The sequence below is a fragment of the Podarcis pityusensis genome (assembly GCF_964106645.2).
Source record: "Podarcis pityusensis genome assembly, chromosome: 1".
Classification (NCBI taxonomy): Eukaryota; Metazoa; Chordata; class Lepidosauria; order Squamata; family Lacertidae; genus Podarcis; species Podarcis pityusensis.
The window spans coordinates 19,132,092-19,204,180 of NC_138028.1; positions in this window are offsets into that span (position 1 = coordinate 19,132,092).

Genomic DNA, 72,089 nt, shown 5'->3' on the forward strand with positions numbered 1-72,089 from the left:
TCCCTGTGATACATCTATTTAATTTCTTTAAAAATTAATAATCTACATTTAATATCATGTGAATTTAATTATCGTCTGTATTAAAGTAATTGCTTGCGAGGACCTTGAAGACATTTCTGCTCATTTTTGTTTGACCCACACACATAGCCAAGAAGAGCACGGAGGGTCTTCTATTGATTTGTCCTTCACTGTTGCGATCACCTTTCATTCCCCTCCAGTTCATGCACATTAAATCTCTGTTTAAAAGAAATAACAGGACTGGCAAGGTAACTCAATAAAGCAACGATTAGCTGGAGAATTCAAAGGCCTTTGATGGTTAGGAATTTTGTTCAGGGGCTAAGGCAAATTTGTTCTGATCTGGCAATGGAAATTTGGAAGCAGGAATAGGCAGACACTCAGAAATCTATTACAGTAGAATCAGTGGTTGTGTATATAAGTCAGCCTCTGTGACAGCTCAGGCAGTAGAGTATGAGTCATTTAATCTCAGGGCTGTGGGTTTGAGCCCCACTTTGCGCAAAAAGATTCCTGTGTTGCAGGGAGTTGGACCTGATGACCCTCATGTTCCCTTCCAACTCTACAATTCTATGATTCTATGAACATTAGACCCCTTCATGGATCACTGCCTTGCCGTGGTGAAGGGGCTCTCCATTCTGAAGGAAATCAGCCCTGAGTGCTCACTGGAAGGACAGATTGTGAAGCTGAGGCTCCAATACTTTGGCCACCTCATGAGAAGAGAAGACTCCCTGGAAAAGACCCTGATGTTGGGAAAGATGGAGGGCACAAAGAGAAGGGGATGACAGAGGACGAGATGGTTGGACAGTGTTCTCGAAGCTGCCAGCATGAGTTTGACCAAAGTGCGGGAGGCAGTGGAAGACAGAAGTGCCTGGCGTGCTCTGGTCCATGGGGTCACGAAGAGTCGGACACGACTAAACGACTAAACAGCAACAACAACATGAACATTAGAACATCTAGTCCAACTTCTTGTTCTCAAAGTGGCTAACCAAATGTCTGTTGGAAGCCTGCAAGCTGGACCTGAAAGCAACAGCACTCTGCCCACCTATGTTTCCCAGGAACTGCTGCAGAGACAGAGGAGACAGAACAAAGACATCATGGATAGCAGTCACTGACAGCCTTCCCCTCTTTGAATTTGTCTAATCCTCTTTAAAGCCATCCAAGTTGGCCACCATCATTACCTCCTGTAGGAATGAGTTCCATGGTTTATAAAGGTAAAGGACCCCTGGGCAGTTAGTTCCAGTCAAAGGCGACTATGGAGTGTGGCGCTCATCTCGCTTCAGGCCGAAGGAGCCAGCGTTTGTCCACAGACAGCTTTCTGGGTCATGTGACCAGCTTGACTAAACCGCTTCTGGTGCAATGGGACACCATGATGGAAACCAGAGCACATGGAAACACTGTTTACCTTCCTGCCTCAGCGGAACCTATATATCTACTTGCACTGGTGTGCTTTTGAACTGCTAGGTTGGCAGGAGCTGGGACAGAGCAACGGGAGCTCACCCCATCGCAGGGATTCAAACCGCCAACCTTCTGATCAGCAAGCCCCACTGCTGTCTTCATACCTTTATAGTCCTCCTTTCTTCCAACATGGAATACAAGTTGGTATCTTTGAGGGTTGATCTCACATCCAAGCATGGGCCAGACCCAGACCTGCTTAGCTTGAGACTGATTTATTTTGCTTAAGCTAGATTTATATACCGTTTACGAAATCACCACCACCACCATCTAAAAATGGTTGACATAAAATGGTAAAAAAATATTCATTTCGAAACTAGCAGACTTTGAAAAGAGTAGACATAATAAAACAATCAAGATACAAATAAAACCAACCTTTTAAAAAACAAATATACTGTATATAATAAAACTACGTGTCTGAGTAAGCAAAAAAAAAGTTTTTAGCAGATGAAAATGGTACATACATTTTTTAAAAAATTATATTTATTTATCCAGAATAGCAAGGCTGAAACTAAAGACTGAGTGAAGGAATCCTGTTAAAGTGAGAGATTCAAAGCCTACAACAATTGTTTCAAATTTTGGATAATTCTGATTTTACACTTCCTTTGGTAAGCGGGAAAATTTGATTGTATTGGGTGATATGCAGTTCAACAGTTTTGAGAATCTAGCAGTGAAACAGTATGCTTAATAACGGCCAATGGTCTGCCCTGACGATTCACTGCATTGCAAATCTCGTGTGTGTTAGGAGAGGCTAACACATCAGCACATTTCCATTTTCAAAAGAAGAGCAGCAGGTACATTTTGACACAACTTCAAATCAAACGTGTGCCTTTGATATCATATTGGCAAAACTCGATCATATGCTTTGCTAATCTCGTGCGCCGAGTCTCCTGGGTGTGCTTATGTTTCTTGGAATTTTTTTATAAAGGAGAAAGAAAGAAGGGGTGGGGGGGAAAAGCAACCCGGTGCAGCCATGCTTTGCTCTGCAAAAATGTGTAAATGTGTAAATTATGTCAAGGAGGACAGATTGCAACTGCAAGTTGAAGAAACCAAAAATATGGTGCACTTGCAAAGTGTGTGTGTGTGTGTGTATGTGTGCAGGGGGTGGCATCTGAATGGTTGTGAATGGATTATTAATGTTTCTTTCCTGGCATGATGCTTATCTGTGAATTATAACACTGCAGAATTTGTATAGCACTTTGTTCAAAGTGTTTTGCACCCATTCTCTTGCTAAGTTTAACTAATACAAGCATCCCACTACTATGGGTGGGGGAAAGCAGGGCTTAGAGAATATCCAGGGTCTTCTTGCCTAGTTTTCTTTCTTTTCTTTCTTTCTTTTTGGCCAGTCTGGAGTGCAGGAGATTGGTAGTTTTGATTTCCTCCATTAGAAAAATATCATCAGGGGAGCCCAACTACTGAAGGCATTTTTATTCCAGCAATCTTTCTCTGCTGGATGACTAGCCACGGGTGTCCATTTTGTACATATGTATTCAGTGGTCTGTGTTTGCCTTAGCCTGAAGGAAGGATTCTGAGCCCCTGTGTTCTGATTCGATACATGATATCCAATCAGAGAACATTTTAGGATTTGAGCTACTGCCATTGGCTCTTAAACTCTGAGTTAAGATTTGCAGCTTGGGAGTTCAGACAGCCAATCACGTTGAGAGTGGGAGTGGCCCAGGCCTTCAGAAATGTATATAAGCAGTTGCTTTGCCCCTGTTGTCCAGTTCTGTTAGTTCTATAAAGGTTATTGCTGTTATCATTGTGTCTCGTTTCGTGGGCACCCATGTACACTTCAATAATAATGTCATATTATGCTCTTTCCCACGCTGTTTTTTAAAAACTTTTTTTGTTCTTCTCTTCTTGTTGTTATATTTTGCATATCCCATTGAGACTGATTTATTAAGTATTGTTTAAATAATAAAATAATTATAATGATTGGGAGCACGGCTGCAGCTCTCCTCTGATAAGGGTATAGCGACAATGGGCTTTGCCATAACAAATTCTTACAGACCTGAGTGTAGGAGCTTGACAGTTATTACACCTTCCGCTGGTGTTGAACACAGAAGCTCTCTGGCCTTAGTTGCACTTGCCACCGTTCTCTATTTTGTGGAAGGGTCCCGTGCTAGTAAGGCACAAAGAGGTTTGGTGGGTCATGCACTCTTGAGAATAATCTGCAAACACCCAAGGCCAGATCCTGCCTCAGGTGCAGAAAATTGGGAGAGATCAACTGACGGCATATGTGATTAATAAAGTTCAGAATGAGAGAATAAATGCTTTAAGGCATGAAGTCTTAATGCGTGCTGATTTCCATAAGAACAGGATGAACCCGGCCATTGGGAGAGATGCACTCCTGAAGCACATGGGCTGCTATTCCTCTGCTATGTGGCGCCATTCTCATTAAGATGAATCCCATATAGCCAGGCGTCTCTGTGATGGCATTTGCTTCTTAATAGCTCGCTTCATTGTGGATACCTGATCATTCCCATTTTGTAGATGGGGCTAATACCTGCTCCCCTTGAAATTTGCCAGAGTATTTCAATTAAGTTTAATGGAGTTGAGTAGATGGCCCATTGTGCTTTAAGGTTTTTTTTTTACCCATGACTGGTATTGTCCCTTTTATCTGAGATTTATTTAAATGTATCTACATCATTAACTGTTTTAAACACATATTTGTGGGATTGTGCAATTAATTTAAACATCCATAAATCAAACCAATGGGAATATATGTTCCAATTCTAAAGCTGTTGAGGAATTATTTTCCCCCACCCCGAGCTATTTGTTTAAGTGGATCGTGTTTAACCTAAAGAGTTAGGTAATCACTTCTGTGCTTTTATTACTGTACATTAAATATTTTATCATCAAATGCAGTTTTGTGGCGATATTTGAACTCTACGCGTTTGATGGCTTGAATATACCTTTTAGGAAGAAAAAAACGAGATGGAAGTTGGGGGGGGGGAGTTCACAAAGCAATAGAGAAAAGATTCAAAGCATAATGCACTTGTAATAGCTAATTTGCTGTGACCAAAAGCAATAAAAAAAGAGCAGACCTTGATTTTATATCATTGCAATGGCCACTGTTGTCTCTTATGCAAATGGGGAGGATGGGAACAGTTGCCCAAGGACAACCCAGGGTGTGGCGGAACCTGCAAATTGATCAGCAGGGTCAATTTTATATGGTCATTTAGCTGTAGCAAGAAGTTATGTACAGACTCAGGCCACATTTGTCCCATACATAGGGCAGGATTTAGGTTTGATGAGGCCCTAAGCTACTGAAGGTAATGGGGCCCTTTATATGTCCAGCTGTCCTTTGTCAACAACAAATTGTCACTGTTTTTTTTTTGAGCTGAATATACACTATATGGTTATTTATGGACCTAATAGGTATCTAAAGCCATCTGCACATAACAAAATATGTATTTGATCAAATTGTTGAACTGAAATACAATTAAGAAGTATAATAATAGTGAAATACATGCCATGCAACCAGTCCATGGAGAATGTAGGCACCCTATATATAGAAATGAGCAAACCAGTGATATTTTAGGGAGCAGGCTAGCAGGCAGGGCCCATTATTTACATCATAGGAGCCTACACAACACAAAACACTGTTGCTGTATTTTATTTTATTTGTTTTTTATCTTATATTTTGGAAATGTACATCCAGGTTTTTTTCTTTAATTTTTTTGTGGGTCCCCAAGGGAGTGGGGCCCTAAGCTATAGCTTCTTTAGCTTATACATAAATCTAGCACTGCCCATTATCTGTGATACCACTTAAACCATAATGGCTTCCCTCAAAGAATTCTAGGAGCCAGAGTTCATTAACGGTGCTGATTTGTTGTTTAGAGATCCCTATCCCCCTCAGTGTGCTACAGTACCTCAGAGTGGTTTAGTGGTTAATCCCTAAATATCCCGCATTCATTTATGGCCAACTATATGAACCTACCCAGACCCTAAGATCATTTTCTGAGGCCCTTCTTCGTGTGCCTCCTCCTCAAGAGGTCCAGAGGGTGGCAACACAAGAATAGGTCTACTCTGCATTGGCTCCCCGTCTGTGGAATGCTCTCCCCAGGGAAGTTCACCTGCTGCTTTCATTATACACCTTTAGGCGCCAGGCAAAAACGTTCCTTTTGAACCAGGCCTTTGGTTGACCTGATCAACATCCTATTCCCATTTAAAATGTGGCTCTTTTTTGGGGGGGGGTGTTATTGGGTTATTGTTTTTATTTTGATTTTATATATTGTGATCTTTTCTGTGAACCACCCTGAGACCTCCAGGTACAGGGCGGTATATAAATTCAATCAATCAATCAATCAATCAATCAATCAATACCTTCCGAGGGTCACATGCCAATGGTGAGTTGTGCCAGAGGCAAAAGTAAGCAGAGCAATGAACACAAATTCCACCATTGTACAGCAGACTAGCTTCTTCCCATACGCTATCCTCCAAACAGGCAAGGAAGAGGTCTTCTCAGAGTTCAAAGGCACATTTCAGCCAGGGGAAAACACTCAAGGAGGATGCAAAACAGGGTCATGAATGGGTGAGTAACTGTGGTATGTGGACTGTTCTGAGAACCAGACAGAGAGGCTTGTGTGTTGCCCCAAAGGTGAACTGTTCTGCAAGCTCTACTTATGCCATTTTGGTAATCAAGATAACCCTGTAATTAATTGGTAGTGGTTGTAGCAAAGAGCTGTTATATTATATTCACTTGCTTTGATATACAAGCTTACTTTTGTGTTTTGCTTATCTGTGGGCGTTGGGTGCTGGATTCTGAGCCCAGAAAGAGCAACTGTCTGTAAGACTTGGGTATTTGCTACCTATGCCCTCCTCTGGTCAGGTGAAGCGATGGGAAGTCCTTTCCCAAGTGATGTATGTATGGAAGTTTGCTTGGGTGCAGACAAGCCATCTCCTTGCTGCAGGGTCCATCCTGCATCTGTAAAGGCTGGGAGACCTGGCAGGCAGATTTCTTTTAATAAAGCGCTAGAATGGATCACTCTGGTGTTTCTGGCATCCTTCTTTGGTATCCCTGCACCCAACTACTCCCATGAGGCCTCCTTTGGCCTTGTGGTGCAGAACAGCTTCGAGAGCTACTTTTGGCTTAAGGTCTGAGGTTCCCACCCCCATGCAACTTACAGAAGCAGAAATGCCCTCTTGTGCACAGCTATAAAAAGTTCAGGAGCCAACTTCCTCCATTCAGTCCTCTTTCAAAGTCAGGACAGAAAGCATATGTGCTTAACTCCTGCAAGCTGCTTTTTTTTTAATATCCCTGCACCAGAATCCTGTCACCAGAGCCCTGAGCTCCTGTCCTCATAACTGTGCCTGACATCTTGAAGAGGGTGGGCAGTGGAGAGAGTATGACAATCATCAACTCCCTCCCCCTGTTCTTTCTTTTTTGGCCACCAGGTGGTAGTGTAGAGCACTATGGGAAAGCAAGGAGACTCTCCTACTTATCTCACAAATTGCCTCTTCTCAGCCAGGGCTTATTAAGATTTGGTGGTCATGTCAGGCTACCAGATGCTAAGCAGACTCCACAATCTATTTAAATTAATCATTAAACCCCATGCTTGCTGCTCCATTAGCAGTAGGTTTTTGTGGTTTCACACAGGCATCCTGCAAGCCACCTTTCCCTATCCTTTTCAGAAGATGAAAAGACGTTATTTTCTTTGCTGGCGATCCTGCCCTTGATCCATAGATCTCATGCACATGTGCTCAACATTTATTGGATCTTTGAAGGTAAAGCCTTTCTGTCTGATCAGAGCATACTGCAAAGTTTTTCAAGGTCATTAATGAAAAAGGGATTGCCTCTGGCAAAAGGCAGGCAACCTTTCCTAATGTCAAACTGTTCCCCGATATATACATTTTCCGGTAAGTTATATGATGAAGAATGAAGGTTGCTGTATCATCAGTTCATAAGAGCGTTTCAAGCTTGTTGACCTATGATAGGGTTATCTAATGCCTTCCAGATGTTGTTGGGCTCCATCTTCAGTCATCCCTTGCCATTGACCATGCTGACTAGATCTGAAGGGAATTGGATTCTATCAACATCTGGAGGACACCATGTTGTTTACACTTGCCCCAGTTCTAGGGCAGATATGAGGAACCTTTGGCCCTCATGTTTCCGAATTACAACCCTCATCAGCCCCAGCTGCATGGTCAATATGATTATGAGGGTCAACATCTGAGGGCCAAAGGCTCTCCTCACATGTTCTAGGGCTTTGGGTGTGAGAGGTCATTCACACAAGACTCAAATTTTGGTTTTGGTTTTGGCAGAATTTAGGCCACAACTTTATTGATTACAGAAAGTGACTGGTTGCATAAGCTCTGGTTCGACTAGCTCCCTGCCATGCAGGTAGTGCTGACCCAGGGCACCAGCATAGGTCAGCCTAGGGTGAACACCTGGATAAGCGGAAAGCCTGGAACAGGCTATCTCTGCCACCCAAATGCCCCCCTGGACTTGGGCATGGGCACAACCCCCTCACAGGGGTTGACCAAACCACCGAGTCCCTGGATTCCTTTAACGGAATATCCTTCACATAGGGATGGCGAGAGCGTTCTCCCATCCCTATCACCTGAACCAGAGCCTATCTGCAACCTTACAAGTTGTGACGATTTGCTATGCAGCAGGCGAAACCCCAATGACACCAGCTAATCATCCAAGTGGGGAAAATTCCTGCCATGCCCCATCCCAACAACAGACGACACACAACGGCATAGCAAGGTCAAGTGTACACTCCTAAATATAGGGAGAGGTGGGCGGGTGTTCCGATGCATGCACCAAAATAGGAAGCTCTGGGTCACGTGCATAGGTATATATAGGTCCCTTGATCCATTTAGCTTGCTTCCCATTGGCCTGATTAAACCCAGCATCAAGGAACCTACCAATTGGGTGTTGTGGCTATGCAATCGAACCCACCCACAACAGAGGGTTTGGTTGCCAGGTCTCACCGCAACACGTGCCCTCTTTAAGGGAGGACCCGATTTAAGGAACGGAAGGTACAAGGGGAGCTAACTGTGCAGGATGCTCCCCTCCATCTAATTTGGTCTTTAGAAGGAGTATTTCACCTCACCAACAAAAATTTCTTAAAGAATCCTAAAGAGCTTCAGATCCTGGGGGTGGGGGGAGAAACAAATTCCTGGAATACACCGTCCCTCTGTCTTTAGAACACATTTCATCCCTAGCTAAAGGGGAAGGACACAAGGAACTTTCTGCGAAAGCATGTGCCTGCTTGCCTGAAGATTTAATATCAATCTCCTTCCCGAGCCTGTATCTTAACTGAATATACAAGTACAGTCGCCACTATAGCTATCGTACATCTTGGACTGTCTTTTTTGGAATGATTAATATACAGTGGTTGCATTAGGAACCTTTTTATGATTTTTTTTATTGGCACATCAAGCCCTGATTTTGATATTCCTGCATTTCCCCCCTCCTTCTTCTAAATACTCCATCAGAAATGTTCATATTTCTCAGCATTTTCATATTCCTCTACATTCAGCTGCTACTTCAGATATTACTCCAAACAATCTCATCTTCCATATACTTGTCACCTGATCAACAGACTAACAGAACACTGAAAGGTGCTTACAGTAGCTCATCATGCCACCTATATTTTTACCTATATTAATATTTTTGAGGGAAGAAGGATTGGTATTCTGATATCAAATGCACTTCCTTGGAAATAAATGCCACCGACGTGAACTTCTGGAGGCTGAGAGCATAAAATGGTTTAGCTATTAAGAAGCTAGTAGGTACTCCATTATCAGGAGGGGATGCACAGGACTGAGAAGTACTTAATTTTATTTTATTTTTTGCTTTCTAATATGAAATTCACTGTCAAGCTCTGAACTAGACCAGACCCTAAACTCAATGAGATCTCCTTGGAGGGTGATACTCTGCTGCCAAATAATAATGGCAAGCAAGGAAACCTGACGGAAGCAACCCAATATATTTGCATGTCTGAGGGAGAGAGAAAATATAAATTATTCCCCTGCTAAATTCCACTTTTGAGAAGTTGTTCCTTCACTGTGGTCTGGAACTCACTTCCTATTCACATACCACAGGCACCTTTCCTTTATTTCAGACACCAGCTGAAAACTCTTCCATTTCTGAAAAATCCATCCAGACACATGATTTAGTTATCTGTATTTGTTTTGAAACCTTTATTGGTTCGACCTTCCTTTTCAAATGATGATATTTCTTGTACATTTTTAAAAAATTGGTTTGTGGATTTTAGCTGTGCTTTATCTATATAAACCTATTTGCACACTGATTGGAGTTGCCTTTTGATCACACAGTTCATCAGTTTTCCAAATAAAGAAATAAATATGCCAGGTGGTAAAAATAATAACAACCTAAACCACAGACAATTTGCTTCCATTTAATTGTACCTACTAAACCTGTGTTGTTTTTTATATGGTACCTCGGGTTGCAGAGGCTTCAGGTTACAGACTCTGCTAACCCAGAAATAGTACCTCAGGTTAAGAACTTTGCTTCAGGATGAGAACAGAAATCGTGCGGCGGCGCGGCGGTGGCAGCGGGAGGCTCCATTAGCTAAAGTGGTACCTCAGGTTAAGAACAGTTTCAGGTTAAGAACAGACCTCCGGAATGAATTAAGTTCTTAACCCGAGGTACCACTGTATATCTACAAATGTGTACTTTTGGGGAAAAGGTCATGCAATGTCAATGTTTTGTTTTGTTTTTGTTGTTTTAATTGTGTTCTGAAGTTCCTATGTTGTGAACCACCCTGAGATCTACGGCTGAAAAGCAGTATACAAATTTAATAAATAAAAATAAAGTAAATGAGGACAAAAAAGAGTAAGCAAAAAACCACACCAAAAAAGCTCCAGTCATGATGTACCCAAGGTGATGTGCTGGTAATACAGCCAGGCAAGGTTAATCCCTAGTTTGTTCATGACTACAACACTTGTGACCAACCCCCTGGGTTTGCTGCCTTGCAGGTCACCCCACCAACTGCTCCTTTTGGGGCTACCACTAGCCTCCACCCTCCAAAACTCCCAAAGGAAACAGGCACCACCTTCTTAGCCACCTTACCACCAGAAAGTAGGTATCTCTAGACAAGTGTGGGGCTGCTTGCCCCTACAGTCACTCCAATTTGCTCCTGGTGCCCTTTGTTAGACTTCTACCCAGATTGAAGAGTGGCTGCTTTCCTTTGGGAAGGATTCCCCCATGGACCCCCCCCACACACACACATCGTATTCATGTAGCCAAGGAACTGTGGGAATGTTGAGAGAGGCAGGAGAGGATATATTGTTTATTAATATTCTTCCTAACTTGCGGCAGCAAGTTTCTTTACTTAGCAGAATTTCACATTCCCCTTTCAAACGCACAGCGGGTAGCTGGTTGCAGGCTTGTGTAAGCCTCTCACTATTAGGTTCTGGTAAGTTCCCTTATATCCCTCTTAAAAGAATAAACACGCCACATTCTTGTGCAAAGTATATAAAAGCAGTTTACTCACATCAGTTCACAGTTGGATCCCTGAAGGCAGACTTAGTTACAAAGTATATACATGTGGATCTATCCCATATGGGGATAATCCCAGTGTCCTCTGTTGGCTGGAAGCCAACAGAGCATCTCTAGCTATAAAGCTGCTCCAACGGTGGAGGAAGTCAGAGAGAGAGAGAGTGCTGCGTGTCTTGTCCCTTTTGCTACCTGGACAGGTAAGGTCACACCCACCTCTTGTCACATGCAAAGGAAGTATGTCCCAGCCAGGAGGAAACAGGACGTTTTCGACTGGCTGGACCAAACATTCCCCCATATGTCCACTCTAGGAAAACAAGGAATGTTGTACTTGACTGCTACTTACGTATCACATCCCACAGGAAGCCGAAGCTAGATCCAGAAGTTTGGCTGACCTTATCAGCCTATGATGCTGTTTCCTTCTGGCATGATAGGAAGGACGTGCACCCAGTCCTTCAATTCCACTCCAACACTCCTGGTAGCTTGGGCTTAGGGGAATGCCATAAAGGCTGCTGCTGCGCTAAGCACTGACCTGACTCATGAGCAGCAGCCAGGGTCACCTTGACTTTTGCCTCATCTTGATGGCCTCTTTCATTTGGGAGGAGAAGTCTGTGAACAGGAACACTCAATTTTGGCATGACATCTAGGCAGTTTTTAGGGCTGTTAAGAAACAGTTCTTGTGCTCTAGGGGGTAAGGCAACTGCCAAGGGAATTTGTGCTGGTATGCTTGGGAGCTAGGTAAAGGTAAAGGGACCCCTGACCATTAGGTCCAGTCGTGACCGACTCTGGGGTTGCGGCGCTCATCTCGCTTTACTGGCCGAGGGAGCCGGCGTACAGCTTCCAGGTCATGTGACCAGCATGACTAAGCCGCTTCTGGCGAACCAGAGCAGTGCACGGAAATGCCATTTACCTTCCCGCCGGAGTGGTACCTATTTATCTACTCGCACTTTGATGTGCTTTCGAACTGCTAGGTTGGCAGGAGCAGGGACCAAGCAATGGGAGCTCACCCCGTCATGGGGATTCAAACCACCGACCTTCTGATCGGCAAGTCCTCGGCTCTGTGGTTTAACCCACAGCGCCACCCTCCATGCTTGGGAGCTAACATCTCCTTAAATCTCTCAAAGCTTTACTTGCGCTGTAAACCCACGAATCTGATTAAATGTTCTGTATGCCTTGTGTGGGATTTTCGACCCTGGGGAAGGCTCTTGTTCATTTTCAGATGTATTTATAGTGACCCGTTGATTTTATTTCATTTGATATTTATTCCATCCAAGCGAAACGTGGTACACGAACAAGCTTAAATCGTCTTGATGCATCGTTGTAATTAATTGTGCATTCTTCACGCAAGTTTGTAAAAAGATACAAACTGCCCACCTTGAAACAATAATTTTTCATTGCAATCTGATACTACTAAGCTTTAGTGCAACTGACTTGATCAGCATAGATTATTAATTATGATACTGCTGTTACAGTTCAATTTAATCAGCAAAGAACATCAAGGAGTCCAGGAAGTGGGCAATATAATTCAATTTATCTTTGCCTTGTAGTGATAGGGATAACAATGATTTGCAAATTGCTTCAACTACAAATACACAATTAAAAAGTGATAAATATCAAAAGATATGCTACATTTTCAAATCAAAGCCACAAGTGCAGGTCTTAATCCTAGTCGTCAACTTTAACTCATGAGTTAATTCTCCCCTTGATGTACACACTTAACTCCCATTAAAATTAATGGGAGCCACACTTGCTCATCAAGGAAGGAATAGACCCCATAGTGTGTATATTCTTCAAATAATAGGGACTGGGTAATTACTATATTATTTGTACATTAATTTCCAATTTATCTTGTAAATATGCAGTCTTTGTGATCTCTGGTCCAATTATATGGAATAATTTAGGATCTAGTAGAACATTATCCATTTATAAAGAGCATTCTTATTATACAGAGTTTTGATAGTACCCTAATTTAGCTATCATACAAACATATACGAAAAGAAGGGTTGGATCCTGACTTACAGCACAGTCCTAACAATGTCTACTCAGAAGTACACTGTATTGAATTCAGTTGGGCTTACTCCCAGTAAGTAGGGATTATGATTGTAACCTTGGTCATGCTTAGATTAGATCCACTGAAGTAAATTTAAATTCTGTTCATTTCAATGGTCTATATCCCATAACAGGCATACTCAGAGTAGACCCACTGAGAAAACTGGGAAGAACAAACTGCTACATTTTCTCCTGCTCCATCAGGAGGTTTAAAGGGCAATGTATGATGTCTGGAGTAAAAGATGGCAATTCTAAGCATGAAATGTAGACTGGATCAACATGGTAGAACTCAAATTGGGAAGTTCTAACTCTGTGGTTTTTGTGTGTGTGTTTTCGTGTGTTATTTAATTTTCAGGGAACCTTTTCTACATTGACCTGTTAAGTTGGAAAATATCCTGAATATCTACTATGCCTACTGCAAAGGATTCTGGGGAATGTTCTAGTGGAAAATATGTAGATCATGTGCAGAAGTGAACACTTGGGTGTCACAGTCATGCTGTATCAGAAGGGTGAAGTCTTGAACACTCCCCTGAGAGTCAGGATCGGAGTGTCTATTGATCATGGTCAATGAGCAGTGACAAGGCACCTTTCCGAGAACTTCATTTTTGATTACTGATCTTCTCACTGAGGAGCCATTTGGCGACTTCCAGTGAACCTCAGGTGTCCCCAGACTACAGTTTGAAAACCTCTCCCTCTAACTCATGCCTGTTTTATTTCCTTGCTTGTGCACGGTATCTGGGGCCTTACATGGATCATTCAAAGTAAGATGGACATTACTTTCAGTGAAGGAGAAGGATTGATTTGACAATCTTGACGTCTCCAGCCGCCAAAAAAGCAGAATGCCTGTGTTGACATCATAATTTACGGGACCACTATTGTGACCTATTTACATGCTGGTAAACCTCTGCAGAGTTAGCAGAAAATCAAGACTGAGAGACAAAATGGGCCTTTTTAAGGTGCAAAGGATGTCGAATCGGATGTTGCACCAACATACGTTGCCTTTATCTATATCTACTTTGTTTCTTGGCAGGAAGGTTTTGGCAGGTATAGTAAAGAGGAATGTAGGTCAATGATATGCACACTCTTTTAAAACAAAGTCTTTCTGCAGAAATAGCATGATTTCCTGTTATGACTGTAGACTTCACATCGATTATCATACTGTCATTCTACTCAAAGTGCTCAAACTTACATCTATATGCATAATGTGTTTGCATGGAGAGATGTATACACATGTATCAATTCACATAGGCACACAGACACACACACACAGAGAGAGAGAGAGAGAGAGAGAGAGAGAGAGAGAGAGAGAGAGAACCGGGCATGCATAAATATTTCCTTCACTTTCAGATTCACAAATGACGTTGGTATAAGAATTTAGATCATTAGAAATCCCTTCCCATTGTACATTTTTGCTGGCCTGAGAGACGCCAGTTGAGATGCAAGTCTCCGAGAACAATTCCAGGAGGAGGTGTTGAGGTTGTGATCATGCGCAGCCTAGTAATTCTGGGGAAGGGTAAAGATTAGTCAGTGTGCAAAGCAGACGGCACTGGTGTGTGGTTAGAAACCACAGGGAGTGATCTCTTATACTTTTATCACACCATCAGTGAGGGCCTGGGTAAATGTTATGGGTGGAGTTCTCAGGAGCCCCACCAAGAGAAGTCTACAGTGGGAAGGACAGAACTATTTGTGTGGGTTTCTCTGAAGGTGAGCGAGTGGTGAAGTCAAGCAGCTCTGATTGCTGCAATGCAAAGACTAGGTATGCCTTCAGAACATCCTCAACCTTCATACATTTTCGAATACGGTGCCAGACAGCAGGACCAGTGGTCAAGGATGATGGGAGATGTAGTCTAAGACACAGAGGGGGTGCCAGATTGTGGGACCCAGTCCTGGAATTTGTCCCGGGATATTCTTGTAGCATATTGGGATCCACCATAGGTGATACAAAGGATGTACATCTAAGAAATGAAACAACAAATGAAAACTTAGATCTAGAAAAGAAACAACACCAGTTTTACAAACCCACCTATCTATCAAAAGCATATAGCAAACGCTATCAAGAAAATATGTCCCCTAGTCACAAGGAAACCTTGTTTAGAGACACTCCTATTGTTGTTGTTGTTGTTGTTGGATAGAGATAGATAGATGATAGATAGATAGATGATAGATAGATAGATGATAGATAGATGATAGATGGAACTTATTAATCGCTTGTCACCCAAGTGACTTACAGTAAATAAAAATATACAATATATAATTTCATAGGGGTAACAGGCGGATGGAAATAATATAATACATTAATATTTCACATAACATAACATCCATGGGAGGGGGACCAGCCATATAAATAGTAAAGATAAAGGGACCCCTGACCATTAGGTCCAGTCATGGCTGACTCTGGGGTTGCGGTGTTCATTTTGCTTTATTGGCCGAGGGAGCCGGCGTACAACTTCCGGGTCATGTGGCCAGCATGACTAAGCTGCTTCTGGCGAACCAGAGCAGCACATGGAAACGCCGTTTACCTTCCCACTTGAGTGGTACCTATTTATCTACTTGCACTTTGACGTGCTTTCAAACTGCTAGGTTGGCAGGAGCAGGGACCGAGCAACGGGAGCTCACCCCGTCGCAGGGATTTGAACCGCTGACCTCCTGATCAGCAAGTCCTAGGCTCTGTGGTTTAACCCACAGCGCCACCCGCGTCCCCATATAAACAGTAGCAAACAACATTAACAATGCCCAAATAATAAACAAATCAATACTGTGACCCACTATTTAGAAAATGAACTAAATGTCAACTCTGTCCTCCCCCTGTCCAAAAACCATTCCCACCGAACCAACAATTTTTTGCATTTAATCTCCCCACCCAGAAGTCCAGTGTCAAGGCCAGCTTTTACAAATCAGCGGTGGATGGGTCCAGTGTCCTCTAAAGATGGTCTGGTGTCTCTCCACTCTGTTTGTGGGGAGCAGTAGCAAAGCAAAGAAGGAAGATGGTAACAAAAGTTTTGCCTGCTTTGCAGTTGACCCAGCTCCCACTGCATCATTCTATTGCCACTTGCCTCTCCTGTAGAGTCTGCCCATGCATACTGTGACAAGGCTGCTTGTCTCATTTAAGAAGGAGGTAGGAAAGAAATGAGTGGCCTGAGTTAATAATATGAGTTGGCGGGGAAGTTGCTGAATAAGGGGATAGATGTGGATAATAACATTATAATTTGTAAATGATTTATAATGGCATACGATGATAAAAGAGGCAAGAGACGAATAGTAGATCATGGCGATTAGAGACATTATGCATTGTGCGGCGAGATGCAAACGAGTGCAGAGGCAAAAGAGGCAGAGGCCATGATCCAAAGAAGGAGGTGAACATGGCAGTATTTCAGCCTAGCCTTGTAAACCAAGTGACTGAGCTGCCCATAGGTGAAACAGCTACAGATGTCAAATTTAATTGATTTATTTCTTATTGACTAAAGGCTAACCACAGTTCTATTCACACATTTAAGTCTCATTGAAATCAGCAAGGTTTGTTTCTCTGAGTAGACATGTATAGAATTATGCTGCACACCTGCAATGCCATCCATCCATAGCTGGGAATAAGTCTCATTGTTTTATTTAATACTTAACAAAATTTCTATACTACTCTTCTGGCAGTTTATATTAATTCTGGTTGGTGTGATAGCTGGGTGGTGTATCTTTTCTTTCATTTGCTCACATCTGGAATTTCTCTACTTTTCTTGTATGTTCAGTCTTTGGAAGCAACTAGTAATGGGCTGTATTATGGATGTTTTTGGTAGGTGGGAGGGTTAATAATAATAATAATAGTAATAGTAATTTATTATTTATACCCTGTCCATCTGGCTGGGTTTCCCAAGCCACTCTGGACAGCTCCCAACAGAATATTAAAAGCACAATAAAACATCAAACATTGAAAACTTCCCTAAACAGGGCTGCCTTCAGATGTCTTCTAAAAGTCAGATAGTTGTTTATTTCCTTGACATCTGGCAGGAGGGCATTCCACAGGGTGGGCGCCACTACTGAGAAGGCCCTCTGCCTGTTGGGTTTTTTGTGTTTTGTAACATACTGTGATTGATAAGATATATGGCTTATATTTCAAACACCTGGTAAAAATTATACAGTTTATTTCATATATACCACTCTAAGCTGCTTACAAAAAAAATACAGAATAAAACATTAAAATTACCAATGAGAACATCTCCTGTCTGGACATCTCCTTAAAACACATATTTTTGCCCAATCATCTGATAAGTCAGATTTAATTTAATTGGATGTTAATACGATTGAGAACTGATTTGTAATTCTAATAGTAAGATGATCCATAGTAAGGTGGCTTCTACTCTATGAAACCAAAGATCCATCCACTAAAACAGTCAGTTTCTAGTAATAATGGCCATTCAGTTGCCCCTTGGAAGCTCAGAAACAAGTAATGAAAGGAAGATGTATTCCTTGTTGCACATCTTCACCGTGGGGGGGGTATTGGGGAGTGGGCATGAGGGGTGTTGCTGGTTTGGGTCTTTTTTTCTTTAGAAAATTGGAAACTTCTTATGAATGAGGAACACTTTCCCCTGCTTGATGTGCTTTTCCTTCTGGCAATTTCACAATTTTCTTGCCAGAGCAATCTTCTGTTTGTGTACAATCCAATCGCTGGTACTTCGTGAGCAAGACAGATGTGCAAAAGTTACAGTAGGCAGGCTAGTCTAGTGCACTTCAGAATAAGCTATCAAGTGTGGTGGTGCTCTTGATTAGCTAAAGGCCCTGGGATTTTATATGTTTCCCTAAGGCTCTGTGGACAAATTCAAAAAGATAAGTCTGAGGAAGAAAGACTAATGCTTGGCTACACAAACCCTCGTCTTGAACTTTGATTCTAGTTAAAACGGTTTGGTCTCAGAGTGGAATCCCATGGTCCATGGGAAAGTGTCCCATGAGCCATGAAAATAATAATAATAATAATAATAATAATAATAATAATAATAATAATAATAAATATTTATACCCCGCCCATCTGGCTGGGTTTCCCCAGCCACTCTGGGCAGCTTTCAATGGAGCATTAAAAACAGAATAAAACTTCAAACATTAAAAACTTCCCTAAACAAGGCTGCCTTCAGATGTCTTCTAAAAGTCAGATAGTTGTTTATTTCTTTGACATCTGATGGGAGGGCGTTCCACAGGGCGGGCACCACTACCGAGAAGGCCCTCTGCTTGGTTCTCTGTAACTTCTTGCAGGGAAGGAACTGCCAGAAGGCCCTCGGCACTGGACCTCAGTGTCGGGGCTGAACGATGGGGGTGGAGATGCTCTTTCAGGTGTACTAGGCCGAGACCATAGGGCTTTAAAGGTCAGCACCAACACTTTGAATTGTGCCCGGAAACATACTGGGAGCCAATGTAGCTCTTTCAGGACTGGTGTTATGTGGTTTCGGCGGCCACTCCCAGTCACCAGTCCGGCTGCCAAATTCTGGATAAATTGTAGTTTCTGAGTCACCTTCAAAGGTAGCCCACGTAGAGCACGTTGCAGTAGTCCAAGCGGGAGATAACCAGAGCATGCACCACTCTGGTGAGACAGTCTGCAGGTAGGTAGGGTCTCGGCCTGCGTACCAGATGGAGCTGGTAGACAGCTGCCCTGGACACAGAATTGGCCTGCACCTGAAGTATTGTGTATACCTGAAGTACTGAAGTATTGTGGACCTCCCTTTCTGCATTTTTTTTTTTTTAAGGAGGTAGGCCTCCTAGTTTGCAATCACAGAGACCTCTGCAGCAATCTCTCACCCAATGTAAGTGATTCCGCCTCAGTAGGAGAGGGAAGGAGTTGGTATGTTTGACATGGACAGGGCTTTTTTTCAGCGGGTACTCACCCAAACTCAGCTCCCGAACCTTTCAGGTGGTACCATTGCCATTATAAGAGAACAAGAGAGATGTTCCTTGTGGGTTCCAGCACCACTTTTTCTAGAAAATTAGCACTGGGCATGGATTGTAAGGGTTTTGGAGGCTGCTGGGTTTTGGAGGCTGCTGATATCTGCAGCATCCAAAGGCCTGCAAGGGAGGAAAATGCATCTTCCAGAGTCCTGATGTACTTGTTCTTCATCTAGTCATTCCCTTACCACCACCTTCAGCCCTGGCTGACAGAGATCTAGCAGGACTTTGGACACAGCAGTCATTCCACCATGGATTCTTCTCTCCCACTGCCTCTCCCCTCCCCTGAATTGTTCCCATTCGGTGTTTCCTGCTTGCTTTCCAACTTATTTTGTTTGATTTGTTCAAAGCAAGATGAAATAGTTTATCTTTAACAAGTCTAACTTCAAGGACAGATGGTGGTGGAACGCAAAGCAGTTAGAAGAAAGCATCTCTGTGGGAGTGAGGGCACCCAGTGCGCACCTTCTGAAGGGCATGGTCATACTAGTCAGCTGAGAAAGAGAACCAAAATGTTTATCCATGCTGAAAATGTGCTTAGACAACAACGGCGTCATCCTGAGATCACCTGGCAGGCTGGAACAATGGGGTTAATGGGGAAGAGGAACCACCACTGACCTTGCTCGAGATGGATAGGCTAAGGTGAAACAATCAATGCAATTTCAAAACGAATCCAAAAATAACATTTCCCACAGTAATAAGTTCCCCTCCCTCCTTTTAAACTCAACAGCCGTCATCATGCTAGTGTTCTTGATCTTCTCCTTTAACATGTCACAAATGACTCTTCCTCCCACTCTTCTTCTGCTGGGTGGACTGCGATTCACCCTGGATGCACAGTGAACTTCTCACAGGGTCTGCTTCTTCCACAGTGCTATTTCAGACACTCTCATCTTTTAGGGCAGGACCCAAAGGTTTTGCCAGAATTTTGATCATCAGGCTTCCTGCTTCTTTGTTATTTATTTATTTATTTATTTAAAGCATCTCTCTTTTCACCACCAGTTTCCCCAAAGAGACTCAGGATGAATGGGAAACAAAAACAGATACAGAATAAAACAAAGCATGTTTTTTAAAAAACAAAATAAAGCAAAACAAAAACAAAACCCAAAGCACTCAGATGCATTAACAAATCCCAGTAGCACAAAAAAACCCAACGACGTAGAAATGAGCCCCTCAAAATTATGTGATCAACCTTTAAAAATGCCAGGAATTGCACGCAACGAAGTTTTCCTGTTTGTGCAAGGACTTCCACTTGCACAATAGAATGTTCCCTCCCCCTCCCCCTCCCTGCATGCCCCTAAATCCTGTTCTGAGTGTTCCCACAACCCCTGGAGCAGATTTGGGGGTGGGGACACCAGCGAACAAAGGGGAGACGTTCTGTTGCACAAGCAGAAGTTTTCTGCATGACAAGGGAGACTTCATTATGTACAACCCCAGGTCTTCATCAACTGCCTAAAGCAGTGACGTGAAGGAGCCTAACAGACCTCACTTGGTAAATCATCCTACAGGGATGGTGCCACCATAGGAAAGGCCCTGACCCTGGTTGACACGAGCCTCATCTCCCAAGGTCAAGTATTTAAATTACCTATCCAAAATTTGGAAGCAATTATATTTGGTGGTGGTGGTGGTAGTGGTGATTTCAATATGGCCTTTTCCACACCCACTTGGCAGAAAGCCTTATCCAGCTCAGTGTGATTTTCTACTGAGTAAGCATGCGCCAGAGAACGCTATTAATTCCCTGTTCCTCTATTTCCCTGTCTCTACTTGTGCAGATTATTTTATATAGTTGTAACCCTGCAAGAGGGGGTTTTTCTTTCTTATTCTAATGATAAGCTGCTAGCCTCTGTACAGATAATTTATAATAACCATACCAAGTTTTCCCCTAGATTCAGAAGACGATTCTGTATAACCCCAATGGTTGTCCCAAATTGCATTTGGGAAAGAGTTTCATTGCAGTTTTGCTTTGTTTAGCAGCACAAAACTGGTCCGATCACCATTGATAAGCACAATGATTTCTTTCTCAGCATTATAAAAATCATATAGAAAGGTGGTTGGGCATGCGTGCCGGAGGATTGTTGGGAGAGAGAGAGAGAGAGAAAGAGAGAGATGTAGATGTGGATAAACCAACAGAGAAAAGGGAGTTAATATGCCACCAGAATGTAGCTTTTCATAAGAGATGAAGGACTCGTTTTCTGGACAGTACCCTTGGCAGTAAAGTCTAAAATGACAAGCTTTATGCTTCCACCTACACAACACCTACTGTAGATCTGGAAATTCAAAAGCAATATATGTATTCATCATACATGTATAATTATCCCTGTGATTGCAGAGATATAGGGAGCCTTTTTGTCAAGATGAAAGCAAAATCTCTGCATTTTTCTCCACCTCTTGATGACAAAGTCTGATGTACGAAAAGACTCACCGCTTGATTTTTTTTTATCGGTTTCTTTTTTTGTGCTTAGAGTTCTCACCTCGTCGTAGGTGCAGAGGGCAGGGAAGGAGACAAAAGGAACATGAATATCATTACATCCAGTGCACTTTCTCATTTTTCTATTGGTTTAAATAGGCGACGTTTCCCCCAGATTTTCATTCACCTGCGCCAATTCCAGAGTTACTCTGAAGCATCTTCCTTCTTCTCTTGTGTGGTAAAGTTAGTGTCGCTTTCCTGAGCAAAAAAGGATCTAGTTTCTCATTCACATATATATATATTCTTCCTCTTCATAGACTTTTGAAATGCTTTAAAAAATAAATGGAAAGATATAAGTGCTATTAGTAGTGGGGGCTGCTCCATTTGGGTGGATGGGGTAGCCTGTCCTCAGCTAGACTCAACCTGCCCACGTTCTTCTTTAGAAACAGTCCATGGGCTGACACTGCCTGCCAGCTTCCCCCTCCCTAGTCTTAGTATTGCCTATGCAGAACTCAACAGTGAGGAGAATGGAGACGCACCTAGTTGGCTTGGCCAGTCATTGGCTCTGGCTTCACCTACTGTTGGCTTTCTGCACCCTGTTCTACCAATCTCAATGGGCACCAGCCACCACTGGCTACAGGTGTATCTCTGTTGTCTACACTTCCAAACATTCTACTTGTAATGCTCTACACCATGGGTAGGCAAACTAAGGCCTGGGGGCTGGATCCTGCCCAATCGCCTTCTAAATCTGGCCTGTGGACGTTCCGGGAATCAGTGTGTTTTTACATGAGTAGAATGTGCCCCTTTATTTAAAATCTCTGGGTTATTTGTGGGGCATAGAAATTTGTTCATTATTACTAATTTTTTCAAAATATAGTCCAGCCCCCCACAAGGTCTGAGGGACAGTAGACCGGCCCCCCGCTGAAAAAGTTTGCTGACCCCTGCTCTACACTTCCACATGTAATCATGGTCCATGGCTACCAGCCGTGGTAGCTATGCTTTGCCTCACTGTCAGAGGAGGGTAGGGTGGTCTTGCAGTTGGGTTTTGATTGTTGGTTTCCCATAGGCATTTGGTTGGGCACTGTGAAAACAGGGTGCTGGCCTAGATGGGCTGATCCAGCTTCCTTATTTTCAGGAAGCACATTTGCAGCACTTAATGAGATCTTCTGATAGCAAGAGCTGTTCAGCAGCGGAACAGATTCCCACGAGAGGTGGTAGACTTTCCTTCCTTGGAGGTTTCTAAGCGGAGGTTGGATGGCCATCTGTCATGGGTGCTCTAGCGAGATTCCTGCATTGCAGGGGACTAGATGTGCCTCAGGATCCCTTCCAGCTCTCTATGATTCTGTGGATCTTCTCTGTACCGGTAGCTTGCTCCTGGATTTACCTGTCCATCAAGCAGTCATCTTCTAACCAGCCTAGGTCTGACACTCAGAATTGTATCAAGAACTGTTTTAATTTAGTAGAGCTTTGAGGGCTGGTGCACACTCTTTGTTTATAGAAGCTGCAATTTCAAAGTTGAATTAAGGAACAAAGGAAGCTGCCTTAGACTGCATCACACCACTGCTCCATATAGCTCAGTATGGTGTGCACTGACTGGCAGCTTCTACAAAGGGTTTCAGACAAGGTTGTCTACAAGCCCAACTTGGAGATGCTTGGGACTGAATCTGGGACCTTCTGCACACAAAGCAATGCTGACTGAGGGCTGAGTGAGCTGAATATTTTATTAGCATTCCATATAATGTTATAATTTTGTTAGCTGCTTCAAAAGCCTTGTTTTGGCAAGAAAGAGGACAACACTTCAGTTTGTCATCATCATCAACAACATCACCTCCACCCTCACCACTGTCAACATCGAAAATTTCGTTATTTAAAGCCAACCTGTTGGTTTTCTCTGCCTTGTCCCAAGTTTGTCTCAGAACCACCTCCTTTACCAACCATCACTCCATCTGTCTCTTCCTAGTGTTGCAATGTCCATAATGTAGACTTTATTTTGGCAGGATTGAACAAAGCTATCCAGTGGTGTTCACTTTCTAAAGATATGAGCTGCTCAACAGTACCAAGGAATGCATGTTGAACTAATCAACTCAGGGCTGAACTACAGTGCAAAAGCATGCAAATCAGGTCATTCTTTGAATAAAAACCCAAATAAGCAAGATCAAGGGCCTTGGATCTATGGCTTCTCAGCTAAGTAACCTGCTATTAAATTAAATGAGCAGTTCCACATTCATTCACAGCAAGAATCCATAACAGCACTCTGTCCAGTATTCTTCATATCACTCTTAAGAACTACTTTGGTTGGGAACGAAAAGCACACATGCCATTTGTAGAAATACTTCACTCGCCAAGACTCCAGGATGTGAAAGACCTTTTCTGATTTACACACACAAACCATGCCTCCAGGTGAGTTCCATCAATCAAGAGAAGGGGGGTGATACTTTGGTGATGCTGGTGCAGGTCAGGGCTAAGGTAACAATGTACTCCACAAGCTTTGGGGAATTTCATCTAGTAAGAATGTCACATGGACAGCTGTACCCGTGCAATATTAAGAATCCTTATTATTATCAAAATTATTATTCCGTCCTTCATCGGCAGGCCCCAAGGCAGATTATAAGAATCTAAAATCCAGAAAGTAAAAACAGTTTAAACAAACAAGAGTCACAGCAGTAGGATGGGTCCTGAAAACACATGCCTCACATTTCCAAGGCCTGGCTAAAGAAGCAATGCACACAGAACAGACGCTGTGAAATTACCACTTGTGTTCTGGAAAGTTTGGCCAACTTAACTGGGCCACAACTTTCCAGCAAGTCATGAACAGCCTTTACCAAGGGTGTCATGGGCTTTGAAGACACGCAAACTCAGGACACAAGGGGGAAACGTGCTAAGCAGAAGGCATGCTTGGCAAATCCACACCGTGATCAACTCCCGCCCAGAAACCAATGTCCCCACTGTGGAAGGACGTGTGGATCCAGAATTGGCCTCCACAGTCACTTACGGACTCATTGTTAAAACCGTGTTTATGGAAGACAATCAGCTTACTCGGCTACGAGTGATCACAGAAGAAGAAGAAGAAGAAGCTCATGAAGTTTCCTACTATTGAGTCGTCTTTATTTTTTCCTCAGAATAAGAACATTTAGTGTTTGGGTGCCTATCGGGAGCTGCCCCTTTACACCTGTTAGTTCCAGTTACACAAACTGCCATTTTATATCTTATTTATTATTGTTGTTGTAATCATTGAATGCATATGCCACTTAATGCCAAAGTAAGCTTCTAAGTGGTTATATCCGGATGCTGCCTTTATGTCAGTAGCAAAGGAGCATGGGAGCATTTGTCTTTGCATAGTCCTCACCCACCACCCTAATCTTTCTTTCTTTTTCTCATGTAGCAACCCATGGCATTGCCCCTTAAGCCATTTTGACTGATCATGCTCCCTTTCCATATTTAACAGCATTCAGGTTTTTGATGTGCCCATAAAATCCCACTCCAAAGAGCAGTCAAAATGCAGATTTCCAATTACACTCCTTACATTTAGGCCAATACCAACCTATATATTTTAATTTTATTTCTCTTTGCTGCACCGGAATAAAACCTTTATTGGGTTGAAATGGAGAGTTTAGAGATCCTTTCCAAAAAGTGCTCCAAATTGTTTTATCTGCATGTTTAATATTCATAAAAGTGGCAAAGGACAAAAATGAAGCCAATTTGCATTTCATATCTCAACTCTAGCCCCTCCATTCGCAAGCTACAATTGTGAGAATCGCAAGTACCATTAGAAAGCTGTGTGCCTAGCGCTGCATTTAGGGTACTAAAGAGCAATCAGGCCATGATTGATATACGAAACTGCCTTATACCAGGTCACACCATTTATCTATCTAGCAAAGCATTATCTACACTGAGTGGCAGTGACTGCCCAGTGTTTCAGATGCAGGGGCCGTTCATAACCCTGCAAGGATTAAAGTGGGACATTTGGTTGCAAAATAGGGGCTGTGTCACTGAGCTAATGAGCCGTTCCCAAAGCTGGAAGGGTGGGGAACATGCATACCCTGTCAGCTGTCCCATAAAAACTGGGACATCCTGTCCCCCCCCCCCCCAAGAGTACTGCAGCCATTTTGGGTGTTTTGCTCTCTTGCGATTTTGGGCCGAGATCTTGTGTGTTTTTCGGGTCTGTGATCTTACACAGCCCCCCAAAACACACATTTTAGACACCACGCCTGAAAAGCACTTTTCCAGGTCCATGATCTTGCATGAGTTACGTGATTTGCGCAGGATTTAGGAAAATAGTGTTCAGATTTCAGAAAATAGAGTTCCAGATTTGGGCCGTGTCATGTTAGAGCACATGGAATATGGCACTTCTCAGGGTTTATCTTTCTCAGCTGTGCTCCCACACAGCAATGATCACCCATGAGTTATAAGGAGAGGAGTTCCAATAATGGCTATGCTTTGCTTCTATGGTCCCAGTCAGTAATGCTTCTGAGTACCAGTTGCTGGAAACCACTGGAGAGGAGAGCTCTTTTGGGCTCAGGACCTGCTTGCCTGTTTCTCACATGTATCTGGGTAGCTACTATGAGAACAGGATGCTGGACTAGACAGGCCATTGGCCTGATCCAGCAGGCTCTTCTTGTGTTATTTACATGGATTATAACTGTGTTGGTGAAAATGCACATAGGATGTAGGGGTTGCATCGCAGCAGTAGGCCCCACTCCCTGTCAGCATGATTTCATGTCAATATCTGAAACAAACCTACCGTTGTACTTGAATAAAGGCTTCTTCACACATGATCAAGCCCACTTTGATATGCACCCTCCCTGCAGTCCTCAGCCTGAAACAGATTAGCCTCCTCTGCCATACCTTGATGTTAAAGCTATAAAGTCTGCATTTGTTGTTGTTGTTGTTGTTGTTTATTGAATTTCTATACTGCCCAAAAGTCACATAAAATATCAAATACATAAAATCAAAAGAAAACCAACAGCCCAATAAAAATAAAAAACCCCAAAAGAGCCAGCATTTTTTAAAAAGGGTATAGGATGTAGATGAAGTCAGGCAAAGGCCTGGTTGAAAAGGAACGTTTTTGCCTGGTACCTAAAGGTGTATAATGAAGGCGCCAGGCAAACTTCCCTGGGGAGAGCATTCCACAGATGGGGAGCCACTGCAGAGAAGGCCCGTTCTCGTGTTGCCACCCTCCTGACCTCTCATGGAGGAGGCACACGAAGGAGGACCTCAGAAGATGATCTCAGGGTCCAGGTAGGTTCATATGGGAAGAGGCGGTCCTTGAGGTATTGCAGAACTGAGCCGTTTATTTGTTATCTGCCTTGGGAGTGCAATGTGAGGAGAACTTAGGTCGGAGTAGGCAACAACGTGACCTGTAGATGATGGTGGACTCCAATTCCCATCATCCCTGACCATTGGTCATGTTGGCGGCAGCTGATGGGATTTGTAGTCCAATGACATCTGAAGGACATCATGTTGGCTACCTCAGAATTAGGCTATGCAGGTTTCACATCTAACAATGCTGGGATGGAGAAACACACAGTGGCTGATTGCACACTTTTCAACAGATAAAGTCCAGCTTTTCTTTAGCTTTTCTCCAGCCTCAAGCAAACAGGTTCATATGATGGTAATATCTATATGATAAATGACCATCACTTTGGCAGGTAACATTTTAAGTAGCATCTTTAAGAAATCCATCCTGCCAGGAAGCCACTGATGAAAATTTTATCTACCCTTTTAAAACCTCATTACACCCTACTCCCCCAAAAAAGTTTCTTAACATTAATGTCTGGGGAGAAAATGATTGTTATATTCAAAATAGGAGACAACAAATTCCAGCCTAATTGGATAATTATCCACAAAGCAAAATGAACCTTCGTCATTTTTTTTATTTAAAAAAAAAGTTAAAATGTGTTATTATTTTTCAGCGGCATTTTCTGAAACATTGGACTTTGCAAAGGTGGCAACATTAAAATGTATGAGTTTTCAAATGATACCAGTGTTACCAAACCCAATTTGTTTTCCGAGGTTAAATTGCTGCTCGATGCCCTCTGCATTTCGGCAAGTGCCAAAACTGGAGCTGAATAAAGAGGAAGCTTGCCAAGTATATCCACTTTCTAAAAATATGCAAATTGAGGCCTTCAGGGATGCATAACTCAGTGCTGACTCTCAAAGTCGCATTAACCTACAGTAGCATTAACCCGCTGTTGTCAACAGAGCGACAGGAACAAATATTTAAATATTTCAAAAACTGAGAGAAGAAAGAAGGAAAGCAATCAACATTTTTGGTGCAAGCTACTGGTTGCTAAGATTCTAGCAAAGCTAGCTGTCATCCTACAAATGAATGCTGTTATTTTCCTTCCGTTCCCTTACAGCAGGTGTGGGAAACTTTTGGCTCTCTGGACGCCGCTGGACAACAACCCCCATCATTCCTGGTCACTACCTTTGCTTTCTGGGGCTGATGGGAGATGTAGTTTAGCAACATCCAGAGAAGCAAAGGTTCCCCAGACCTGCTCTATGGTTCAGAACGATATACTGTTCTTCTGTGAATATTAAAGATACATCTCTTTATCCTGGCCTTTGACACCTGACTTCTGAATTTTAAATTGTTGTAACCTGCCCTGGGACCTGCTGAAGGGCAGGAAATACTACCATTAATAATAATGTTCTTTGGATATACTGTATTTACGTGAATCTAATGTGCACCTCAAATTTCAAAACCTATGAAACCAAAAATAGTATTTGCTGGCACCATCAAATCTAATGTGCACCCTAATTTTCACGCCGCAATTTGGCCAGGAAAGGTAACAATAAATGCTTTGCCACTCTGAGCAGCAGACTACCTTGTTGTGTGGGTGTATCAACACTACAGACTTAAAATGGCTAAAGAGTCATTTCCTCTCTTCTGGGAAGTTCAGGAATTCTAGTTCTGTAGGAAGCATGGGACGTTTAACATATACTAACCCTCCAACAAACTACAGCTCACAGGCTTGTTTGGGGAATGCCATGAAACTTATGCTGGTATAAAAGGGATGTGTTTAGAGAAATAGAACCTAAAAGGATGTTAGTTATATCACTGTTTGGATTTTGGAAACGGTGCTGTATTGATTACTTCAGGTTACACTGATTTGTTCAGGGTTTTCAGAAATAATATAAGTGATAATAGCATGTCATCGGTGATAACAGCAGTAATACTATATTAGGAGGCAGGTGTGATGGGAGAAAGATCAGACCCCACTGCACTCCTTGTGCATCCCAGTTTGAAATGCATCCCTTTTTCTTTTTTGTAAGCTGCTTTGAGCATAACTTTTTGTGTGGAAAGCTAGCATACAAATAATGAATGAATGAATGATGACAACAAAGGCAGCATGATGGTATATTTAATGGGGCTCCAAGTTTGACACAGAATAAACTGTGTTATTTGCTGAGTTTGAGGGGAAATAATTTGGTGTTCCTGATCCAGTTACAAACTCAACCTGTGTGGGTTGGTGTTTAACTCCATCACAACATCCAAACATAGAGTAGGATCCAGGTGACATTCTTGGTCACCTCTTTTCCAAGACTTAACATTCCTTCAATATATGTACACAACTCTTAAAATTCCAAAGGCTTATTGAGGGCAATGAATTGAAAGTGCTATTAAAAGCCCATTAGCCTCTCTTGCTGTGTGAAGAAGAGAAATGAAATGAAACACAACAGCATGAATGCAATATTAACATGGGCAGTAATGTGCAATAGAAGAAATCTCAACCAACAACGATTTTATTGTAGGACCTCTGCCAGCCATTCTTATTCCTATCTTGTGGTTTAGGTAGCACACCAAAAGTACATCTCTGATGTATCTTTGACCCAATCCAACCACACACTCAGTCAGCAAAATCCTTTGTGTGCTATAGGGATGGTCAATTTATTTAGTATTGGTTTCTCTCTGTTTCTCATTTTTCCAATCTTATGCTCAGTTCTTGACATCAGTTTGATTTTTTTAAAAAAGCCTTATGAGAATTTATCAGCATTTTAGTTAAACTTCTCCTAATATGCAATTTTTATATGCAATATTGTCCAATATACACATATTTGCTGATCAGTTTCCCCATATATAATGCATTTTTGTATATTTTCACAAATTTATACATTTTTATGCACACTTTACTCAAGCATACGCATTACTGGACTGGAGAACTGCACTGCAACATTCAGAGATTTGCAAATTTCAAAAGGTGATTGTACTTTGGTTTGCATGTTGCTTCAGAAATGGTGGGTTAGGTTAGGTTCACCTTTCAATGTGAACTGAATCAAATTTCTCCTCCATCCCTTGTGTGGGAGAGCAGGTTCACATCAATATCATCACAAACACAAATGTCTTCCTATCCAATTTTTGCGGGGTGGGATTCAATGGTAGAGCACCTGCTTTGCATGCAGAAGATCCCAGATTCAATCCCTGGCATCTCCAGGTAGAATGGGGAATGCCACCTCAAATCCTGGGCAGCAGCTGCCAGTCAGTGTGGACTTTACTGACCCAGATGGTCCAATGGCCTGATTCAGTATAAGGGAACTCAGTATAAGGGAAAGCCCTCCCTCTTTTTCTCTCTCTCTCTCTCACACACACACCCCTATGTGAAAACTGAGAAAGCCTTTTGGGTAAGAGACTAAGCTATTGAACAAGGTCAGTCCAATACATTTTGCTGCCAGAGGCAAAGGACAAGATGGCATCCAGCACCCCAACCCCACATATAGAGACTGACTGGACCAGCTGTTAAATCTTTCTGCAAATTGATCAGTCAGTATTCTCTGCCAGACCTGAGAATATCAGGCTAGCTTACAGAATGCATGGCAGGCCATGCTGTACACACAGCTCAACCCTCCAAAGACTTCTCAGCTGCTTCCCACCTCTCCATCATCTCTTGCCTGAAGTAGCCACCTCACTCTACCTAACAGCAGTGATGGCCATTGCTCCAAAATGGGGCAACCCCAGTTTAAATATTACTTGTGCCATGCTCTTGAAGGCAAGCTGGTATCACTAAACCTCCCCCCTCCCAGTCCATAAGAATGCTGTCATACCTTGTCATTATCTGTAAGGACTGCGTCAAAAAATCGAACAAACCCTTTGGAGTGCTCTATAATTCTAAGTATATCTCTGAGTGTGCTAGGGATAGAATGGTCTGTCAATTTAGGTTTCTTTTCGTTTCCTATTTTTTCTAGTTTTAAGTGTGGTTCTCCACATCTTTGTATCGGTTTGTGATTTGTTTTTATTTTTAGAACGTTGTCGTGAAAATACACCAGAATTTTCCTGAAAATTTCTCCTAATATACAACTTTTGTATGCAGTTTTGCCGGATTTTGTCTGATACGCATTTTTTCAAAGCAGTTTTCACTGCTATCAGCATTTTTATATGCACACCTCCTAATACAGTATATTCTTTTTTTTTGTACACATAATTTGGTTGGAAAATGAAACCACAAAATTCAGAGCTGTGCGAATAGCTGACTTGGTTCCTAAATTGGGTGGGTTAAAATCTGAACCAAACCAAACCAAATTCCTTCCCCATCCCTCGTGTGTGTAGATAGATACCAATCCACCCACTCACGCATGCATGCATGCCGAGACATACTCGCCTGTATCCTTGCATATGCACTATTTATTATTCACAGACAGGCAAAATAAATAAATCTCAGCCACCTCTTAATAACCCCCTGCCCAAATGGAGAATACAGGGACCTTGCAAGAGCCATGGGATGGGGCTTGGATGCTTTGCTACTGCATCTGACAAGGCAACTACCTTTTCCCCTCGAAAAAGGACGAGCCGGAGCCATCTTTCAGGAGTTTTCTCTCCCTGACAGAAATCAGCAGGGTTAGAATAAACTGCATAAGTTATCAGCTCCTCAGGAAAGAACATGAAAAAAGCCCTTCTATCACTTAATGAAAAATAGCTTCTTTTTTGGACAGAACTTCATAGGGTTGCAATCAAGCCCTGGCTCCCTCCCCCCTGCCCTGCCGCATACACCTCCCCTTCCTTGACGTGCCATAGAGGCAAATCAAGTCGGCATCTATTAATAATATTTTCCCCTGCTCCTTTCATTTCTCTGCATGTCCTACCACTGTCAGGCCCCGTGATGGAGCAGCGCCTTTATCTCGTCCGAGTCTGGTCTGTCAGGGTGATAAACAATTCTAACAAGAATCAGAATAAAGATCTTCCCAGTAGACTTGGCGGAGAGATAGAGGCTTTTCTCATTTTCTCGACGGAAAAAAAAAATTTAATCTAGCAGCTCTGGCTTTTTTCAAGCGTCACATTCAAAGAGATGCAAATTTGTCAGAGCTGAGACCCCGGCTGACTCTCAGCACTGCGTGAATGTCAAAGGGGGGACTGGAAGCCTTTGACATCTCTGCCTTTTTGGGGGGCTATCTGCTGCAATAAAAAAAAAGTAAGGGGAAGAAAAATGCTTTGTAGTGTATGTTTCAACAATTTTCATAAGTTTTCTTCTGAAATGAAATAGTGCCGTTGGGAAGGTAAAGAGAGAAAGAGGGAAGAGGCAGGCGAAAGGCACTGTATACGTGTCCATTTAGATTTTGAACGCGGAAAGATTCACGGCAGCCGTCTTGTGATCGTTAAGGCTATTTAGACGGCATTAATTGAAGGACATGTGTGATTCCTTTGACTTAAGCAATGCGAAGATGAACACAGCCGGCTTCGCTGCTTTAATACCTATGGCTCTCATATGTTGCATTATTAATAGTCTGTGGGTGGAAATGCATATTTATGCTTGCGTCTGCTGACTGCATAGGTTTGCATGCCAGTGTATTAGTTGTGCATGTTGGTGGGTGAAGCACATCTCCTGCAGAAGGCAGCTGCGAAACTCCCACAGGGTTGCCCAGCTCTGGGTTGTGTTTCATCCCACACCCAGAAAGAAAGACTCAGTTGTAGAGGTTATATTTATTGTCATAGAACAATAAACATTTGCTGATCTCTTAGAACAAGGAGGGGATATGTGACCTGTGCAAGGAAGGGGAAAGTATTTCTTGCCTGCTGTGAAGGTCAAAACTAGCACATCAGCCACACCACCCAAGCTTGCGTAGTAGCAGGCAAAGGGGGGAATTCAACATTGTGCCAAGGAGATTATTCCAACAGCGCAAGCACTTCTGTGTCCCCAGTATTATTTTTCTAGGGGGGAAAAGGTGCTGGAACTCACCACCTGCCCAGACCCTAAGAGCACCAAACCAAACAGCACACCAGGCCAGACAACAATAGGAGGTACTTAGTGAAGTGTCCTCCACCCAAATATGCCTCAGCGTGTTGCAAACCACTAAATGCCAGTACAAATGAAAATGATAGATTAAAAAAAAAAATCAAAGCCACAAAAAAACGGTGCATCAAAGACCAGTTGAAGCCTTCCCCCAAAAATTCTATTCATCCACAAGCAGTGACTGGCAAAGCTCACTGGTCTAGATGTGGGAGGGCAGGATCCTGAATAGAAGGAGATGATGTGCTTGAAGGTTGTGGTCACCTTTATAGGCACCTGAGCTAATTGGCTACACCAAGGCATGTGCCAAAGGCTCTCATCCCCCTCCCTTTAGGAAGAAGTCCACAAGCCTTTCTTGTCGATACTGGTAGTGCAAATTTACCCCCAATTGAAGGCCGGGAATGACATTCTACAGGAGATCCATTTTGGTGTTGACAATGGGGGCGGGAAGAGAGAGATGACCCATCCAGTTACTTCAGCCAAGCCACCCATTGTCACGATAAAGGAATAGTGGTGAACTGGGTACCAAATTGTGAAAATGTGTCTGGCAATGCTGCAAAAAAGATTGGGCTATAGCTATGTGAGCAAGTACTGGTTGTTGCTCACTCCAGCACACCTACATTCGTTCTTTACTCTTTTGCTTTCAGGCCTGCTAATAAGCATGATAGTTTTTGCCCTTCATTGATAAACATGCAAGTATGTCTACAATGAGGATGGGGATTGGTGGCTGTCAGTGGCACAAAGGCATTGCTTTCTTGGCGATAGTGATATTCTTCGATGCAGTGCTTTGGAAGAAGAGACCTTTTGTAAACTCTCTCCCACGTGAACAGTTATCTGGGCTGAGGCTCTGCTTTTCCTCATTCGCTACATAGCCAAAGCTGCTTAGTTCAGACATGAAGACAACCTACATATGAACACCTTGAGAGCAGGCAGGTTGCTGCTGGGATTATGGCCCAGCAACATTCACGTGGAGGCATTGGGTTGGATCCCAAGTAACACACTCATGTCTTAACTCACATGGGAACAGGATACAGTTAGTCATGACAAACTTAATTGCAGGGGAATGGATGTGGGGTTAGCCAATGTAGTGTTCTCCAGATGTTTTGGTCTCCAACTCCCATCATCCCTGACCACTGATCATGCTAGTTGGAAAAGATGGAAGTTGGAGTCCAACAATATCTGGAAGACACCATGTTGATTATCTCCAGACTATAGTGTGACTGACTCTCTTCCCTTCCATCCAGACCAAGATTTGTGAGAACCTATTTCTCAATGTGAATGTTCTCTGTGGCTTCCATGGTTTAAGGAATCATGGTGGGCCTTTTGCAGGCAGCCATAGTAATGCAAATCACAGCAGCTAAATGAATAACCTCTCACATAGAGACATCAGGGCCTCACAAACAGTATGTATATATATCCCTTGCCACCTGTGATCCTTTCCTGTGTCATCTTAAGATCCTCTTTTTTAGGGTGCCTGAATATCTAATCTTTCAGTGCACACCTTACTTTACTTTTTCAAAATTTTAATATTTCCTAATATTTTTTCTTCTTCTTTCAGCTATGATATCATACCTCTTTTTGTCCTTTCGTTGTTCTGAGAAACACAGCTTGAATGACTGAAGGAAGACCAAACTTATGCTTCAATAAATCCCAGCTGAGGATGACAATGGAGTCTAATGCAATGTGATCTACCAGAAAATTCTAAGAACTTGGGAAGCAATATCCAGTTATATTTGATTGTCCGTAAATTATGGTGCTCACAAACCTTACCAACAATTTTGGTGCAAGTGTATAAAAAGAAGCTCAACATCTCCAAGTGACACCAAGCCCACTTGATGCATGATTCACATTTACAGAGGAAAGAAAATCAGGGAATCAGTATGGAACCTGCCAAAAACTGCATTCCTTTTAGAAAGAGGGAAAGGAGAAAGGGAAACCCTCCCCCAATATATTTTGGAACTCAAACTCTGCCAACTTTGTAAGATCCAACAGATTCCTCAGTTATCTCACTGACAATTTCATGTCCCAGAAGGTGGGAAAAGCAACAAGGGAATCATCTCTCTTGGACCTGGTCCTCACTAACAGGGAGGAACTGACGAAGTTAAATGACAGGGAACCTTGGGAGGAAGTGATCATATCCTTTTGGGTTTTATTATAAACAGGCAAGGGAAAGCTGAGCAGGGGTGCCAACTTGAATAAAATATTGTTGGGGCCCAAATAAGCCGTGCCCCACATAATCACTCATGTGACACAGTGCACATACAATATTTGAATGGGAATGCCCATCAACTTTTTTGGGGTGGCCCCCTCAAATATTTTATTGTGGGGGCTGGAGTCTGCATGGCCCCTAGAAGTAGGCTCCTATGAAGCTGAGTGTAGTCAGACATTTACTCTGGACTTTAAGAAGGCTGATTTCAAAAATCTTAAGGAACTACTGGGTGAAGACCCATGGTCAGAAATACTCAAAGAAAGGGGGGGCAAGATGGATAGGAGTTTCTTAAGGGTAAAATATTGACGGCACTAACATGGACAACACCAACAAGAAAGAAAGATGGGAGGCATCTAAGGAAACTGGTGTGGCTGCATAAGGAGTTTACAGATGAGCTGAGAATGGCATGTTTATGAAATGGAAGAAAGGAGAAATCACAAAGTAGGAGTACACACAGGTAGCCAACAGTTGCAGGGAGAAGGTCAGATGTGCCAAATCTCATAATGAACTTGAGCTTGCATGAGAGGTTAAAAATAATAGCAACAAAAAGGTTTATTCAGCTATGTTCGAAGCAAGAGGACATTTCTCTGTCTTCTCCATGCAAATGGTAGGTCCTCTGCATGGAGAAGACAGAGAAATGCCATTGGGTGACAAAGAGACGGTGGAATTGCTCATCACCTACTTTGCCTCTGTCTTCATCCAAAAGGAAAACAATGCCCAACCTGGTGATAACAGAATAAATGATGCAAGGAGGGAGCTGCAGCCCAATATAAGAAAAGAGGTAGTAAGAGAACACCTAGCTACTTTAAATAAATCCCCAGGACCTGGTGATCTTCACCCCAGGGTACTAAAGGAGCTTACAGATGTAATCTCATAGCCTCTGTCTATAATATTTGAGAATTCTTAGTGAGCAGGTGAGGTCCCTGCTGATTGGAGGAAGGCAAATATTTTTCCCACCTTCAGAAAAAGGGGAAAAACAAGACCCAGGTAACTACTGACCAGTCAGCTTAAGGTTGATACCAGGAGAGATCCTAGACCAGATAATTAAATTGTTAGCCTGTGAGTGCTTAGAAAAGGATACTGTGATTACTAAGACCCAGCATAGGTTTCTCAAAAACAAGTGATGCCAGACAATTTTTTATATTTTTTTCATACTTACAGCTTGGTAGATCAGGGAAATGCTGTGGACATGGTGTATCTTGTTTTCAGTTAGGCTCTCAGTCAGGACTTTTGACAAAATACCCCATGGTATTTTTGCAAAGCAGGTAAAGTATGGGTTGTATGAAATTAATTTTATGTGGATCTGTAGTTAGTTGACTAACTGAAACAAAAAATGCACAAATATAAGTTGGAGGACCCCTGGTTTGCCAGTAGTACATGTGGAAATGATATAGGGGTCTTAGTAGACCAAAAACTTAACATGAGTCAACAGTGTGACACAACAGCAGCAACAAAACAAAACAAAACAAAACAAAAAGAAAACTTTATGAAGAGCATTTGAGGGAGCTGGGTATGATCAGCCTGGATAAGAGGAGACTGAAAGGAGATATGATAGCCATCTTCAAATATCTAAAAGCTTGACACATGGAAGATGGAGCAAGCTTGTTTTCTCTTGCTCTCGAAGGTAGGATCTGAACCAAAGACTTCATGTTACTAGAAACTAGATTCCAACTCAACATCAGGAAGAACTTGCTGATGGTAAGATCTATTTGACAGTGGTCTGGACTCCCTTGGGTGGTGGTGGACTCTCCTTCTTTGGAGGTTTTTAAGCAGAGGTTGGATGGCCATCTGTCATGGATCATTTGGTTGAGTTTCCTACATTGCAGGGGATGGACTAGATGACCCTTGTGGTACCTTCCAACCCTACAATGCTATGAATCTATGACCATTCCTTCCCGAAAATCCTGTAGGACTTAGAACTTCTGCATGTATATATTCACTCTATATTCACATGAGTGACTGGTGCTAACTTTCATGGAAGGTCAGTATGCTTTAGAGAATTACCCTAATTTAATAGCAATTCAGCACAAAAACCAGCAATTTGTGCCTTACTTACTCCAATAAATAGACACAGAGAGAAAGCACAATGAAAACTTTCATTTTAAAAATGTTATGAACTTGTTAGAACACCATAACCCAGATATTGTTGTAAATAATGATTAAGCACGGGCACAACCTACTTAACAAATTTTCATTAGGACTGCAATCTTGAAGCTACAGATTATATCTGTGTTGGGGGTGGGGAGAGACTTCCTTGTGAAGTGGCCCTGAAGCATGAATATTTTGTAGGCAAACACATTGTTTTAAATGTACCGTATTTTCCCGTGTATTGGACGAGGTTTTTTTGACTCAAAAACCACGTAAAAAAACTGGGGTCATCCAATACACGGATACTGGCATGGGGGAGGGAGATGTGCTGTATTTTTCTGTGTATTGGACGAGGTTTTTTGACTCGAAAATCACGTAAAAAAACCTGCGGTCGTCCAATACACAGATAGTGGCATGGGGGGGGGGAGAGACAAGTGGTGTGGCGCCAGCCAGCTCGTTGGCGGGAGTGTGGCTTCTCCCGATGCCGCAGCGAGCCAGGAGTGATCTGGGGGGTGTTTCCTGCCTGCAGCTGTGTTGGCAGGGGGAGAGAAGCTCCGCTCCACCAGCCAGCTCGTTGGCAGGAGCACAAATTCCTCTGATGCTGCTGCGCACGGTGGGTGCTCCCTAGATCGTTTCCCATGTGGTGGCATCAGAGGAGGTTGTGCTCCTGGGAACACAACTTCCCCCAATGCCACTACATGCGGGAAATGATCTAGGGAGTGTTTCCTGCCTGCAGCTGCGTGGGGGGGAGGGAGAGGCTCAACAACTTTGGACCATCTCCCCTCATTTTCCTAAAATTGAGTGCCCCAAAATGGGGGGGTCTTATACAAGGGGGCATCCTATAGACGGAAAAATATGGTATTCAGTACTAGGGTGTGGTACTGCTGGTGGTGGGTGTTAGGAGCTCAGCCTATACTCGAGTAGGACCCTGGCAGAGACACATGCCCAACTGGCATGTTCTCTCCCTCCTGGTAAATCGTTCGGGAGCTTCAAAAGCTTTCTTCAGCCTGAACATCACAGCGACCGATGCCAACAGACACTGGCACACTTAGGGATCCGCAGAGTTTGCGCAGTTGCATAACAGACCTCAGCAACTCAGCATTTTGGCTAATCTACTTTATTTACATATAAACACACGGAGAGCACTGCAACATGGCTCCCTCTCTCTCTAGCGTCAGACAGCAAGGAGAGAGAAAAAGGACAATACTCCCACTTCATGGAACACAGTAACACAAACATCCTGTCTCCATCACTTCCCACTTTGTGGAGTCAAAACATATACTGTCATGCGATAGACAACAATCCCATGACTGCAGTCACGGAACAGGAATTCTAACAGTAGGGTCCTTGCACATTTTATGTATTTGGACCTGATCCTCTCTTAGATGCCTTCAAGAATGAAAACAGTTTTCAATCTGCTCAGACTGAGGACCTACCTTTAGCCCACATATAACAGCGGAAGGAACTGCCTTATACTAAACCAGACCATTGATCCATCCAGTCCAATATAGTCACGATCATGCCTGGCACTGGCTCTCCAGGGTTTCAGGCAAGGGATATTCCCAGCCCTACCTGGAGATGCCAGGGATGTAATCAGGACCTTCAGCATGCAAAACAGATGTTCTGCCGTTGAGCTATGACCATTCACCAACAGCAGCCACCTTAGGTCAGATTGCAATCAAGCCCCGAGTCCTGAGCCACTAGCTGAAGACCAATGTAGAAATGCTGGACTGTGATGCAATCACTGGGAGTCATTAACCTGGGATATCATTCTGCTTAGTCAGGTGGTGAATGCAGCTGGAGGAGTTTCACTTGGCCCCATCAGCTGACTTGAGTTTCAGGTTCTCATTTTCCTAATCTTAGGTTCAGCTCACATCTGTTTGTGACCTTTTTAAAAAAAAAAAAAAAAAAGAAGTTCTCACCAAAAATTTCAACATTTTGATCACATTTGTCCTGATATATACAGTTTTTGTTTGCAATTTCCCTGAATGTAATACATTTCTGTATGTTCTTTTCACTAATGCATGCAGTTTCCCCTGAAATATAAATTTATTAGCACATTTTGTTGTTGAAGGAGAATTGCATTGCAAAATTCAGAGAAGTGTGCATTTTGAGATATAACTGCATTTTGGTTTGCATACTACTTCAGAGTGCGCAAATTAGGAAAACGAAAACAAAAATGCTAAAATGAAAACCAAAAGGGATTTCCTTAATAGCAATCAAGTTTGCACTTTTTTGGGGAGGACAGGGTAATGAAAATGCAATCACTATTCTCCCCCCTTGGACTTAGCTATATCTGCATCTGATCTACATAGTAGGAAGACCTATCTGTATCCCAGTAGCTGGCATGGTCATAAATGGATTTGGGCTACTCCCGTGAGTAAAAGGTGTGTTGGATTTACCTTCCCAGCTTATACAACCATGTAAATTATTTTCGAAGTCATGTCAGGTGTCGTTTATTCCAAGGTTTGCTTGCAAACTTTAATCAGAAAACACAGAAGGGAGTGTGGGGATTAGATTGAAATATCCTTTCACCTTGTACTCTGCCCGGGTTGACTTACTATGGGGCTGTTATAACTGGCAGAAGTTACGGCACGGTTGATGGAGGAAGGCTGGACACAAGCTAGAGAAAACACATAAAGAAACACTTATTTATTTATTTTTTTAAAAAAGTAAATCAACCATAAAGATCCTCCCAGTAGTCTCGGGAGATGGAAGCAGTTCTCATTTTCTCCATGGCAAAATTTAATCTAGCGGCTTGGCTTTTCAAGCATCATATTCAAAGAGATGCAAATTTGTCAGAGCTGAGACCCCAGCTGACTTTTTTCCCCCTTCTCCAGCAACACTTTGTGAATGTCAAAGGGGCTTAAAGGTTGAATTGCCTCCCTCCATCCAAAGCAATTCATTGATGACAAAAATAAAAAAATACCCCAAACTTAAAGTTATATTACATGTAGAAACTATTTCCAAAGAAATAATGTGGTGGGCAGCTGTATATGTCTTAGGTTAATATATATATATAAATTCAAATGGAGAAAACAAAGCAGTGTTGTCAGATGTGTGAGAGTTATTGGGGACAGGTCTTCCATTCAACAAATGAGGATCCAATGCCAGGTTGTGTCACACTTAATCTGAAAGGGATGGTATTGTCCGTCATATACTGGAGAACTTTTGAAATTCTTTTTGAAATTCTTATGGTTCAGTTTTAAACTGATATTTATCTTTGTTTTCTTTGTGGAGCTCACTGTATCCCCATGTTTGCTTATTTGTTCCAAGCCCAGATCAAAAATCAATCCAATGAACACAACTGGCATTTACTGCTGTTGCTGTTTTCAGTCTACAAATGAGATATAACTGATTACATGACCATCCCACCATTTGCATTGAAATGAATGGGGTGAAATAACATCAGGGCAGTGAGCAGGATTCATCATTCTAAGGCAGGCATAGGCAACCTTCGGCCCTCCAGATGTTTTGAACCACAATTCCCATCATCCCTGACCATTGGTCCTGTTAGCTAGGCATCATGGAAGTTGTAGGCCAACACATCTGGAGGGCTGAAGGTTGCCTATGCCTGTTCTAAGGAGTCCTGTTAATGAAAGGGCTTCCGCTTATGCAATGGGGCCTGTCTACTGTCCTCCCTGTGCCCCAAAATTGGCTCTTTCAAAACTGACACAGGGAATGGAGAGGCCCATAGTAACTTACCTGTCTTACTTACGTTTACCTTCTTTTTCAATATCATAGCTTTTTAACCATTCCAAGTAAGGATTGTGGGCAGAGAACTGGTTGGATAAGTGGTTTTGAGTTCAAAACCCTTATCAGTTGTTGTTTTTTAGCAGTTTACTGCATAATCTTGGGTCAGTTACTATCTCCTAGCCAAACCTACCTCACAGGGTTGTTGGAGGTTAAAGAGGAAGGAGCACCATGTATGATCTTGGGAGATAGGGTGGGATAAAATTGCAGCAATAAATCTTTTATGATTACAGAGTAATTATGGTTTGCACAACTTTTTTGGTGATTAAAATAAACACTTGGAAGACAGGTTGCTAATACTTAATGTCTATTTAATTACGTATCTCTTCATTATCATATGATGTAATTTCAGTGTTTAGAATTAGCATGAGAAACAATCATACCCTGTACTATATGTCTGCAAAATAATTGGAGTTTTTAGAAAGCCGACCATCTATTGCTCTTTGCTGTGATCAGATGCCCTTATCTCCTGGAGGCCCCCAAACAATCTCATGGGGCTCTTGCACAATCTTGATGGAACCTGGAAGCCACTTTGCCTCACTTCTCTGGTAGTGGAAGTGGAGGGAGTTCGAGCCTGCGGAGGGAGCCCTTGAATTCCACCGCCTGAGGCAGCTGCATCAATCTGCCTCATGGATGGACCGGCCCAGCCCTTTAATTCCCACTCCTGCATCAACTGTGTTTATAAGGTAAAGGTAAAGGTAAAGATAAAGGAACCCCTGACCGTTAAGTCCAGTCTCGGACAACTCTGGGGTTGCGGCGCTCATCTCGCTTTAATGGCCAAGAGAGCCGGCGTTTGTCCGCAGACAGCTTCCGGGTCATGTGCTATGCCACTTCCGGCGAACCTGAGCAGTGCACAGAAACGCTGTTTACCTTCCCGCCAGAGCGGTACCTATTTATCTACTTGCACTTTGACATGCATTTGAACTGCTAGGTTGGCAGGAGCAGGGACCGAGCAACGGGAGCTCACCCTGTCGTGGGGATTCGAACCGCCCACCTTCTGATAGGCAAGCTCTAGACCACAGCGCCACCCACGTCTATAAACTGTGTTTATAGGTTGGGCCTATTTAGGCTGACATTACTATATAGTGTTTCTTCACCAGTCCTGTGCTCTAATTGATGTGGGTCTTATTTTGAAACAAGTTGCCTTTTGGCTTATGGCTGCATTTCATTGGAATTTGATCTGAACATTAAATAAAAGTTTAATTTTTATTTATTTATTATTTTTTAAGAAAGTAAGAACACTCCTGTAAAGCAGGGCAGGAGATTGGATGAAATCTCCTCAGCCAGATCCTTGGTGTTGAGCCCATTATTGTTCCATGATTTATGAGGACAAGGTTGGCTGCCTCTTTGAGAAAGGAGGTTGGGCAGTGGCTCATGGTTTGAAAGTCTCAAGACAGTGGCATGAGATTGATTAAGCGTGTACTTGTTGGCTGCGAAAGCTGTGGGAAGGGGAATAGAAGGGTTTGACAAGATGAAATACTTTTCAACATGCGAGACAGCTGGTTGAGTGAAGAGATCTATAACAACACAGTAAAATATACTCAACAGTAAATGATATCTTTGGTGCAGAAGGGACTGCAAGTTAGGTCACACAGTTTGAGTTTTGCATGACAGATTCATCCTTTTCTTAAAATAAAAAGAGCAAAGCAAAACCAAACACATACAAGAGATGATGGGGGTATGCTTCACCGGTTGAATTTCTACCCATTGTGCAGCTGTTAAAGGAGCAGGAGTCTTGCGACCTGTTAGAAAAATAGGTGGCAAGGAAAATCGTGCCGCTGCCTTTCACTCATAATTTTGCCTAAAATGGATTTCAGGCATACCCCTCCCCACATTAATGGGGGGTGACATTCCGAGGCACCTGCAAACACCTGGCTCCACCCCTGCACTGTCCCACCCCTTTTGTGACTTTTGGGGTCGCTTCCAGGTTTGCTGTGATACATGTATGCGCGGTCGTGCACATATTGAATGCAAGTGAATTGGGGGCTGCCCGTGCATTCATTTGCTACAGAGTCACATATATATTCCTCCATGATCACAACAACCCTGTTAAGTAGTTTAGGCTGAGAATGACTGGCCTGGAGTTATACAGCAAATAATCAATTTGACACAAGAATCCAGGTCTCCCCATAGTTTTCAGTTTAGTAATAAGTTGTAATTCAGCAACTTCTCTTTCAAGTCTATTTCCAAATTGAGGAGATTTCACCCCTCCCATATCCAAGAATCTGCTGATGAGTTTGGTGATTTTCCAGAGAGGAGGGGCGGTGTTCTGCTCTCTACTTATTCCGCTCCAGCCTAACATCAGTCAGTCAGTCAGTGTGTCGGAGAGAGAGAGACTGAGTGTTAGAGATTGTGTGTATAGATAAGGTTGCTGCTAAGAGCAGCTGCAGACACTCAGTGCAGTGCAGCATTCATTTATGCTTAGACCTATTTAGCTCTGTATATAGTTGTGTATTATAGTTGTAGTTATAGAATAAAGAAGATAATTCTACAGAGCTACTCTCCGAGTCGTTTATATGCTCTGCTAGACTCTGCTATACTCTGCTGTGTGACGACTGTCTTCTTGTGGAAGTGAATCCGGTGCTCACAACTCTAAGCTGTGAGTCCACAGCACTTTGACCTGTTCCTGTGCAGAAGGTGGTCTCTGGAAGTGCTACCCAGCTCGCCTAGCCCAGTCGGGGCTGAAGTGGATGAGTCCAGTTGGTGACACTGGCTCAAGGGCGATGCTGACATCTCCCACTACCCTTCTGAGAAAAATCCCACCCCACCCTCCCACTATATATAAGGGTCTGGTGACTTCTCTTTCAGTGTATCTGAAGAAGTGTGCATGCACACGAAAGCTTATACCCAGAACAAACTTAGTTGGTCTCTAAGGTGCTACTGGACAATTTTAATTTTTTATTTATTTATTTTGACTGTGTCAGACCAACACGGCTACCTACTTGAATCTGCTGTTTGTACTGTTTGCAAAACTACTTTTAGCTGTTCTTATGGTATGTTTGCAAACTGCCCTGAGAAACATTCATAATGGATTGATTGATAATTACGGTATTTCATTCCACCACTGGTTACCTGGGACTCCATGTGGCTACTCCAGGGCAAGGTGTGTGTCAAACAGGATCTAGGAGACAAAATTGTGCCCAATTCTTAGTGGAAAAGATGGGGTTTTTTCACAATTGAAGCATTATGCCTCACCTCCCATCCTAAGTTCAGCCTGAATACTGAAATAAGAGGGCATGTAGAGCAATGCAACACATTTCTATATTAAATGCAATTTGGGGCTGGAATATTTTACATCTGGAAATCCACATTTCTAATGCAGAACACCCTCCGGAGTTCAATTTGGGCAAAATCCAATTAAAACACTAGTCTTTAGCTGTTCACTTTGGTTCACCATTGATAAAAATAAGCAAAACAGAGTCTCAACCCATAGGTAGATTGTGAAATAGGATGCTATATGGATCACTATAAAACATATTTCATACCAATGATCTGTGCTGGAATAACTGAGAGTTAACTGGAGATATGTCCATGAAATGTCATCCTAAGGTCATAATTTGTAAAATTATATTGGCTTGGGGTCAACATGCCCCAGCTTAAAATTATTTTCTTGTGCAACAAGACTTACAGTTGGACCGTGAAGCACTGTGTGAATGAAAAGTGTATATGATAGATGATATTTGCTCTCCTTTTGGCTGAAATACTTTTAATAGAAAACAAATGAAGCTTAGGAGCAAAGTTGCTATGAAAAATGGTAGTTTGCCTTCAAAGATCCAGGAACCAACCCCCCGCCCGGCCGCCGCCTTGCCTAGGAGTGTTTGGTTTGTTTCCCTTGTGCTTTTATTTGCACATAAAGAGTTTGTAATCACCATGTGATTTTCATAATTAACGGAGCACAATATGTGCCAGGGTGACAGAAACAGCAATGTTTTGAGGAAGGACGGACTGTTCATACAAGAGCTGAGTGAAAATGGATGATGAGCACCACCATCTCCAAACAAGAGAAACAACGTAAGAAATTCAGCACTGGAGTAGACCTGTGAATATGTCCAACCCTGGAAACCCAGCCAGATAGGCGGGATATAAATAATAAAAATATTATCATTATTATTTTAAAATCATCCAATTGGATGTCTCCTGTGGGAGCGAATTCCATAGTTTAACTATGCACTGGGCAAATAAGTACTTTCTTTTATCTTCCCTCTTCCAACAATTGGCTGAACTGGATGTCCTAAATACTGCAGCCTTTCCTCATAAGGGAGATGATGATGATGATGATGATGATGATGATGATTTATTTATGGCTGGGTTTACCCAGCCGCTCTGAGCAGCTCCCAACAGAATATTAAAAATGTGATAAAACATCAAACATAAAAACTTCCCTAAACAGGGCTGCCTTCAGATGTCTTCTAAAAGTCAGATAGTTGTTTATTTCCTTGACATCTGATGGCAGGGCGTTCCACAGGGCAGGTGCCACTACCGAGAAGGCACTCTGCCTGGTTCCCTGTAAGCTCACTTCTCACAGTGAGGGAACCGCCAGAAGGCCCTCTGAGCTGGACCTCAGTGTCCGGGCTGAACAATGGGGGTGCAGACACTCCTTCAGGTATACTGGGCTGAGGCCGTTTAGGGCTTTAAAGGTCAGATGTTTCCATCCCCTTCCTTGATCATATTGGCTAGATCTTCTTACAGCTCTCACCTAGGCTTGAGGTAGGGTTGCCATACGGCTGGAATTTTCTGGACATTACCACTTAAATGTCTGAGAAAGCAAAACTAAAACTAAAAAAAAAGCTCAACAGCAACATTGCCAAAAAGTTGCCAGCTTTTTTCCAGATTTCCCCTTTTTGAAATACGGCAACCTTACTTGAGGGTATGCATAACTGGCTGAAGATCAGGTCCCTGTGAATATTATCAAAACATCATACTTTTCCAGATAAGAGAGATAAAAGGTTTACATAAGACAAAGACAACATCCCAAATAGACCCCCTCAGAAGAGTTAAAATAAAAACAGTATTTTCCAGCTGAAATCCACAGGCTTTCTGTCAGCTTGCTCTATCACAAAACTTCAGGGAGAATCAATGCAGAATTCTACTAACCTGGGCTTACTGTATGGTATTTTTCTGAATTAACATTGAATACATAGTTTGTTAATTATGGATCCCATAGGGATGGCAAGCCAAATAAACCATTAGATACAAAGAGTGCCACTCAAGCAGAGTAATGAGCTAAGTAGTGTGGTTGTTTAAGTAGGAATTAAAACAGGAAGAAGAGCAAAACGAGTCGAAGAGCCAGCTTGCAGATGCATTTGAGACATTGATTTCTTATTCCTTTGCTTTTTTGCCTTGGTAACCCACATCTGAATGTGTCCAAAATGATGTAAGGTGATACGAAAGTTCTACCTGAATGTTTCCAATGGGAATGACTATTAGGGGTCCTTTATGCATATAGAACGAGGCACTGAAGGGGCAGGAGGGCTGGAGCCCGGTAGACTAAAGTGGTCACATTCTGGTGCAGCATCAGCCCATTCAGCACACAGCATGGTTGGCAAATGCTGAGGCCCACTAGCCCCAAGAGAGCTCACTGGGACTGACGCTACTGGCCAACACCACAGGAAACTGCCTTTTATCCAGTCAGACCATTGGTCCATGGCAATTGGCAGTTGTCATCCAGCAACATCTGGAGAGTCTCAAAGGTTCTCCACACCTTGGAAGGAGCAGGTCTGAAGCTTGTGGGTGCTCCTGGATTCAACACCATCACCAGGGGCTCAGGTGGCCTCCTGACCTCCCTGTCAATATCTGCACCCATAAACTTGGTGCAAAATTCACAGACGTGTGCAATACAGTTGCTAATTGCATACATACACTGTAAGTCTGAGCAAAACAAACTACACCTGTTTGCTTTGCCATGCAGAGCAAAACAAATTCTCCTCCATCCCTACCGATTTGTTTTTGTTTTGTTTTTTTACATTTGCATTATAAGTGTTTTAAATCTTAATACTGAAAACCACTTTGTGGACCAGAGTGAAAAGGTTGGATAAAAAAATCACATTTGCAATTAAAATAAATAAAATAAAATATAACGGTCACACTGCAGTATGGAAATTTGGGAAAATACTAATTGTATTTCGTGAGCAAAGATATCGAATGTAGTACAAGATTTGCAAACGCTCTGCTTGTCATTGCTGGTTTTTTTCGCTGTAGATCAGTGGGTTATTCTAGAGCACTAACTTAGTCGATAAGTTGGAATAATTATGAACATTTGGTGAGAATAATAATAATAATAATAATAATAATTTTATTCTGGATGTATTAAGGAGCAATAACTTCCCTATTTTGTTTGGTTTATTATCCTAATGTTTTGTGCATAGGATACCTACATTTTGCTGAGCTGCAGTCCATTAGATGCACCGGTGTAACAGCTCTCATTTGGCTTCTGGAGAACAAGAGCATATAGTGCCAAAGAGCACTGTAAGAGACAACTGCTAAAACTAATGATATAATATGATATTCTTTCAGAGTAAGGGGGAAGGTGGGGAAAGAAATGGAGAAAATTATTTCAGGAAAGAATGGATGGTGTCAGGGGACTCCAAAACTTCTAAGTGTAACTACTTCCCATACCTCAGATGGGTCTGACAAAAAGGAAGGGGGGGGGGCACCACTTTTTGCCATCCTGTGTGTCGATGAAAGAACCTTGTCATTCCAACTTCACAAAACAGCACTAGAGATGAAACGCTCAACTCCACTGGGACAGCCATTTTTTGCTGTTATTACAGAAGAAAATTATAACCATAAAAATGTCCAATTTAGAAAAAAAGGTGCCACTTTACTGTCATTTGCATAAAAGCTGTTACATACAAATTGTTATAAAGACAAATGTGTAGTACTCTTGTTGAAAATTGCTTATATCTTAGGTGCTCTGCCTGAAACGACATAAAGGCCTCTTCAAACTGAAATTCATTCTCAGGTAAATAAAGCCGAAACGGATTTTTCACCTATTTGTATGTACGTGAGCAGTTTCACATATGGTCTTTAGGAGATTTATTTTATTTTATTTTTTGACATGCTCTCCCCTCTAGTTTGCAAAGCTCTCTTCCATTTTGCCAGTCTGGTGGCCTCCATTATAGTCGCTTGGCTTCCGTGATGGAGGATAGCAGAACAATTTGTCCCGAGGCTAACAACAGGGCAAATCTATATGTTTCCTAGGGAAATACCTTACGGCGAGCATTTTCAGTCATTGCTTATTCCTGCAATTGCACTCAAAACAGGTTAAACGGTCCTTCGCTGGTTTCAGGACTCCTAGCAGGAATCATAGAACTATGAGAGTTTCCATGCCAGAAAGCATGCTTTGCCACTGATGCAAACGTGCAGGGAAGGAAGTGGTACAGCCCTCTTAGGGGACTGCAGAACTCCCCTTTGCTGGTCCAGTAGCACCTTAGAGACCAACTAAGTTAGTTCTGGGTACAGTGGTACCTCTGGATGCGAACGGTATCCATTCCGGAGCCCTGTTCACATCCTGAAGTGAACATAACACATGGCTGCGCATCTGCACGTGCGCGGGTCGCGTTTTGCCACTTCCGCGCATGTGTGTGACATCATTTTGAGTGTCTCTGCATGCACGAGCGACGAAACCCGGAAGTAACGCGCTCCATTACTTCCGGGTCGCCACGGAGCACAACCCAAAAATATTCATCCCGAAGCTACTTCAACCCGAGGTATGACTATACAGTGGTACCTCAGGTTAAGTACTTAATTTGTTCCGGAGGTCCGTTCTTAACCTGAAACTGTTCTTAACCTGAAGCACCACTTTAGCTAACGGGGCCTCCCACTGCCGCTGCGCTGCTGCTGCGCTGCCGCCGCATGATTTCTGTTCTCATCCTGAAGCAAAGTTCTTAACCCAAGGTAATATTTCTGGGTTAGCAGAGTCTGTAACCTGAAGCGTATGTAACCTGAAGTGTATGTAACCTGAGGTACCACTGAATAAGCTTTTGTGTGCATGCACACTTCTTCAGATACCAGTATCTGAAGAAGTGTGCATGCACACGAAAGCTTATACCCAGAACTAGCTTAGTTGGTCTCTAAGATGCTACTGGACAATTTTTTTAAAAAAATTATTTATTTTGTCTGCGTCAGACCAACACGGCTACCTACCAGAATCCCCTTTGCTTGAGAACTATCCCCATATTCCAAGCTCCTGGCAGCTGAAGAGTTGGGGCAGTATCCGACTAACTCATTCCATCAGTGCCAGGATTTCTGCTTGTGCGAGGGAACTTTCCCCCATCTCCTCTCTACCCCAAAATCTGCTCTGGAAGGTTGGAGAGGAACCCAGAACAAGTTAAGGGAGCACGTGGGAAGGAAAGGAGGGAGGTGAAATTCCATTCCACAAGTGGAAATCCTTGTGTTCACAGAACGAGTCAGATAGATGCCATGCATAAAAATGGAAAGCGTAATGCTGGTGGTCAACAAAAGAGGTTTAAAGACTGTCTCAAGGCAAATTTTAAATAATAAACACCAGCAATTGGGGAAACTTGCCTGCGAGCGCTCCAATTGGAGAACAGCCTTTACCAAAGGTGTCATGGGCTTTGAAGACACTCGAACTCAGGATGCAAGGGAGAAACGTGCTAAGAGGAAGGCACGCTTGGCAAACCCTCACCATGATCAACTCCTGCCCGCAAACCTATGTCCCCACTGTGGAAGGATGTGTGGAACCAGAATTTGGCCTCCACAGTCACTTACGGACTCATTGTTAAAACCGTGTTTATGGAAGACAATCTTACTCGACTATGAGTGATCGCCGAAGAAGAAGAAGAAGAAGAAGAAGAAGAAGAAGAAGAAGAAGAAGAATGTTCTTCCTCTTTTATTTCCTTGCTGGAATTCAAAACAGACTTTCAAAAGTATGCACCCAAGCTCTATTTTTTAATGTAAAAGTTCTTTCTTTTTTAAAATCTTCACACTGCGTGACTTCTCCTCATGAAACAGAACTTAGCCTTGTTCTCCTTTCCCCTTCAGTCTGTCATGTCCCCCAACCCTCTGAAGCAGAGATTTAGGGAGGTGCACAGCATCCAAGAGAGTCTGTTCCACTGATTTAGCCCAATTTCCCCAAAACTTCGTAAGTACCCAGAGCGCACAGGGCATTCTACACCTCCCTGCTGCTCTCAGATACCAATCCTGCTACAACATACAATGTTGCTAGATTCTGCACAGCAGTGCTCAAAAATTGTCGGAGGACGACCTGTGCCACAAACCAGATTTAATGAACCTATCAGAGTGCTCTGTAAATTTATAGTTAAAGTCTTTTATATATCAACCTTTTATGCTCTTCCACACCCGCCCAATGCTCCTATCCCTTCTTTTAGATTCTTCTAAATTCTTATAGACTTTTATATTCACCTTCTGTTTTAATACCTTTTAGCTTTCCAAAACACTTTTCAGATTTTAAATGACTGTATCCCACCCTTTTATGCTGGTCTATGACTGTAATAAAGATTTGTATTGTATTGTATTGTTCCACTGATAAGTGGGCAGGATACCATTGGGTTTCATCTATTTTTTTACTGTGATCCTGAAATTTCATTTTTCACCATTACTTTGTGGAGATAATAGAAATATAGTCAGCTAGTCACTAGGAATGTGGGGTCAAGAGTCGTTTTCCCCCCCATCAGCTGAAAACGAAATGCCTATACTGTACCTGGCAGGTAGAGTGTAGCAGTGCAACTCATCTCTACCCAGCAGTAAATTCTATTGAATTCAATGGGCTTCCTCTCTGGTAAACAGGGTTAGGATTACACATCTGAGAAATCAGCAAATTGGTTTTTCATTTATTATGTGTTTATTCTTAATTACTAATTTTGTATACTGCCCTTCATCTGAAGATTACAGGGCTGTTCCCAGCATAAAAATACAAAATAAAAACACGAAAGGGTTGTAAAGGCTGCAGAGAAAATAATTGGGTGCACTCTTCCCACCTTAGATCAAATCTACGCTTCCAGGTGTCATAAGAAAGCTGCAGAGATAGCGCAGGATAGTGCACACCCCGGAAATTATCTCTTTCAGCTTCTGCCTTCTGGAAGAAGGTACAGGGTTATAAAGACTAGGACTAGCCGCATGAGAAACAGTTTCTGCCCAAATGCAATTTTGGTTCTAAACACAGTGTAAGGTAGTCTCTGTGGGAGTATATTGTATTTAATTATGGGATATCAGAGTTTTTAGGGGGCTAACCAGGCTGGGATAGCAGGCTTGTTGGTTTTTGAATGTCTGATGTAGATTTTTCAGTTTCGTTGTTCGGTATGGGACAATGACAATAAAGAATATCGTATCATATTGTATCGTATCGTATCGACATAATACAACTGGAGGCAGAACCAGAAGGGAGGGTCTTAACCTGGATTGTAAACCCATTCAACTCAGTCATGTGACCTGGCAATCTGGCATAAAACTCTATTTAAAAGGCCTGTTTTCCCTCTGCCAGTCTTAGGTTGAGCAGCAGCAACAGCAGCTCCCCTGCGGAATTCTGTTCATATCTGGTATAACGTTATGCCTGGTTAACTTACACCAGTTGCTCCATGTCAGCTTCTAGTGAAAAGGATTGCTTCCTTCTTAATTATTATTTAATTTTTATTAATTTTATATATTAACCATACTTCATCCTAAGAAGGGTGGATCCCAACAATTTAAAACGCAACAAAATAAAAACAGTTTAAAGCAAACAATTAACAGGGAGGGCCCTAAAAATAAGCATTTCACTTGTATGATTAATAATGATATTTTCACAAGGAGTGCAGAATATTTTTTTAATAGAAGTTTTTTGGGATTACCGAAATGTCCATGAAAAACGGCGAGAACCCTAATGAATGTCAACATTTGAGAAATGTAAGATTATCTAAAGTGTTATCCTGTCTCCAGTTCTGCCATGCACTAAGCCATACACTGAATCTTTCCCAAAATCTCATTCTTGGACACGCTTTGGTTTTTTCCTCTCTTCTCAATTAGATTGTCACTCAGGAAAGCTAACTGCCTAGCACATTAGAATAAGAAGAAAAGTCACTTTATTATATTGTTAGAGTGAAAGGAAAAGTCACCAAAAATGGGAAAGACAACAGCATTCCCTAAAAAAAGTTTCCATTAAAAAACAAACCCAAACCTTTACATCCTATCTTTAGCCTCACAAGGCAGCTAATATAGTAAATGTTAAAATCAATATACAAGAAAAAATAATACCCAAAAAAACACATTTCATGGCATGTGGGTGGGTTTGTAATGACCTATAGGAAAAAATATCAGAGATGAGAACACCTTTTAGGGAAGGCATGGCCAAACTTGGCCCTCCAGATGTTTTGGGACTACAATTCCCATCATCCCTAACCACTGGTCCTGTTAGCTAGGGATGATGGGAGTTGTAGTCCCAAAACATCTGGAGGGCCAAGTTTGGCCTATTTTAGGGGAAATACACCTCAACCCAGAACAAAATTTCTACCCAGTGACTAACAGATAGTTGGGGGGGGGGTTACTCCATTTCTCTCCTACACGAGGCAGCCATGAAACTAGCTCTCACCATGTAGGCTTAGAATCAGAAGGCATTCTTACAAATATGAAGAAACTTTAGGTAAAGAACCTTTTCCTTTCTTTCGTTTTCTTTACCAACAGGTCCTCTGATTACTCTTTTTATGCAATATTAGTGAAAAAGACAGAATAGGTGGTGGAGAGACTGGGCAGATCCAGCTTCCGAGCTATTAAGTCTGCTATATAAATCAATTTTATTTGTTTTAAACCCTAGAATTCAGTCCACTGCTACCTTCATCATAACATAAGAAGATCCTTGCAGGATCAGGCCCATCAAGCACCGGACCAGTACCTGCATGACTTAATCTGATAATGAGAAACTGAGCTGAGTGTCATCAACACACCATTTTTTCTGGAGTTGGCTCTGCAGGCTAGAAAGATGGTGCTGAATCAAATTTATTACTTGCCCTTTGGTACCTGTTGGCAAGTAGATGAAGGGATCATGGCAGAAAAATTTGGTTCATAACAAAATTGGTCCCTTGCTAACGTTTTCAAACCCAGGATAGCTGTCTATAGGGTCTGGGATGCTTAGAAGCAGCATTCAGTCAGAGGCACACACAGGGATTTTTTTTAAAAAAACAACAACAACAAAACTTATATTCTAAATTAATTTGCACCTATAAAACAATTTATTATTTAAATTTCATGTAATCATCAACATTTATTGAATACAAATCAAAAGGGAAGCCTTTACCTGCAATATGGTTAATCTGAAATCTTCCACCACATTTTAAAGCTACTGGTTGAAGATCTGATTAGTTCAGAGAAGTATTCCATGCATAAATACAGGAGTTAAATTTGTGGGTGTGAGTGGAGTTACAGTCAAGTGCTTGATCTGCTTCTTTAGGATTCCATGTTAGAGGGAGAAATGCCAGGATCTTCATGAACTAACTTCAGGGTTAGCATTGCCCCTTGGATTTCATGTGACTGCCCCTTGGTGATGATGCCACCATTGGTTCACCAATGGGAATTTATGAGACTTCCACAACAAATGCAGGAAAGCTGAGAGCTAGAATAAAGAAATAAAGAGGCAGTGGTTTTCATCCTTGTGTTTGTCATAACCACCGCTGTTTCCATTCTGCTACAGTTCGGCTTCCGCTGAAGCTTATGCCGTTTGTCTTGCTATCCACTACAGCTGAAACGAATGCAGTTAATTGTATTATCATCCCTATAAACTGACCGTGTTTGCTGATGGGAGTTATAGTTTAGTAGCATCTGGAGGGCCAAAGGTTCCCCATATCTGGTATACAGGACGAGGAGAAAGCTAGCAGGAATGTTTTTACAGGCCTGCACACTGTGGCTTATGAGCCAACAGCAAGCCCAGAAAATACCAGAGCTACCTCTTTAAATGTAGTGCCCTTTCTCCCCGCTTTTTTATATAGTTATCTCTTTGCTGGCTCTCCCGCTCAATCTGCATATTTTATTGGCCTGGATTCCCAGGGCTACCACCTCAATCTGTAGTAACTAATAGTACAACCTCACACATGGCACTGGGACCAAGCTCAGGTTAACAAGGATTCCTAAAGCAAATGGCTTTGGGAGTTTGCAATAAAATAACCACAGACTGTTATTTCACCCACCCACCCCAACCTTTCCACATTTGCATGGGAGAAAGCAAAGCTTTTAGTCTCAGTAGTTCAGTCAAATGCATTAAAAAGATGAGCATTTTATTTAATGCCCCTATAAGATATCTTTCTTCCTTTCTTTTTGTTAAGGCGGTTTTGATTGTGTACTATTAGCATTAATTAATTTCTATACTGAGACCAGCCATTACATTAGCGGAATGCACATTTTAATCAATTCATGCTTGCTGTTTTGCACAAGTTAAAGGTAGCTTTGTGGTTTGTGCCTGGTTTATTCGCCACACTTACCGCCATGTGCCTTAGGTAATGCTCATCTGTAGTTCAACGTGTGCTCTAATCAGAGCCTGATAGAAGAATTTATGAATGAAATCCCCAATAATAGGGCTGTTTTCATTTCTGAACATAGTGGAATGTAGCCTCTCCAAACAGGTGCTTGAATGCATTATTAAACAACACTACACACAACTGCTCTGTCATCAAAAGCAGCCCCATAGCTATTTACATGTAACAACAACAACAAAAAGTAATCTATTTGATTGGCACCCTCACTTGCTTTACTATGGGTCAATTTGAAAGGGAAACTATCAAATCGATCTTTGAAATGTTTTTTCAAGTCCACCATTGCTCTCAATTAATAATGAGGGCACCATCCTGCCAATTTTAAGCATGAGTTGTGCCAAGTTCAGATGGACTTCACCACCCCCAACTTTACAGTAGCCTGCAGACTTGAAGAGAACATTGTCAAGGACTGGGGTGGGACAAATTTACATGGGGCTTTCATTGCATTCCCTGCTTTAGGAAAACTTCAACTGGTTCAAAATGTAGCAGTCAGGTGACTGGTTAGGGTTCCATTTTAGAACTCATATTACCCACACTGGCTACTGGTTCATTTCCAGGTGCTCAAAATGCTCAAAAGCTCAAAATGACTTAGGCCCCAAATAACTGAAAGACTTGTTTCCATCCCTACTGACTTCCTTAGGTGTAGAAGATCTGTTGAAGGCGCTCTCTAAGGCAGCCTCTAAATTGTGGAACTTCCTCCCCATGGTCTAGATCCAGCTCCGAGGTCCTTCTTGCAGTTCCCTCATTGCAAAAAGTGAAGTTACCGGGAACCAGGCAGAGGGCCTTCTCAGTAGTCAGTAGTCCCAGCAGATGTCAAGGAGATAAACAACTATCTGACTTTTAGAAGACATCTGAAGGTTTGCCCCCGTACGGGGAAGTTTTTAATGTGTGATGTTTTGCTGTGGTTTTGTAATTTGCTGGAAGCCACCCAGAATGGCTGGGGCAACTCAGTCAGATCGGTGCTATATAAATAAATAAGTTGGCATTGCTGTTGTATCTTCATTGCACAGTTTTCACCATTGGCCGAATACACAGCATTTTGCTTTTGGTGACCTACAAAACAGTCTGCAGAAATTCAAGTGGGCTTGTCAGCTCTGAAGAGAATTTTTATTTTTTTTTTGGAAGAGAAAGGAAAGCTTGACTGCACATCCCTCTTCTGCTTGCACTGCTGCTAAATACAACCCAATGACATGAAACATGAAAATTTCAAAATCCCAACATGATGTGTTCCTGCAACTATCCTGTCTCTTCTATGCTTCATAGGACATGCCCAACTCATAATCCCCCATCCCGTTTAAACGCCGTATTTCAATTACCTCCTGCTTAACATTATTCCCAGGGTTTTGTTGGATTTCTCCCCCCTACATACTAGCTTGGTAAAAAGAAAAAGCAGTTATCAGATCTATATCTTAATTAATGATAAGCTGTTTTAAGTATGGGGGGAAATTAATGCATTTCAAAGTCTCAATTTTTCTCTCCGTTTCAAAGATGCAAATACCAGAAAGAGAGCAGTTAGACTTTAAAAGAAAAAATTTATGAGCATTTCCCTCTTGGTATTTCTTTCAGAGCCTTCTAATTAAGGACAAGCAGCCAACATAGTATCGTATACCAATCTGGTATTTATTAACAAAGCTTGTCATGATTTTTAACTGATTATTGCTCAGAGGATCCTCCCCTCATTAATATAAATGAATTAGGAGGAATACAGTCAAATGCTTCAAATGGGAATTAACACGAGACTGCGAGGTATAATTAGCTGAAAATACTAAATACATCAAAGTATTAATTTATATGTGTATATGCTGTATTTAAACAGTATACACTGATAGATATGCGCTAAAGATTTTATTAAAATTTGCATTTGGTACAGACACTGCAGATATGTTTATATCAGCGTTTCTTGAACTTCTGAATACCAGTGGCGTAGTGTGGGTTGCCGGTACCCGGGGCAGGCAAACCGCTGAAGCCACTGGAGCCTCTTCCCCACCCCCCACTGGAGCCAAGCAGGGCCGTGCTGGGGGGAGCCTGGCCGGCCAACACAGCCCATGGCGGGCGAATCCCCTCTGACACCTGCTGAGAGCACCAGGGTTCCCCCTTGCCCACCTTCCTCCATCCGTATCCATTCACCGCAGGCCTGAGCTGCTCTGCTGCTTTCGCCAGGACCAAGTGACCACAAATTGCATGAGGAGCAGCTTTAACTAACATATTTAGAATGGGCATGTCTACTCATGCATGCCCCCATAGGAACTTAGGAAGCTACCTTATATCAAGCCAGGGACTGATGGCTGCTAGGAGATGGCTGTCAATTATAACTCTGCCACCTATGGTGAACGTAAGAACAGATCAAGGTTTTGAAAAGGGAAGGGGGTGGAAGCTGCTATCTGTCTCTAAGACTTCACCCCTGGAATTTTCTAGGGTTTCTTCGGCCCCTGAAAGAAAAATGAGCTGAAATTTACACACACACACACACACACACACACACACACACACAGTTGCAGCCCAGGTATGGGGTTGTGAAGTTGGCAGGGATGGATGAAAAAGTTGGGTAAATGCTTTGTAAATCATTTGGGTAAATGATTAAAGGCGAACTTACCTAATTCATACTCTCCGAAATAATATGAGAGTTGAAACTAATACATTATTCGGAGAAGTGAAGCTTTCTCCAAATTTCACAGTGCAAGGAAATAAACAACTATCCGACTTTTAGAAGACATCTGAAGTTTTATTCTGTTTTTAATGTTCTGTTGAAAGCCACACAGAGTGGCTGGGGAAACCCAGCCAGAGGGGCAGAGTAGAAATAATAAATTATTATTATTATTGCAAAATTCTCCAGTCAAGTAATGTGTACAAAAACACATATACATAAGTAAAGGATACATTAGAAAGCATATATTAAGGAAAGTAATAGGCAACAATGATTTGTGTTCAGGAGGGAAATATTACTGTTAGTCAAATATGTTTTGCAAAAATGCCTATGTTGGGCAAGATTGTATTCAAATATGAGATTTGCACTAAAATGTCCCTGCTCTGGGCGACATGTCAGTGGGCGGGGCCGGAATAATAATAATAATAATAATAATAATAATAATAATAATAAATTTTATTTATATCCCGCCCTCCCCAGCCGAAGCCGGGCTCAGGGCGGCTAACAACAATCAAATAATCAAACAATCAAATAATCAAACATTCTAAAAAATTTCATTATAAAAATTAATTAAAATCAAATTAATGGCAACCGTTAAGCAAAATTCTGTGCAGGTTGCCAGAGGAGGGAGTCAGGCTGGGCCCTGACCAAAGGCCTGGTGGAACAACTCTGTCTTGCAGGCCTTGCGGAAAGATGTCAGGTCCTGCAGGGCCCTAGTCTCTTGTGACAGAGCGTTCCACCAGATTGGAGCCGCAGCCGAGAAAGCCCTGGCTCTAGTTGAGGCCAGCCTAACCTCTCTGAGGCTTGGGACCTTCAGGATGTTTTTATTTGCAGACCATAGGTTCCTCTGTGGGGCATACCAGGAGAGGTGGTCCAGTAGGTACGAGGGTCCTAGGCCGTATAGGGCTTCAAAGGTTAAAACCAGCACCTTAAACCTGATCCTGTACTCCACCGGGAGCCAGTGCAGCTGGTATAGTACCGGATGAATGTGATCTTGCAGCGAAGACCCCATAAGGAGTCTCGCCGCGGCATTCTGCACCCGCTGGAGTTTCTGGGTCAGTCTCAAGGGCAGCCCCACGTAGAGCAAGTTACAATAATCCAGTCTGGAGGTGACCGTCGCGTGGATCACAGTGGCTAGGTCAGGGCGAGAGAGATAAGGGGCCAACTGCTTAGCTTGGCGGAGATGAAAAAATGCCGCCTTTGTTATAGCTGTGGTCTGCGCCTCCATAGAGAGGGAGGTATCGAAGATTACACCCAAACTCTTAACGGACGGTGCTGGCACTAATTGCACCCCCGCAAGAGATGGGAGTTGCCCCCCCAATCCCATATTGTCCCGTCCCAGCCAGAGGACCTCTGTCTTCGAAGGATTTAACTTTAACCGGCTTCCACGTAACCATCCAGCCACAGCTTCCAAACATCTGGTCAGTGTGTCTGGGGCCGAGTCAGGATGGCCATCCATCAACAGATAGAGTTGGGTGTCATCGGCATACTGATGGCAACCCAGCCCAAAACTCCGGACAAGCTGGCCGAGGGGGCGCATAAAGATGTTAAAAAGCATCGGGGAGAGTATCGCACCCTGAGGCACTCCACACACCAAGGAGTGGTGCGATGACAATTCCCCCCCCAAGCACCACCCTCTGTCCCCGACCAGAGAGAAACAAACGTAGCCATTGAAGGACTGTGCCCTGGATCCCCACGTCGGCAAGGCGGTTGTCCAGGAGTTCGTGATCGACCATGTCGAAGGCTGCTGACAGGTCTAGAAGAATCAGCAGCCCCGACCTGCCTCGATCCAGCTGCCTGTGAAGATCATCTGTTAGGGCGACCAGAGCCGTCTCGGTCCCATGACCAGCGCGGAAGCCGGACTGGAGTGGATCCAGAGCCGATGCAAAAGTAGGTGGGGCAATGAATGCAAATTTTACTTGTTGTGCGTTAGGCTTGTTTCTACGTACTGTTGCACGCCTCTCTATCCATGCAGGGGAGCAAGGGGCATTATGGGTTGAAGGAACATTCCAAGCAAGGCAAAAACGTTTGAGGAGTGTTCAAAGCAGAGGTAGGAGGAAGGGAGGCTGGGGAAGGGTCGGCCCTGGGGAAAATCCTGAGGGCCAGAAAGAGAGGAGGGCCATAATGGGCCCCTGGCCCTGAAGTGCCCCACACCTGATAGGGATTAAGGTTAAGGTAAATGGACCCCTGACCATTAGGTCCAGTTATGGCCGACTCTGGGGCTGCAGGGCTCATCTCGCTTTATTGTCTGAGGGAGACGGCATACAGCTTCCGGGTCATGTGGCCAGCATGACTAAGCCGCTTCTGGCGAACCAGAGCAGCGCACGGAAACACTGTTTACCTTCCCGCTGGAGCGCTATCTATTTATCTACTTGCACTTTAATGTGCTTTCGAACTGCTAGGTTGGCAGGAGCTGGGACCGAACAACAGGAGCTCACCCCGTCGTGGGGATTCGAACCGCTGACCTTCTAGGCTCTGTGGTTTAACCCACAGCGTCACCCACGTCCCCTGAAAGGGATTAGGGGCCATCATATGACCCACAAGAAGGGATTTGTGGCTGTTTGTCCAGCAGTTCCCTTCAAAGATGGGGTAGACCCCTGCCTGACACCGCCCTCAGCTAACTATTTCCAATCCTGTCACGGGCTTGAGTCCTAAAAGATCTGCCCTCCTTAACTCCTGCATGCATCACAAGAGGAGAGATGAGTATGACAAGAAATAGTTTGCAGGGAAATTTGATTTCCTCCCCCAATTCGTTTTAGCTTTATTTAATTTTTAAAACCACGTCAATATCTTCAGCCTAGTTGATAGTGTTTCATATCTGGGGACGTGTTTTTCCCCCTGCCTGCGGCTGAGCTGCAGCAGGGTGCGAGTACACCATCTGAGGACAAGACCCTTCCATCCCATTAGCTGCCAGGTGAGGGCACAGCAGCCAGGAGTGGCACGGTGGAGGATCGATTGCAATAATCCCAAAAAGCAGGCTGCATCTGTGCAGGGAGTCCAAATTAAAGACTTCTTGGTGCTAGTCGCCTATAAGGCAGAGAAGGAGCAGGAAAAGGGACTCTAGTTAGGTGTCAACTTTCCCCTGCCTAGGGTGACACCCGCATCATATATTTAAAACACATTTAAAAGTACACATTGGGAGCTGTACTTTTACAGCTTACAGAGCTATAGTTGCCAAGATTAGTAATAATAATACCTCAATTGTCATTGTACAACCTGTGCACAATGAAATTAAACAAGCCTCCCTGCCCCCAGGACAGGATGGGGTTGTGCAGGGTTGTTAAGGCAGCAGAGAGCATTGTTGGCTGCCCACTCTCCACCTTAGAGCAGATTTATGCCACAAGGTGCCATAGGAAGGCACTGGACATAGTAAAAGATCCATCGCATCCTGGTCACTGTCTCTTCGAGCTCTTGCCGTCGGGACGGAGATACAGGACGATGAAGACAAGAACGAGCCGTCTTAAGAACAGCTTCTTCTCCAGAGCGATCTCGGCCCTGAATGGGAAGCCCGGACTTTGAAAGTCATCTAATCTCCCTTGCTGTATTATACTGTATTGATTAATTAGTGTTTTTATGGAGCAGTCAAGTAATTTCGTTGTCCCCGAAGGGGGCAATGACAATAAAGATATTATTATTATTATTATTATTATTATTATTATTAAACACTCATTCTCTTTGCACTGTGTGCTTATCGAACAACACACCACATTAGAACATATGGACAGAATATGAGCCTACTGGATCAGGATAATCCATCTAGTTTAGAATCTAGTTTAGATGCCTGTAGGAAAGAATCCTCCCTCCCTTTCATTTATTTTCTTGCTCCCAGAGCAGCAGCAAATTAATATGCTGATCGACCGCACCACATCTTTCAATTTTTTTAAAAAATCAACTTTTAAAAAATATTATTTTGAAAACTATTGTGGTTGTTATTATTACTACTACACAGGCGTAGTATTCACACGTGTTGGCAAGCATGCTAAACTAAACAATACAATCAAGGGAAATGTAAAGGGAACAACTTTTTTAAAAAAAATAATACAAGCGAGAACCATTTATTATTGTTATTACTAAATTAATTAAAAGGAGCCCAGAGAAAACAATACGATCAATAATAAAACGTTTTAGAACATTAAAAAATGTTTTAAAGACATTTCAAATTGCGGTTTTTTAAACATTTTAAGCTAACTTAAGGCCAGTTTTATATTTGCCATTGTAACTCCAATATACTGGGTTTTGGAGAGTGAGAAAGAAAGAAAGAAAGAAAGAAGAAAAGTTATGAATATCCTTCCAATATGAAGACCTTGAACAGCTGTTAGTGGATATTTTGCTACACTGAAAAGTTACATATTCTTTATTTCTTGAACAGCCTTCTGCTTCTTTGGGCACTTCCAAACATCCTGTTTATTGAGAAGTCTCCCAAATTTGTTTGCAGGGACATTACAGAATGGTAGCTACGTAATGGTGCTTCATTCTGAGTTGTTTGCAGGGAGGTTCGATTATACTACATCAAGTAAGTGTTATCCCACACTTTCCAGTGAATTTCCCTCACTTATCACAAAAGTCTGATTTTGAGGGAACACAGGTGTATTGCACAAGACCTTTCAGTAAACTGTAATTATGTAACATGAATTTGCTTTTATGTTATCGAATTTCACCCCAAAACAGTGACAAGCCCTCAGTTATCCCTGCTCTCAAAATCATTCTGTATATTTTCATTTTAAAGGACCATTACATTTAAAATTCTATGAATTCTGTTTATTTTTAGGTTTTTTTTGCCAGTGTAAACAACAGAATCCTATGCTTTTAGGTATCTAAAATTAAATCACAGAGGTTTTTGGGTGGTGTTCCTATAAAGCAGATTTTTCTTTTGGCAGTCATTTCTTTTTACTGTGGAAAGGAAACAATGAAAGACAATATTCTGGGAAGTATCTCTTGAAGAGTTGCATCACTCCACATCGTATATATTCAGCAGTACCTTCATGAATTTGGAAAGAAAACAAGTCTAAATACTAAAGCAGGCAGCTGCATGTTTTTAAAGAGCACCAGTGAAAGATGAACAGGGACTGATCCGGAAAGAGATCTTGGGGTTGTGATATATAGTTCAATGAAAACGTTGACCCAGTGTGCATCTTCTGTATGTTTTCCTACAGATGAATTCCTCAAACTTGGAAACATATTCAAATATGTATTTTGCAAGTGTTAGAAATTAAAACAACACCACAGAGTTGAAAGCAGAAATGGACTGGAATGGAATTAAAGCATGCCAAAATGGCATGGAGCAGAAATACACTGATTTGCCTATCTCAGAGAAAGGCAACATACTGCCCTCCAGATGTTGTGGATTACAACTCCCATCGTCCTTGACCATCGGTCATGCAAACTGGAGTTGATCGGAATTGTAGTCCATCCAATGTAACTAGAGGGCACCTTATTGTCTATGCATGGTCCATCACTACTCAGGCCAATTAAGAACACAAGAAGAGCTCAGCTAGACCAGATCAAAGTTCCACCTGTTCCAACGTTCTCTTCTCACAGTAGCCAATCAGATGCCCATAGAAAGCCCACAAGCCCACATGATGCACATCACTCCCAAAAACGTGATATCCAGTAATTGGTATTCAGAGGCATACCACCTCCAAGCCTGATGGTAGAACATAGCTATCACGGTTAGAAGAAACTGATAGTGCTTCTAGTGCTTTTTTCTTGGGGGTGCGCAGGGGTATTTGTTGTTGTTTAGTCAATTAGTCATGTCCAACTCTTCATGGCCCCATGGACCGGAGCACGCCAGGCACTCCTGTCTTCCACTGCCTCCCGGAGTTTCGTCAAATTCATGTTGGTAGCTTTGAGAACACTGTCCAACCATCTCGTCTTCTGTCGTCCCTTTCTCCTTGTGCCCTCAATCCTACCCAACATCAGAGTTTTTTCAAAAGAGTCTTCTCTTCTCATGAGGTGGCCAAAGTCTTTGAGCCTCAGCTTCAGGATCTGTCCTTCCAGTGAGCACTCAGGCCTGATTTCCTTCAGAATGGATAATAATAATAGTAATAATAATAATAATAATAATAATAATAATAATAATAATTTATTATTTGTACCCTGCCCATCTGGCTGGGTTTCCCCAGCCACTCTGGGCGGCTTCCATAGAAACCAAAAAACACTAAAATATCACACATTAAAAACTTCCCTGATGTCTTCTGAATGTCAGGTAGTTGTTTATCGCTTTGACATCTGATGGGAGGGTGTTCCACAGGGCGGGCGCCACTACCGAGAAGGCCCTCTGCCTGGTTCCCTGTAGCTTTGCTTCTCACAATGAGGGAACCGCCAGAAGGCCCTTGGTGTTGGACCTCAGTGTCCGGGCAGAACGATGGGGGTGGAGACGCTCCTTCAGGTATACTGGACCGAGGCCGTTTAGGGCTTTAAAGGTCCACACCAGCACTTTGAATTGTGCTCGGAAACGTACTGGGAGCCAATGTAGGTGTTTCAAGACTGGCGTTATATGGTCTTGGCGGCCGCTCCCAGTCACCAGTCTGGCTGCCGCATTCTGGATTAGTTGTAGTTGTAGTATAACAACACACATGGGTATGCATACCCTTAAACATTTTGTGAAACTTTGTACTATTGTTCATTTACTGTATTTATTTTCCCTGATTTGAACTATAAAATGGTAGTTTTTTTGAGTCAAAATGAGAGTACCCCTAAAGATTTTTTTTTTAAAAAAATAGCACTGGCCATATCTCAATGGTTTTGCCTATGTCCCTTATAGAACAGATTGTGTTATTGCACAAAGATAAGGTGCCTGTCAAAAACGTTCCTCTTTAACCAGGGATTTGATTGACATCCTATGCCCTTTTAAAATGTCCTGGGTGGTGGTTTTTGGGTTGTTGTTGTTATTGTTGTTACTTTGATTATGTACTTTGTGGTTTTATATTCTGATTTTATCCTGTGAACTGCCCTGAGACCTGTGGGTATAGGGGAGTATATAAATTCTAATTCTAATACTACTAATAATAATGTTATCCTCTTCAGGAAAGGGAAGGCTGGAAATATACATTAGATCCCCACAGAAATAACCTGAAGTAATTTTTGGGGTTAAGCAGGCTTGGGACTTACTACTACTTGGAAGGGGCCCAAACTCTAATATATTTGATATATAACAGAGAGGAGAAAACTGAGAGGATGAGCTTGTATGGTCAGAGTGGAGTCCTTGGATGGGCTATAATGGCGTGTTGTTAAGTGTGGTTGAGAGGTGTAGACAACACCAGTCACCCATTTCAAGCCACAGGAGAACATTGTGCATGTGAGAGAGGGGGAGAACATAACCTGGACTTGAGAAACTGAGGGACAAGGAGCAACAGAGACCGCCCAGAAGCAGAAAAGGGACCTCAAAGAAGTGCATGGATGGCAGTCTGCCAGCAAGTCAGAAGTAGCTTGGCCAGGGAAAGTGGTGCTCAGGTACAATGATAAATAAACTATTGTTATATGAACTGCAGGTATGTAGTAGTTATCAACACTTTGCCATGATTGTCCCCAGGGCATAAGGTTTATTAGCTTTAATGTAATAGCAGGAACAAGTACAGCTTCTACCAACTCAGAGCATATGGGTGAGGCAGTAGAAAGTTCAACATTCATAGAATCATAGAATCATAGAGTTGGAAGAGACCACTAGGGCCATCGAGTCCAACCCCCTGCCAAGCAGGAAACACCATCAGAGCACTCCTGACATATGGTTGTCAAGGCTCTGCTTAAAGACCTCCAAAGAAGGAGACTCCACCACACTCCTTGGCAGCAAATTCCACTGTTGAACATTCATTCATTTCATAAAATTTATTCACTGCTCAGTTGTAAAAAAAACACACACACACACACACACACACACACAACCTCAAAAAGGTTTACAAAGAGAATAAAACAGTATGATTAAAAGACTGTTAAAAACAACAATTTAAAGAATTTTTAAAAATCTGCAATCTTGGTTCAGATAAAAAGCTGACTGGGTGAACTTGGGCCAGTTCTGAAGGTCAACTCAGGATACAAATCCAAAGATCCCTGCCTCTATTTGCCTCTGATCACCCTGTTGGAAAAAAATGGGAATATTACTAGGACAGCGTAATAGCTGGCTGGGCATTCAAATAGCATTAGTTTAATGTTCCCTTTACAGGTTTGGGTTTGCTGCTCCGTGACTCTCTGTGTCTTAAATAAACACGTTAAACCTTTATTACTTCCCAAAGTGCAGCACTTGAATGCAAAATTATTCTTTCCATTAATTTGAAAGCATTCTGTACTGAATGGCATAACATTTGAAGCCTGCCAAAGATTTTCCTTTTCCTTTTTTTTTTATTATTATTCCCAGTTTCAGTTAAATTTGAGTTCTCCTGAAAATGTTGTGGATCAATTTATACTTCATTCTCTCCTGAAACATTTTCCTCACTCTTAAAGCCAATGGGGAACACATTTTCAAATGTAAAGTGTCTCATTTAGCACAAGACTCTAAACTCCATTTACATCCTTTTATTTTAGATTCAGTATTTGGAGCATATTTTTAAAAGTTACTTCCAAAAGAGTTTTAAAAATTGGAGAGGGGGAATCTTTCCGCCTGAAAGATGTCTGAAGGTAGCCATTAAACTGAAGGGCAATTTTTCTCTTCCACTTTAAAAGGCAGATTAGAGTTTGGTTTTACATGGAGATTTTCTGAACAAAAAAAAATGCTCAGAAATTCACAGTGCAAACTCTTTCATGCATCCACTCAACAAAAGACAATGTTGATGGTCTTCAATGATATGTTTATTAATAATTTGTTTTGAATGTACCGGCTCTTCAAAATTAGATGAGCCAAGATTGCTCATTTTCTTTTCGCAGTAGGCATACTTTATTCCCAAGTTTAGTTCTTGGTTTTTTGAAATTGTGGGTGATTTTATCTGACTGCTTTAAAACACACGTGTCGTCCCGAAACTTCTCCAAGAGAGCTGTCTGAAACAGAATGAAAAATGGAATATAATATTATTGCCTCTTTGCTTTTAAAAATGTAGAGTTTTGAATATCTGTCTACTTAAAGGGCAGAACTTAATGTTATGGCTTGTTTCTGGAAACAGCCACACAGGCACAACAGGGAAGATAACAACTTGAGTTTTAATTTATTTGTAAGTTGGAGAAGTGTCATTTAAGCATCCTTGGGAAACAAATGAGTTGAAAGGTGTTAATCTATATCTATATTTAGGAAAGTTGTTTGTGTGTTCGCTATGTTTTTGCACACCTCTTAAGATACTGTAACCAAATTTTGCAGCGTCGTTCCTGAGATCAGGGAGAAGGTTTTCATCTGTGTTTGGATACAATTGGACACCGGTTCAATCAAGATGGCCCTTCAAAACTGCACTAATTATAACCATTGATTTCAAAATTTTATTGATTCTTCTTTCTATCTTATAATTCCCAAGCAATGAGAGGCTGCTGGGAAATATATAAAGGGAATAAATTGTTTAGTAATATTCCTTTGACCTGGAACTATTTTATTTTATTTTAGGTGGAATAAGATCACCAGGAATGAGCTGCTCTGCTCATTGGCCTGATACTAAACAACATCTGTCGAAACTGTGGTTTTGCTAATAAAGCATTAGCCCCAACTTTGAACTGTGTGATTACTGATGGGCACGCTCCTGTGACACAAGTAACAGAGCAATCCTAAGTATGTCTCCCCAGAAGTAACTCCTATTGGAATCAGTTACCCCTGAGTAAATAGGGTTAGGATAGCAGCCACAAAAAATAGGCCCTTTTCAGTGGTGCCCCAACCACTGAGAAGGGCTTTGTTCCTGGTGCTGCACTCTTCCATTGTCTCTTGAGACAGATTGGTGCAAAAAAGAAGCAGCAGCAGCCGTAATATCAAGTTGTTATCAGGAGCTGGAGTCAGGTTTATGTCAGCAATTAAACAAAAACCAAACGCTGTTGTCAGTGAAGTTGAGCCAGTGTGGTGTAGTGGTTAAGAGCAGTGGACTTGTAATCTGGCGAACCGGGTTTGCTTCCCCGCTCCTCCACATGCAGCTGCTGGGTGACCTTGGGCTAGTCACACTTCTCTGAAGTCTCTCAGCCTCACTCACCTCACAGAGTGTTTGCTGTGAGGGAGGGAGGGAAAGGAGATAGAGGAGGGAGAAAGGTTGTTTTCTGCTGCTCCAGAGAAGCGGACACAGAGCAATGGATCCAAACTACAAGAAAGAAGATTCCACCTAAACATTAGGAAGAACTTCCTGACAGTAAGAGCTGTTCGACAGTGGAATTTGCTGCCAAGGAGTGTGGTGGAGTCTCCTTCTTTGGAGGTCTTTAAGCAGAGGCTTGACAACCATATGTCAGGAGTGCTCTGATGGTGTTTCCTGCTTGGCAGGGGGTTGGACTCGATGGCCCTTGTGGTCTCTTCCAACTCTATGATTCTATGATTCTATGAGATTGTTAGCCGGGGTGTGAGGGAGTGAAAAGCGGGGTATCAAATCCAAATTCCTCCTCCTCCTCTTCCTCTTCTTCTTCTATTCAAAGAAACCAAAAGAGTGCTCCCAACACCTCTTCCCACTAGGTCTTGCCATACTGAGGCAGTTGTGAGGGCTTCCCACAGCTGCCTAAGTCCCCTCCTCTCCAGGGTTTTCCTCCAAGCAATGGAAGCCTGTGTCTGCGCACAACCAATCTCTCCTCTGCTCTTGTCATTTCTCTGCATGTTCTGAGAGATCGGGGGGAAGGAAACTGGTCACAGCAGGAGTGGGTGGCTCCCTAGACTTTTCAGCAGCTTGCCTCTACTCTGCCCTCCTCCTCTCCAGGCTCTTCTTCCGTCTCTGGTTCTGGATTGCTCTCTGCCACAGCATCTTCCTGCTCACTAAACCCTGTTGCCTCTTCAGCTTCTGACGCCTCCTCCTCCCAAGCTGCTCCCTCTCTTTTTTAAAAAAAATAATAATATTTATTAATAGTTTCAGAATTATAGAAAAAAAATAAAAAAATAAAGAACAACACTATAATACATAAAAAAGAAGAAAAAACGCAAAGCATAAAAACCAATACAATACAGCAAAAAAATAAAAAAGGAAGGGAAAAAAAAATAAATCCCAAATTACATATCTTTAACTTCCATTTGCTTGTTTCATTGACCTCCTCACACCTCCCTTTTTGTATTCTAGTTTAATTAGTTATTTTAGCAAATTCTTTCCATCTTTCTCAATTTTTGTTAAATAATTTATCTTAACAATTTAACCTAATAATTAGCTCAACAAATCCTTTCCATCTTTCCCCATATTCTGTTATTCAAATTACCTTAATTTATTTAACCTTATCTTACCATAAAATACCTTAAAGCTTGAATCTTAATACTCAAATATACATAACTCCTGATATCATTTCTGCTAGAGTCATATAGTTTCATTCCAACATTTTCCCTAATATTCATTAATTTTAGGCTAATTCCCTAAATAAAAAAATTTCTTTATAAATTTTCTTCCAATCTTCATCCAACGTCTCTTCTTCCTGGTCTCGGGTCGTGTCAGTCCTTACTGTCCATTCCATCTAGTCCATCAACCTGGAAGTCTTATGTCCGAGGCCCTTAAGTCTCTTCCATGTCCCTTCTGCAAATCTTCTTCTTGTTGTTTATACTTGCCCTTTTCCTTGTCTTTTGTTGGTCTCTTTCTTAATTTCTTTCCTTTCTCATTGAGGAGTAGGTCTCTGGGGAATTCCGACCCAAAATTGTCTCCATCTCCCTTCATCAAACCCGCCCATTCCCCACAGTCCCACTCCCCACAGTCATCAATGTAATCCAAAAAGTATTTAACAGCATATTTCAAGGTCTCTCCAAAGTTAGGAACCTCCTCTGCTCCAGACTCCCCCTGGCCCGCTCCAACTTCAATCTTCAATGACAGCGGCTTATGCTCCTGTAGGGCCTCGGGTCTCTCCATTTGTATTATTTGAGGTGCAACCGCATCCTCCTCCATTATCTTCTGTACTTGCCCGGTCAGTACAGGTCGTGAGTTGGTCCCTGAATGGATTCTATATCAATATTCCCTGTTTGTCCACAGTTATTAACCACGACAGTCATCAAGTCCATTTTCTCATTTATCAAATCCATCTTCTCGTGCATCTGTTCCAGCAAGGCACTTGTCTTGCATAAAGCAAGCACCCAATCTTCCTCCCAGCTCATCTTTAGTCAAGGTGAGAAAAGACTGGTCCCACGATCTTAATCTCACCGCTGTTGAGTCCTCAAGTAGACTGCAGCAACAATTTAACAAGCTCCCTCTAGAGGAGACAATTTCTACAATTTCTATTTGTATCCATTTTTTTTTTAAGGCAAGTCCAACAAAGGAAAAATTACTTTCATTTTTCAGATATTTTTCAGATATTTTGTTTCTTTAGAATGCAAAAGGCAACATTGGAATCAGTTTATTTCTCTTCTTTAGCTATCTGTCTAAGTATTCCATTCACAGTCAATGAACCTCTCCAACTATTTCTGTCTCTGACACCCCGTTTCCAGGTTAGAGACGGTGGAAACTTATCCTTCTTCACTCCCTCTCCTGCAGGGGTTAAACAAAGTCCCCCCCCCTTTCTCCTGCTTCCAAGGGGGTTTCAGTAATTATAAATGAAGGAAATTTAGACTTTTTAAACGGCTTTCCAGGCTTTAGCTTACAAGGTTTTTGGTTTAGTCTATATACAAAAAGCGGAAGGCGGACTTCCTGTTTTGAACCTTCCCACTTCGATGCCAAATTAAGATATTTCTTGATCCAATTTTCCGTTTCTACTCACAGGTACTTGTTTTAAATCCAATTGTCCACAGGAAAAAGTCAGCGCTCTCCGGCAATGGCTGTGCGGCTTCACTCCGTGAAAATAGCAATCAGTTCGCAGCACTGCACCGTTCACCCCACTTCACTCCGGCGCCCCAAAATGGGGTTCCCAGTGAGTAGGGGGGCGCTCCTGGTGCCCTGCCGAACCCCACGTTCCCAGGCTTCCTCCACCTGGGATTTCTAGCGGGTCCCCACCTTCGCCGCGGCGGGAAGACCCAGTTTCCACGGAGCCTGTTCCTCCGATCGGAGGAACTCCGCCATTCACCGATGGCGCTGACCCGGAAGTCCCAAGCTGCTCCCTCTCCTCCCTCTGACCACTTGTCATCGTCCCACCACCAATCCCCTGGCTATGAGCCTTTTCCCCTTGGAGGTTCCTCAGCTAGTGTCTCCCACCATTCCTTTGCATCCTGCCAGTCCATGACAGTTGTATTCAGCGATGTCGCTCAGTTGACAACCAGCAGAATATGGAGGGAAGCCATTTTTATCTGTTCCCCTTGCTCTCTGCCCTTCTGTGAAATATCTTCTGGAGGGTCCTTCAACCCTCTGGAGCATCCCTCCCCCCCCAAAAAAAAACCCGATTCTGTATGAGAAAGTGTAGAGTTAGAATAATTCCCAGGAGCTTTGATGTGACTCCTCAGCCACAATCTGGCCGTTGTGAACCTGTTGCACATCTCAGAAACTGCAGGTCAAAGATGTGGTCCCACATGTGCCTCTGTTCTTGCAGTTATTTCTAACAGAAGTCTTCCTGGAGGCTGGCTCCCTGTTTATAAGGCACCCATTTTTCTTCTTTAAATAACAGAGAGAAAGACACACTTTGATTTGGGCATAATAAAAAACTGCCAAAACAGCAGAAAATGGCCATGCAACTCAGGTTTTAATGAACCGATACCCAAAGCACCAGTCCTCTGAGCTGCCGCGTCGTCTTTCAACTCCCATCCCTGCCTCCCCCTTTTCCCCTCGCATCAAACCCGGGGAAAAGAAATACTGATTGGCAGCTTCTGCGGCTTGAGCGAATAAGGCATGGCTATATATCTTGTCAAAAAAAATCAGTGCGTACTTTAAAACGAAGGAGAAGAAAGTAAAACACAAAGATGAGAGGCATCATTTCAGGGTCTCCCACATTCTCATTCAAATTTCTTTTTCTATTTAGATTTCACTACATTTCCTATATAAAAAAAACTTTCTCTTGCAGGTATATATATATATATATATATATATATATATATATAGGACAAAAAAACCCACCCCACTTCTGTCATTTAAAGCATGATGAAAGTGTCCAAAGGGGGGGGGAGAAATCTATTTTCAGCTGTTTCTCGTTAGAGGACTTTTTTTTGCCACTGTGATGAAAGCTGATGCAAAGAAAGGAAGACGAGTCATTGATGAAGATGAAGAAGCATTTCTGATCGGCCATCTGTTCAACCAATTAAACCCCCAGCAGATAAAGTTGTGTGTGTGTGTGCATGTGTATGTAATGCGTGAATGTGTGTGGTTAACACATGCAAATTTGCATATACATACTTATACTCACAGATATATATGTGAGTTTTTATGTATAGATGCATAGACACACACACACACACACACACACACACACACACACACGACAATACAATATTCAGGCATTGATTCCTGTGCAGAGAACGGCTAAATACACTCACATGCCAAGAAGTTCTTCAAATTCAAGATGGGATTTTGGCCCCTCTGGTGAACAAAGACTTCTATTAGCAGTCTTTTCTTTTAACCGTCTTTGTGCTGTAAAAAAAAAATAAAGTCCAAACACTATAATTTTACTTGGGGTGGGGTGGGGAGGGGAGGGGGGAAAGTTACAAAATACCCTAGGTATCTTTAGAAACAGCTGCAAAAGTGGATTCACTTCTGATGAGATTGGTGTTAATTACCAGTAAGGACTTCAGTATAATACTATTTAAATCATTTTAAATTATCCCTCTCAAAAAATTAATTTTTCATCAAAGATTACACACACAAAAAAATCATGATATCATCTCTGCAGCTGCGATTTTAGTAATAATTTCATCTATTATTACCAATGTCAGTTAGATAAAAGAAAAATGGCATCCTACTGTGCTGATTCCAGCATAGGCCATATATAGAAATTTTTAACTATCACTTATAATCGCCTTGATGAGCTTAAACCGCCTCTCAATTAACACCCTAAATGACACTGAGACATCTTAATGGAGGTTGTAAGTAAAAGGGGGGGGGGAGTCTTTTATCAAAGCGCAAAAAGCAAGACTCCAAGTTAAAGGCGGGGGTCCCACACACCTCGCTGTCCAATCCCATAATGATCCTTTATCTTGTTGTGGACTTCTTGAATAATAAATCTGGCGGAACTAAAGGAGCAGGGAAGGTGAGCTTGCTTCCTCCTGTGTATGCAAGGAAAGAGATCAGAAAAGGAACATGGAGCAATGAATAGTGACTTCTCTATCCAGGACCACATAACATGTCATTAAAAAGCTCCTTTTCTTATGGTCTAGCGGCCATCAGATTGCTGACCCTGAGACAGATTCCCTTCTTATAGAATATATATAAAAAACAATGAATCTGGGTGGCTTTAAAAAAGGATTAGACAAATTCA